The sequence below is a fragment of the Sus scrofa genome, chromosome 7 (assembly GCF_000003025.6).
Source record: "Sus scrofa isolate TJ Tabasco breed Duroc chromosome 7, Sscrofa11.1, whole genome shotgun sequence".
Taxonomy (NCBI): Eukaryota; Metazoa; Chordata; class Mammalia; order Artiodactyla; family Suidae; genus Sus; species Sus scrofa.
Genome location: NC_010449.5, coordinates 35,554,940 through 35,623,394, shown reverse-complemented (window position 1 = coordinate 35,623,394; position 68,455 = coordinate 35,554,940). Strand labels below are relative to the sequence as shown.

The window sequence follows — 68,455 nt, the reverse complement described above, 5'->3', positions numbered from 1 at the left end:
CATATGCCATGGGTGCGGCCCTGAAAAGCAAAGCAAAAAAAAATGTATATGTATATATATCTTATCTGCACTTTCAGCTGTAGGTCTCTGAGCTTAGCCTCTGTCTCCCATCCTCTTGTAAGTTGGCAGAATGTGTGCTTTCACCCAGGGGCACCTTCAAGGCACTGCCCTCATTGTGTTCAAATGGTGCCCCTTGTGTGCCCTGCCATACCACAGGGTGAAGAGAGGCGGTGGGTGCAACTAGCATGCGCTTGGCACAGAGTAGGAACTTAATGGAGCTTATGTCCCTTCCTTCTGCCATTGGTCTAGGGAGCCCCTGAGCTCAAGGGATCTGTCACGTTCTCATACTGGGGCTCCTGAGGGCAGGGCCAGCCAGGAGCTGCCCTTGTCCTTCCTCCAGCTCAGCAGCCGTCCCTGACCTGCCCGCTGCTGATGCGCTCCAGTCTGCTTTCTGCTCTGGGAGAAGGCGGTGGGCTCCCGGTCAGCCACTCTGCCCTGCTCTCTCTTCCTCCTCCTGCCTGTGCATGTGAGGAGGAGCACGGTGCATCGCGCTAACTGCAAGCTTACCCTTTGGTGAGTAAAAGAACATCATGCTGCAAGCAGAGCCATTCTAATTACAAGGTGGAAACCACTGCTTTCTACCCAGAGACAAACAGGGACATTCTGTGCCTTTTCCAAGCACAGCTGAGGGTGTGCAAAGCAGGCACAGGTCTTAGGCAGCTGGGACGTCCCCCCCCCACCCCAGAAGCTGCCTGCTCCCCTCTGTTTTGCCCGCCCCCACCTTGCCGGGGAAAGAGCGACCTTTGCAGGGAGGAAATGAAATCCCTCCACAGGCCAGGTTCATTAACAGGCATCAGTGACCCAGAACCACCACTCTTTTCCCTGGAAAACACAGAGGCTGCTGCAGGGATGGCATTCAGGTGGGGCTGGAGCAGGGGCAGGCAGAGGTTCACAGAGCCCGAGGAGGGCACACGCAGCCTGCCCCTACCATGGGTGAGACTCATTCCTGCAGATCTGGCCTCCCCCACCTCCAGCCCCAGCCAAGAACTACCCCCTTCCGTCACAGGGCAGCTGAAGCCTGTGGTACTCAGTGCTGGCTCCTGCACTTTCCCAGGTCACCCTTCTGATTTCCATAGTCATCGTCTCCCTCCTCCTCCTCCCTTTTCTTCCTCCCTCTCCCCCTCCTTCCTTCCATCAGTCATTGGGCGGCAGCTCTGGGATTGTGCCCAGCCCTGGGGACACACAGACGAGGGAGACCAGACCCCATCCTCATGGAGCTTTGATTCTTTTTTTTCCTTCTTCTTTTTAGGGCCGCACTCTCAGCATATGGAAGTTCCCAGGCTCAGGGTTGAAGTGGAGCTTCAGCTGCCGCTGGCCTAGACCACAGCTCATGGCAATGCTGGATCCTTAACCCACTGAGCAAGGCCAGGGATCAAACCTGCATGCTCAGGGATACCAGTCGGGTTCATAGCCCGCTGAGCCACGACAATGAGAACACCCTGGAGCTTTGACTGTAAAAGAGACAGAGAGCAAGCCAGTGATGACAGAAAGCAGTGAAAGGATCGGGGTGCACGTGGCAAGAGAAAAGATCAGGGAGACTGAGCGAATCTGGGGTTCCAATCTTACATAATAAAGCTCAAGGTTACTATGTATCCGGAGTTGTCACAATCCATCCACTCACTCATTCACTCATTCACTGCTGACCGAGAGCCTCCGCTTACCAGCCCCTGTGGCCTCTTTCCTCTTTGTCTGGGAGACAGACAACGGAGCATTTGGTGATGGTGAAGATAGCACGCAGCACCCCGTGTCGCACGTGAGGGTTTAGACATCGCTTTGTTCTGTCTAGCAATTCTGGGTGTCATTATTATTCCCAACCTACCGGTGAGGAAAGCGTTTATCTCCATGAGGTCATGGACATTTGAATCTCTGCTGCTGCTTGGAATAAAAAATAAATAAATTCCGGCAGATCAAAAGTGGCTCTGACCCTTCCCTAGGCAGAGACTCACCGTGAACGTGCTGGTTCCTTCCTAGTGACAGTGTCACCCTGGGTGGTGCCTGGCGGGTCCTTGCTGAGCGCAGGGGGAGGGACAGTCTGGTCTGCAGGACAGCACAGCTGCCCGAGTCCACAAGCACTTCCAGGCTCAGCAGAGGCCCACTTCTTTCCTTGATAGCGACAGTTTCCCCAGGCCTGCAGGGGGAAATCATTTTAAATGTAATGATTTCTTTTTACATATGTCTATTGACTTTTTCTCCACATTCCACCGGCATTCTCCAATACTCAGCCAGCGAAACAGCCCCGCTACACCAATTCCCAGCAAACAAAGATGTGTATATTCATCCCCGCCGGCTCTCCGTTCCCCCAGCCAGGCTGCCACTCCAGCCCGCGAGGGCTCAGATTCCTGGGGCAAATGACCCTTTGCAGGTGGCACATCCAGGCCCTTCCTTCTTCTGCCCACACTCCCCGCCCTGCAGGAGCTCCCCAGCCAGGGCGAGAGGATTATCCACATAACACAGGAGTCTACTCCCCCATGTCCAGTGTGCCTGTCAAGGCCAAGGGTGGGGACGGGGGCAGGACAGGTGAGGCTCTTGCATCAAATGAGGTAATTAATTGTCTCATCCTTGCCCTTAAATTCCCCATGTTCGGGCTGACAGTGCTTGTTCTGCTGCCGAAATCTCGGCGGCCTCCCTACACTGATGTCAAATAGAAACGCAGAGACAGAGTTGGAGGAAACAGATAGTAGCTTCCATTCCAAGCAAAGGGGGGAACACGGCAGGCTGGTGCCTTAAGGACCGGGACCCCCCTTGGAGTAGGCTGGGGGGTGAGGCGTCTTAGGGTGTTCAAGGAGCAGGGCGTGGTCAGCTCGAGGACATTTTCCCGATTTGGTTGGTGGGGAGACAATTGGGAATCGGTATCAACAATGTTCTGCTTCCAGCTGGTCTGGGGTCCCCGTGCTGTGGGCGGCACACCGTTGTCTTCTTCCACCTGCCGGGGGCTTCAGTGCTGATGAAAATGCTGCAAGAACATGGCTCAGAATATTGTCCAGGGAGTTCCCGTCGTGGCACAGTGGTTAATGAATCCGACTAGGAACCATGAGGTTGCGGGTTCGATCCCTGGCCTTGCTCAGTGGGTTAAAGATCCAGTGTTGCCGTGAGTTTTGTAGTAGGTCGCAGATGCAGCTTGGATCTGGTGTTGCTGTGGCGTAAGCCGGTGGCTACAGCTCTGATTAGACCCCTAGCCTGGGAACCTCCACATGCCACGGGAGTGGCCCTAGAAAAGGCAAAAACAAAAACAAAACAAAACAAAACAAAAATACAGAATATCGTCCCTAGTCCTTGAAGAAGAACTGACTAAAGGTCCTTGACTTTGTTGAATGGCTAAACTATCATTACTCTGTCTTGCTTGACTGTTTTCCTTTTTCTCTGCATTTTTTCTCACTTCTCTGATAAAATTGATTCTTTGACTAAAGTTTTTTGATAAATAAAAAGGCAGGTGGAGGACAGGAGTGGGGGGCCACTCTGGGAAGGCCTCCCAGGGTCCTGCTTGGTTACAGTTCTGAGTTGGGACTTGGGGAAGTCCATGGAATGGGCTGCAGGGGGAGTGGGGGCATCAGCCAGCGTACCAGGGACTTCACAGCTTTACTCGCTCACCCCGCTGGGTCTCCCTGCTTCAATTTCGGAGCTGGAGGTGAGGATCCCTGTCCTATTCTGGCATCTGGAGGGTTGGGGTGTCCACAATGAACACTGTCAGGCCCGCCTCTCACTTCCCCTCTGGTGCAGCCAACCCACTTCCGGATGCCTGCATGTGCTTTTTTTTTTTTTTTTTCTGAGGACCTTCCTTCGCCTTGGGGGTATTTTCTGCCCCTTCCTGGCAGGCTGGAAGAGCTAGGGAACAAGCAGCATGGGAGCAGCTCGGCCTGTGATGAACGGGAGCAGGTGTATAAATGCCCCAGCTCCCTCACTGCCAGGGTACCCAAGTCCAAGGTGCAGGTTCTGTACTGGCCTCTAGGCTCCCAGCAGGGTGAAATCAGCTGGTGACTTGATGGTCAGTGCATGGGCTTCCCTTCCTTCCCTGCCCCACTCCCCACCCCCACTCCCAGAGTTTCCTAGGATCAGCTCCTAAATAAGCTGTCTGCACACATGTCCTGGACTCTGTCCTGTGCAGGAGAACCCAAATGAAGAGTGGCATCATTAGGGTGTGGTTCTGATCCCATTTCAACCACTTAGACCTTGGCCCAGAGACTTACGCTCTCTTTGCCTCAGCTTCTTCATGTGTAGAACGGGCGTAATAACAGACCCTACCTCATAAGGCTGTGCTGAAGCTTGGAGGAGGGATGCCATGGAGATGTGGGGAGGGCTTAAATGTTGCTAAACCATGAGCCCTACAAGGTCAGGGCGCTTCCAGCCTCATGCCCTCTGTGTGTGGTGTTACCCATTCTCAGAGTGCTTGGCAATGTTTACTAAATCAAATCTTGTCTTTTTTTTTTTTTTTTTTTTTTTTTTTTTTTTGCACTTTTTAGGGCTGCACTTGTGGCCTATGGAGGTTCCCAGGCTAGGGGTCCAATTGGAGCTGCGTCTGCGACCTACACCACAGCTCACAGCAGCGCTGGATCCTTAACCCATTGAGTAAGGCCAGTGAGTGAACCCGCCTCCTCATGGATACTAGTCGGGCTGGTTACTGCTGAGCCGTGACATGATCTCCAATCAAAGGTTGTCCTGATTCTAACCCAGGTGTGCCTGACCTTGGCTCCTCTTCCATTCCCGGCTGCACTTTGTGTTGTGAGTCTGGGCTCTGGTGCCCAGCCCGGCCTGCACCTGCCTCCCTGACGCACTGCTGCCTTTGTTACAGTCAATGGCATTGCTGGGCAGGGAGGCCGGACTGGTCCCAGGTGACCCTGCCTCTCAAGTTCACATACAGGCCCGGAAGGTCGGCTCTGGGGGTGACGTCTTCATGTTAAATGCCTTCCCTTCCCTCACCCTGGGTGGTGCAAGTGGCTCAGGGCAGCCTCTCTTAGGACTGCAGTTTCTAATTAGCCTCTGATCTTTGAAAGGAGTAAAATGCTATACAAATGTGAGTCGTTAATAAAAACAATTAATCTTGCTGGGGTTGAGCTTGTGGCCATCTGGGCCTTTTCCTTCTTCTTGATGGAGGCAGCGCAACAGCAAACAGTATTAGAAGGAAGCAGACCTGGCGCTTAGTCCCACCTGGTCCCGAAACTGAGCAGGGCCCTGTGGGGCTCCTGGGCGCACAAGCTTTTCCCTGTCCCCCATTTCTTGTTTTTGGGGAATGGGCTTCAGCCTCCACGACCTTCCCTGAGTTCCGAAAAGCAGGTTCAGACGGTTGCTCATCAGGGCGGGGAGGAGGCGTCCAGAGACAGTGGGGCAGCCTTGGGGCAGGGTCCTGGTTCCTCCTCAAGGAATATACATAACAGTATCTGTGGGTTCTTCTGCAGAACTAAGACCCCCACAAAAGGAAGATGTTGCTGAAACAGTCTTCATTCCAAACGAAGGCTCCTCAGAACCAGTCCTGGGACCCCTAACACCAGCTTTGAAAAACAATGCAATCTCTTACCCACCCCAATCCTTATCAATGTCCCCACTTTTCACTCCCAGACTATAAACCCACCTCCCTCTCCCTCCCAAGGGGGGCACAGTCTTTAAGGCAGTAGCTTGCCATGGCTCCCTTTGCCTGGCAAAGCATAAAGCTGTCTTTTTCTCCTTCACCCACAGCCCTGTCTCCCTGTTTGTGTTTGGCACCAGCAGACAGAGGCCGGGTTTCGGCAACAGTACCTACTCACTCAGTGACCTTGGACAAATTGTGTCTTTTATGGGGGCCTCGGTGTCCTCATGGATAAAATGAGGGTCTTAAAGCCCCCTCCCATTCCTGATTCCAAGAACTGCAGGCAGGGGTCAGACATTTAATACTGATTATGTGCCTGAGGATTCGCATCCATGGACTGATTTATTCTGCACAATGACCCAGATTCCTTCCAGGTTTACAGACGAGGAGATCAAGGTTGGGAGACGTTATGTAACGCATCGCATGTCCCAAGATAACAATGATGGAGCTGGTGTGAGTGCCTGCACGAGTGTATGTCTGGGCGCGTGTACACGCACACGTGAGTGCATAGGAACGTGTTTATGTGTGTACCTGTTTACATGTATGGTCCTGTTGGTGTGGACAAGTGTTTGTGCATGTGCTGAGCTGCAGGTGCGTGCGTGCTCACGCATGGCATCTGATCCCAGCCCAGCTTCCTCTGAGCTCCCCTGGACGGCAGGCACCTCAGGACCTCTCCTTCTTTCTTCCCTCCTTCCTGTGTCTCTAGGCAGAACCACTTGCATTGGTTTTCTTTTGAAAAGAAAACAAAGCCTGCTCTTTCCAAACTCCGAAAGCTTTTACCTGCCGGAAAATCCATAACAATTAACCAGATCTGCAGGAGGAAAAAAAAGAAAAAAAAAAACCCAGGGCCTTGCTGAGATGGCTGTAGGGGAGGCGTTGTTCTCCAGTGCTGGTTAAACATTCAGAAGGCGCATTGGCATATGATATGAGGTGCAGTCTTTTACTAAAGAGATTTAATGGCCCGCAATTCAATTTGAACTGAAAGAATCCCCCCAATGACTCCTTATAAAGTCTTCCCGAGCCCTGAGTCAATATCACGGGGGCTGGTGAGGAGCGTCGATCGATTAGCTGTCTCCGCCAATGAGCGTCACAAGCCAAGGAGGTTGGCGAGGAGTCTCCGTGCAGTTATGCGGGCGGCACCTCATAAAATCGGCCCCTATTGACCGGTGGCAGGGCCGGCCAGACCCAGACAAAGGATGGCCAGCGCAGGGCCTGAGAACAAATCAGATTCCCTGGGAACCCACTGGGCCATAAGAACCCAGAGTCCTGTCTCCTACCAGGGGGCGTGTTTCTAACACAAAAGCCGGAGGATCCTCAGGTGTGAGGTAAGCCCTGCCCTTACAAGACTTGTGTTCTTTCATTATGTTCTAACCAGTTCAGCAAAGACAAGAGAGACGTCTCTGTTACCACGTTTTTCCTTAGGCCACCAGTTCGGCAGTCTCAGCTGTACAAGACTCTGACAAGGATTCCAGAGTAGGAAAAAATGGCTTCCAGGCATAGAAAGTCCTCAAGATAAAGGGCTGGCATTCAAATACTTGGGCTATTCAAGGAAGCGCAATTCAGACTCTCACTCAACCTACTGAAACTGACAGTAGTAAGGGCCCGAACCCAGCCAGAACACAGATTGGGGCTTGAACCCACGTGCCAGGACTCAAACCCGGCCTAAACCGGATTGGGCCTTAAACCCATGGTTTTAAATTCGAGTCACTCACCCGGTGTCTGGACTCACTGAGGTTCAGGTTCTTCATGTCTCTGTGCAGAAGGAATTCCGCAAGAGACAACGTGATAGGTAAGAAATAGGTTCATTAGGATAAGATGCTTATGAGAGGTGCAAGCGGGCAGGTATGGAAGCTCTGTCCCGAGGATCCGATGGGCTATGGTTTTATTGTCCAAGGGGAGTGGCGGTTAGGAAAGACTGCCTCTTCCTTTCTGGGAGCAGTGGTTCCTCCTAGGTATCAGGTAAGGTGTGTATTCAAATCCGCTCCTGCCCAAGGTCTGAAGAGGAGTGCAGGCCTCACCCCATCCCCCACCCAACAATGTGAGGCGGTTCTCAAGGCTCCACTAATGAAGCAAGCCTGCCTTGTGCTGATTTTCTTGAGCAATTTATTAACTTCTAGTGATCTCCCAATGTCCCCTCAGTTTCCCTCTTTAAATAGGGTCCTTTATCGGGACTTCTCCAACTACCTGTGTCCACTCCATCCCCACCACTGTTAACTCTTACTTTAGATACAGTTCTAAGGAGCTTCATTTCTCTGATCTCACAGGACAGCTTAGTACTAGGAAACAAGATTTAAACGAGTAAACGGGGGCTATGCTAAAGGTAGTGACCTATTGGCAGCAAGACGTAATATCTGGCTGAGCTAAGGCAAAGATACTACAAAACCAGACTGGGCTGGGCACAGAAACTTGGAACCACTCAGGGCATTCTGGACCACTCCTACATCCTGGAGTCCCTGTATCAGTTTGTGTTCAGGGTGCCAAAACAAAATTCCATTGACTGAGTGGCTTAGATGTTTATGTTCTCAAAATTTGGAAGCCAGAAGTCTAAGATCAGGGTGCCAACAGCGTGGACGCTTTTCTTGGCTTGCAGATGGCCATTCCTTGTGGGCACATGAGGAAAGAGCTCTGGTGTCTCTGCTTATAAGAAAACCAGCTCTACTAGATTACGATCCGCTTATGACATCATTAACCTTAATTACCCCTTCAAAGGCTCTATATCAAAATACAGTCGCATTAGGGGGTTGGGCTTCAACATATGAATTGGGGTGAGGTGGGGACACCTTTCAGACAGTAACAGTCCCCCAAGTCTGCAGTGCCCAGCATGGGACAATCGATGCTCATCAAGAGTTATCAAGAGTTGCTTCTCAATCATGTATAGTTACTAAGGAAATAAGGGATACATATTATAAAGACTGCCAAAGAATATTTGCCAACATGTTGTTGGATTTTTTTTTTTTTGTCTTTTTGCTATTTCTTTGGGCCGCTCCCGCGGCATATGGAGGTTCCCAGGCTAGGGGTCCAATCGGAGCTCTAGCCACTGGCCTACGCCAGAGCCACAGCAACGCGGGATCCGAGCCACGTCTGCAACCTACACCACAGCTCACGGCAACACCAGATCGTTAACCCACTGAGCAAGGGCAGGGACCGAACCCGCAACCTCATGGTTCCTAGTCGGATTCGTTAACCACTGCACCACGAAGGGAACTCCTGTTGTTGGCTTTTAAGGGAGAGAACTCCATTTAAAAAGAATGGCACTCTCGTGAAATAGTTCTTTTTCAGGGTCTTGACAGTTGTTAAGAAATGTCACCTTCAAATTAGTGTCATTTGAGGAGAGTTGAATAAAAGGGTATTTACAAAGGTGCAGGTATAGAGGGAACCACAAGGGGGAGCGCTTGTAGCCCAGGCTGGGGAGAGTGGGGCTGTGATGCCCCTCCCGCTGGAGCTCAGGTCAGTGAGACTCTGAGAGGAGAAGGCGATGAGTAGTGGGTGGGCTTCCCTACAAAAAGTGCAATCTCAGCTCCAGGGCAGGCAGACCCCAGCAAGGAGGAAGGAGATGAGAAGTCAGTCACCTGAGCTCTCTCTTTTCCGCCTCTCCTTCCAATATCTAATAGGATTCGCCTGTGCCACTACCAACCGGAAGTCAGGCATCAGGGAGGGTTGAGTGCATGGTTTCAGCCTCCTGACGTTGAAGAGTAAATCGAAGACCCCGGTACCTTACCTTTTCCGAGGTACACTGGCTCTGAGACAGGTCATCTTGCCCATCCCACTGAGTGTCCAGTGGATGCAGGGGCTGGGGGAGTTATCCCTCCCCCCAGCTCTGGCCCTGTTTCAATCTTGTCTTCCCAAAAGGCAAGAGAGGCAAAGAACTCACCTAAAGCGTCTCTCCAGCTCAACCTGCCTTGTCCCGCCATCGAACACACATACCACATATGTGTTGCCCTCAACAAGAAAAGAAACTCTTTTCACACCATTAGGCATTTTGAAATGGTGCTCCATCATTTACTCAAGGGGGCCATTCTTTACTCAAGCCCTGCCCAAACTGGAGCGTCATTATTTAAACTCCGCCCAACCTGGAGCTGTGTCTTTACTCAGGCCCCGCCCAATCTGGAGCTCCAACCTTTACTCAAGCCCCGCCCAATCTGAGGATCCAGCGGTGCAGCCGCCAACCCACCGGTGCTGAGAACTGAGGCAGCTTCTCCACACCTGCAATGACTGATTTGCACCAAACTGCTCTAATTAGCACATTCTGCGCTATGATTAGGCTTCCAGAGGAAGCATGCCAAATGCCATTAATTATGGATGTGATCTTAAATTATTCACTTGGCGTGTTTTTTTTTTCCTTGATATGCCCCTTTCATCTCCCACCAACTTTTTGTCACATCCAAGAATAGATCCAATTAAGCTTCCAAAAGCGGAAGTTTGTTATGTTAAAGGTAAACTGAAAATGAATCACTTTTTTTCTCCCCAACAGTAGTGTTGTTGGCCATGGGGAAGCAACCAAAAGAAGAAAAGGGACGTGGTTTTCTTCCCTCCCTTTCCTTTCTGTAGATCTTGGTCCAGGTGGCCCATCAGTGCCGTCTTGCTCATTCTTATGGGAGCCTCTTAGGCAGGTTCCTTAGAAACAGATCCGGAGCTGAGGATTCATGTGCAAAGGTTGCATTTAGGAAGTTGTGAAGGAGTGGGGGAAGCAGGACAAGGAAGTCGAGGCAAGGCGCAGTTTTGGCCACACCCCAACCTCAGCCGGATCCTGAGGGGAGCTCTAGAGCGTAAGTAACAGCTCCGCCTATCTAAGGCAAAGGAGCTGGGCTTTCAGACTTCTGCACCAGTGGGTCATTCCCAGGCACTTGCCGCCCGACGGCAAGTGTGGTCCATGCAGTTCCCAAAGGCAGTTCTTTGCCGAAGGTACCAGGCGTGGGCCATTAGAAACTAAATAGCCGGAGACTGGCTGCACCAAATCTCCATTAAATGGGGAACAACAGGATCAGAGACAGCAGAATAGAAAATGAAGCCTCCCAAAGTCAGCACACCTGTGTACAGTCTGTGGGCGAGATGCGAAACCATCCCCGTGCCACGTGCTGTGCTAAACGCACAGGCAAATTCTGTTGGACTCAACAGTGTTAGAAACTGGCCCAACATAAATGAAAAGAGAAACTTGGGGGTGTCCAGATTAAATGCGGAGCTGTGTGGTTGAAACATGATTGCTGGAGAGATTCATCGTGTGCAGTGTGTCTCCTAGGGGAGTTAGAACTGAGCTGGGCTTAAGATGATGAAAAGGAAAAATAAAGATTCCTTACCTGTAGTGCCTTAGGCTTCACAAAGCACATCTTCCATCTGTTTTCTCATTTCAGTCTTGAAACGACACCCAAAGGTGGTATGATATCCCCGTTGTACAAATGAAAAAAAATGAGGCTCAGAAAGATCGTGGGCTGACTTGTCTGAGGTGCCCAAGTACCATGTGAGACAATGGAGCCTTGGGTTCCTGCCTTTAGATTCTAAGGCCTGTGTTCTTCCCACCATATCACACTGTCCCCCAGGGAGCAGGAAGGAGCAGGGCAGAGAGGACAAGGAAGGACATTCTGGGTGGGGGACAGCGCAAGCAAAGTCTCAGAGGCTGAAAAGGACAGTAAAGGCTATGAGGGAAGGGGCTGGCTGGACTAACATCCGTGTCGTGGCAGCGCTGGAGGAAGGTCCTCCCTACCCCCTTGATCTGCCCCCACCACGTCAAGGTGGAGTCATCGAGTCTCCCTCTGGAAGGAATCCAGGCCTGGGGCAAACCCTGTGTGGAAGTGGCTGCCCATTTAGAGTCAACAGGAGGGATGTAGGAGGCAAGACACAGGAGGCTGGAAGCCAGAGGGGTACACGGGGCAGGAAGGACACTGTTGGTCAGAGACCCTGGCCAGGGACATCTGCTCCACATGCCGTGGATAGGCCAGCAGCCAGGAACAGCAACATCCAGCTAGCAATGCCCAAGCACAGTGCTGCCCCAGGCCAGCCACTGCTGCCTCCTGTTCCACCTCAGCTCCAGAGCAGCATTAGGGGAAGATGGGCTCTTCATCCAGTTCACCAGACATCGGGTAAGCATCTCCTATGTACCAGACACTGGTACCACTTTCCCATACACTCCAACTGGGGTATTTTATCTTATTATTATTTTTTTAAGGGCTGCACCCCAGCATATGGAAGTTCCTAGGCTAGGGGTCGAAGTGGAGCTGCAGCTGCTGGCCTGCACCAGAGCCATAGCCACGCCAAATCCAAGCGCCTCTGCGACCTACACTGGAACGCACAGCAACAGTGGTTCCTTAACCCACTGAGCGAGGCCAGGGATCGAACTTGCAACCTCATGGATACTAGTCAGGTCTGTTTCTGCTGAGCTACAACAGGAACTCCCCAATGGGGTATTTTTAAATCTATCTATGGAATCATGGACACTCCTCTCTAAAAAAGGTGGGGTCTAATTCCCTTGAATATGGGCTGTATTTAATGATAGTTTTCCTGGTCCATAGAACTTAGTGGCAGTGACACTGTGTGACTTCCAAAGCTAGGTCATAAAAGACACTGTTAGTTCCATCTGCCTCTCTCTCTTGAATCGCTCACTCTGGAGCACTCGTGAAACCGGGGAGAGGCTGCCCTGAGGAGGAGCAGTGGCTTTCACCAAGCTAGCATCGACTTGGCAGCCCTGTTGGAAGCCTCTGCTTCTCCTCCTGGGCTCCTTCAGCCCCAGCCAGGCCTTCGGGTGAAAGTATCCCTGCCCAACATCTTAACCGCAACCTCAGGAGTCACCTCGAGCCAGCACCACCCAGCTTCGCTGCACCCACATTTCTGACCCAGAAACCATAGCTGTTTATTGTGGTAATTACCCTAAGTCTTAAGGTAACGTGTTCAACAGCAGTAACTAATACCAGACACTACAGAGTACGGGGACCCCATTCAAAATGGGCCTTCTTGATTCCATCTAAGGGACATGTCGGCACAGCATCACAATAATGATAGAAACAGACCTGAATCCCAAAGCTTTTGAAAATAAGGGGCAGTTTTGCTGAAGGTTCTCTGGAAGGGGGAGCAAGGAGGTGGGAATTACATCTCACAGCAGAGACCCAAACGCCTTACAAATCTTTTACCTCTTCTTTCTAGAAAATGCTCTCTAGAACTCCAGCCCATCTGTGTCGCGTGTCTACAGTGCTTCCATTGGTGGTGTTACTGGACTGGGTTTGTTTTGGCCAATTGCACAGCAAGCCGAAAGCTGAGACACGGAGGTTTGTAGCCAGTCACGGAAACAGGAGAAGCATCTCACATCCGCCTCCCCAAAGACAACGGCCTTGGGGTATTTACTGGATAAAGAATAGAGCAGCAGGGCGGTTTGGCTTGAGGGGAGCATGGGGAGAGGTGATTGGAAAATGGGAGAGTTGCGTTTTTGCACAGGTGTAACTACACTAAACGCCTCCACAAGATCGAAAGGGCTGGGAAGACGCTGGCGCATGCCCAGTGGAAGGGTTGGTGGTCCTATCTGGTCTTAACCAGCTCAGTTTGAACTGGATGAAGCGGACTCTGAGTTCCTGGGAAACAACCCTGGTGAATGTTTTACTGTCCAGGCCATGTGCCACTTGGAGGGCAGTTGAGTCTTAACCTGGATCAGTAAAGGCAGGTGAATTGGATTTATTCCACGGTGGGTACACAGAGGCATCGCCAGGCCAGACAAGCACCTCGGAAGGTGGAGACGACTGTGATCCTTCGATACGCTGGCCCTGTCACCGCAGAAAGACCAGTGTCGGGACAGTCGTGCAAGGTCAGTGCGAGTCTGGGAGAGCATGCCTGCCCACTGGGCTCAGTGGGGATTAACGGAGGGGTGAGTGAGAGCCGCCAGGGGGGCCAAGGGGACGCCCTGGCCGAGCCCTTAGGCTGTGCCAAGGCACAGAGGCCCAGTGGGGCAAGGGAGGAGCTTGGGGAGTGGTGCCCCGCAGCTATTGCTCCTAAAGAGAGAGCGCTCCAGGGTCCAGGGGGCTCTGGCCAGCTCGCGTGGGGTTGGGGGAGGAGGCCAAGGCCGGGCCCACGGAATCTGCCTGCACCTTGGTTTGTTCTTCAAAAGAAGAAGAAAACAGCCTGGTTTGGGGTTTGCTTTGGTGGCTAAGTGGCGGTGAGGGCTTTGCCCAGCCAGTTGACCACCCCCCACCCCGCCCTGGGCCTCCGTTTCCCCCTCTGTATACAGGGTCATGACTTAAACTGTGTTTAGCTCAGCATCACATAGAGATGTTAAATGCTGATTCCTGGGCCCCATCCCCAGAGGTTCTGAGTCCTCAGAGCCTGGGTAACGAGGGCCCCAGGGGCTTCTACTGCAGGTGGACCTTGTGTTTTAGCAGCTAACTGAACAGTCTTGATGGTAAGAATCACCTGGGGAGTTGTGACAAACACAGCTTCCCTCCCCTGAAGATTCTGGCCCAGTGAGCTGGCCTAGGGCAGTGATTCTCAAAGTGTGCTCCCAGGAGCAGCAGCCGAGGGCACATCCCGGGATTTGTTCCACTTGCCCAATGTCAGGTCGCACATGAGAGCTACGGACTAAAAATCTCCAGGGCCAGGGCCCCGGCTGTTTGAACAAACTCTCCAAGAGAGTCTGATGTCTGCTGATGTGACGCGGTGACCTCAGGCCTAGGGTCTGTATTGCTTAACAATCACAGCAGGTGATTTGTAGCCTTGGGCCAGGGGGACAGCCTTGCTAGCAGGAAGGACACTTCTAGCTCCTACTGCCCAAGGCTCCTGAAAGGCCTGGATTCTCCCCCACTTGCCTCTGAGTCTCTCCAGAATAAGGCGACTGGGAAGCAGTATTTTCCCTTTGCAAGCAAGTCATTTTCAGAAGAGCTGGGGGCCGGGTCATTAAAACCCCCACCTCACAAAGGCACACACACATGTACTCCTCGACACCCTCACTCCTGTGCTCCCCTGAGAAGAAGTGGAGGCCACGGAGAAACTTCCAGAATCCAAGATCTGCCGAAAATGAGGCTGGGTCAGCAGGGGCCACTTCCTTTTATTAATTCATTCCTGCCAGCTGACATCTCATTTTCTGGAAGCCGACCTGTGGAGCCTGGCTCCCTGGCCCCTCCCACCGGCTCCCACTCGCTCTCCTTCCTCCCTGGCGGGGGAGAGCTTCCCGCTAAGAATAACAAGGAGGTCTGAGCAGGTACCTGGCCCACCAGGCATCAGAAAAATGAACCGCTCCCTCTGCTCCCCTTTGAACGCATCTTAAAATTCTGGGGCAGGTCCATTAGCTCAAGGCTGACAGGGAAGAGAGGTTCCTGGCCTCTGGGTCCGGGCTTCCAGAGGGCCCTCTTTCCTGCCCCTTTCTCATCGTCTCACCTGTGTGTGCCTGCATCCACACACTTCATTCATTCATTCATTGAGCACATCCTTGTGCCAGCTAATGTGCTGGGAGATGAGGATGCTCGCAGTTGTGTGTGACCTGAAAAAATACCTTCAACCTCAGCACACAAAACTTGACCCCAGAGCTTCATTAAAGCTTCCCTACGGCGGCGGCGATCTCGTGGGAGGGGGGATGGGACTTTGGGAGAGGGTGAGGGAGGGCATTGCGAAAAGAACTTGTCTGACTTGAGTTCAGGCTGCTAGAAACCTGTTTATTGAGCAGTCACTGTGTTCCGGGAACTTCACTGGCGGCTCGAGCGTCGATACATAGTGTGATTGCGAATCCCGGGGCCTTCAGGGGAGGATACCCCGGGGGGTTCTGCTTTTCCGAGGGGCATTGCGGTATCGAGGGCAGAGCCCAGGTGTGCGGTCAGGAGAATGGAGTGCTGGTCTGGCAGGTGCCCTGGCCAGCTGTGATCTTGCAGAAGTCACTTTATCCGGAAGCCTCGTACCTTCTGTGGTGGCGGAAGGAGTTCTCGGTAAAATGGGCGTCACCATAACCGCCCTGCTGTTAAGAACAGATGAGATCGTTGTGGCTGCACCTTGCAGATTGTGGCCAGCTGTAGCTACTTATTAGTCATTGCACAGATATATGTTTAGCACCTGCTCTCTGCCAGGCACAGTTTAACTGGGGATCAGTTCACACAGTGGACAGAAATCTCCGCCTGCGGGAAGGTTTCAGTGGAGGAAGATAGATGACAAATTAGCAGAGTGTCCATGGTGTCAAGGGTTCTGGAGGAAAGCAGAGTTAGGGGTTAGGAAGGACTGAGGGAAGGGGGTGCTGCTATTTATACAGAATTCCCGGAGGTCTTTTAGTGAGTGACAGTGGTACGTGAGCAGAGCTGAAGGGAAAGGGGGAGGGAATTCACAGGAAAGAGCACACCAGGTGGGGGGAAACTGTAGGTGCAAAGACCCTGAGGTGGGTGTGTGCTGCCAGGAGCATCAGGGTTACTGATGAGGGGAGAGCCAATTGTTGACATTTCAGAAATCTTGACAGCTACTTTTAAATACAACCATGATTTGAAAGTACATAAACGTATATCAAAAAGAAAGGTAATATATTCAAAACCTATCACTTTCTAATTATTTAGCTACATTTTTTTCTGATCCACATTCTTCAGGTTATGGACACCTATTGCGGGCATATAGTGGAAATGCCATATGATAGAGGGCGACTGACTATCTCTCCTCAACCCTGCCTTCAGTGCCATCATGTCAGGAGCTTGAAGTCGCCCATGCTGGGAGTATTTATACCATGGAAATTGGTAGACACTACCAGTCATGATTGCTCCTCTGCTCCTCCTCCTGTGAACATTTTCCAGCTGACCAATGCCTGCCGTGCCCTGCAGAGTCGATCTGAGGCAGGAGTTCCTTTTCAAGTCTGCTCTCAGATGGTGGTCCCTGAGGCTAGAGGAGGAGATGGGGTTTGGTGTTGAGGAAAAGGGCCTGGCAGAGACAAGTTGGGGTGTGCTGGGCTGGACCTTCAGCCCCACTCCCTCCCTGGGCCCCATATTTTTCCTGGAGCTGCCTCAACTGCGTCGTTATCTCTTTCTATCCCCACTTCCCTAGGCAACTGCAGTCAATTCCTTATTCCCACAGTGCAGTTCAGGAGACAGAGCTCCCGGGAGTGCAGCCCCTCAGGGATAATGATAGAGATAGTGATTAACATTCACTGCTGGAGCTCCCATTGTGGCTCAGCGGGTTAAGGACCCAGCGTAGTCAATCCCTTGCCTCACTCAGTGGGTTAAGGATCCCAGGCTGCAGCATCGGCTGCAGATGCAGCTTGGATCCGATGTTGCCCTGGCATAGGCCTCAGCTGCAGCTCCCATTTGACCCCTAGCCCAGGAACTTCCACATGGCGCAGGTGTGGCCATAAAACAAAACCCCCAAAAACATTCATTGCTTTAAAAATTCTCTAGAAAAGGCAGAAAGACAAAAAAATTAAAAAATTAAAAAAAATAAAAATTCTCTAGAAAAGGCAGAAAGACAAAAAAATTAAAAAATTAAAAAAATAAAAATTCTCTAGACAACCCTATCAGGTAGATGTGGTAGCTTCCTCATGGCATGGAAGGGGAATCTAAAGCACAGAGAGGTTTGGTAACTTGTGCAGAGCTGCACAGTTGTTACTGAGACCAAGCATGTACTGCTCGCTACACGATAGACCAGTAAATAGACAGGTGTTGGGCTAAGGAGTGGTGACTTCAGCCAGAAGCCAGCAGGCCGAGAAGGTGGTGGAACAAAGTCCCAAAGAACCATCTTCCCTGAGTTAGAACTCAGGTTTCTTTTACACCAAAACGGGCGGGGGTGTGGCTGGTGGTTGCAGACTTCTTGGTGTCAGAATCCTTTGTTCCTGCAGCTGTCCTAGGTCCAGTCGAATGTTCCTGTACGCCTCCAAAAAGACAAGTGTCCTTCTCTGTTTGGCAGCTTTTTGATCTCTTTATGGATGGAAAAGTGTTATGCCTTTGAAAGTCAGAGCCTTGAGAATGGGCTGTCCTGTCTATTTCAGGCTCCAGGCACCATCCTTACCTTAAAGCAAAAGCAGGAGAACACAAAGGTTAAAGTAAAAGAAATAGACCCGACCTGGAGTCAGATTTGTTCTCCCCTATAACACACCCAGTAAGCAGCAGTCTTTTGTTAGTTTGCTTTAAGTTATGAAGTGCCTAAATGGCCGCATGTGGCTTGGCTTTTGATTCAGAAGAATACTGTGCAGAGTCACGAAAGATAACATTCTTGCTTATTTCATAGGAGAGAGGGGCCTGTAAAGGTCTTTGAAATTTATCTGTTTTTATTTTTTGTAAGATTTTAATTTTTTTCAATTATAGTTGATTTACAATGTTCTGTCATATTCTGCTGTACAGCAAAGTGACCCAGTCACACACATATATATACACATTCTTTTTCTCACATTATCTTCCATCATAAGTGAGTAGATATAGTTCCCTGTGCTGTACAGCAGATCTCATTGCTTATTCACTCCAAATGCAACAGTTTGCATCGACTTTCCCCAAACTCCCAGACCGCCCTGCTTCCTCCCCCTCAGCACCCACAAGTCTGTTCTCCACATCCATGATTTTCTTCTCTGTGGAAAGGTTCTTTTGTGCCGTCTGTTAGATTCCAGCTCTAAGTGATATCATATGAGAGTTGTCTTTCTCTTTCTGACTTCCTTCACTGTGAGAGTCTCTGGTTCCATCCATAGGTAGCAGTCTTAAATGGACCCCAAGCTGCTGGCTCTAGAGTCTCTTCTGTTTTACCACAAAGCAACTCCATGAGTTGGGAGGCGAGGGCCCTAAGCTCGGGGAGCTTATGTTGGGGTGGGAAGATCAGGAGTGTGTGGGCCATGAAGGGCAGATGGCATCTCCCCAGGATAGAGCTGGAGGTCAGAAGAGGGTGTCCCAGGTGGAGGGAACAGACAGCGCAAAAGTCCGGAGTGTGCGGGAGAAAGAGGTGCCTTCAGGGACTGGCGAATGCCCCAGCTGGCTGTCTTCTTCCACAGCCTCACCTGCCCAGGACAGGCCTGCCTCGGGGGCCTCAAAATGACAACTTTCCACAAATAATCTTATCTTTAGCTCTGTCTCTGTCTTTGCTCAGTGATTCACGTGTTACTCCACGTGGTAGTAAAGTGAATTGATTCCATGAACACAGAGCTGGGGAAATTGTGTGTGTGTGTGTTGGGGTGGGAAGTGGCAGGAGGAGAGAGACCTGGGGGAGTGAATCTGGCCTGGGATTAAGCATTTTCCTTGGGTCTGTTAATTATCTGCCTGGGGCAAGGTCGAGTGGGCGAGGCTGGCGGAGGCAGGGCAGGAGGGGCCGTGGCTGGGGGCGATGGCCTTGCCACTCTCTCTAGGAGCTCAGAATCGGCTGTCCTGGTCACTCGCGTGAGGTTACTGAGACAACGAGCATTGCTGGGTCAGCTCTTCTGCAGCTTCTTTGTAAGATCCCTCTCTGCAGTAACTCCCTCCTGAGAGGACGGCTTTCTCTTTCTGAGCTCTGAGCAGGGACCACCCTCATTGTAGGAGGAATTTTCTCTTTCCAGATGAGTCTGTTGGCCTCTTTTTATCTGCTCCTGTGAACCATATAACTTAACCATCAGCATCGAAGGCACAGTATCCCATACATTTGATGCTGCTCTGTGTAATGGGTTCCAGAAAACAGGCCCCAGTGGAAATGAACTGAGGTTCAGAGTAACCATTCTTCTTGGGAAAATCCTCTTGTTTGCCTGGAAAGAGTGCTGGTGGAAGGATCCCAGGGACTCTTGTTTCTCCAGAAGGTTCCAGAGGTTTGGAAGACCTTGAGGTCACTGACTAGTCTGGCAAGAGGCACAGGATCTGCAGAGCTGAAGGTTCGTGTTTGAGAGAGGTGTGAATTCCAGCCAGGGCCCATTTGAAGCCAGCAGTGGAAGGAGTAGGAATAAGTGCCACTGTGCTCAAGGTGGACATGGGTGGCGGGGGGGAGCGTGTCTGGAGGCTGAGTGTCACCGGGCTCCCTACCTGAGCCTCAGAGGTGAGCCTTCTGCACAGATACCGGGATTGCTGGTTCTGGGCCCAAGAAGCCAGCTGGCCTCCCCCAGTGTGAACTCTCAACTACAGTGTCTTGTCCTTTTTGCCTGGGCTGCAGGACATGCAGAGGTAAAATTAGCATTCAGCTAGTGATTAGACATTTCAGGCTTCTGATATATCTATTGCTTAGTGGGTCTGTTTTTGGTCCTTGTTAAAATTGTGCTGGGGGAGAAAAAAAAAAATAAAGGCAACATATAACACTAAAATAGAAGTATTTTTCAAAATCTTTAACCACAATGAGTGACTCTTCATGAGGCCCTGGAGAAGAAAGGCTGAAGAACCACATGATCCATCAAGGGGCCTCTGCTCCCCCTGCCTGCTGTGTGGCCCTCCTCACCTGCGGGGCCTCTGTTTCCCTCATGCTGACCCTCACATGGCATTTCTAATAGGCCCGTATCTCAAAGAATTCTAGGCCCTCCATGTTCTCCAGGCTCTGTCTCCTCCAAGTCCTTTTATTTGTGCATCCATGCATCCATCCACCATCCCCCCTCCAGCCATCCTTCTCCCACCCCCTCCACTCTGGGCACCCTTCCTCTGTGCCAGGACGAGACTATGGCATTGTGTAAGGGTTGCTTTCTATCTCCCAGCCTTTGCAGCCAGGAGGAGATTTGCCAGTGGACAAGTTCAAGAGACATCAGGACAGTGGGGCAGTCATTGATTCAGGGTTCCGAGAAGAGGGTGCTTGGGCTCCGGGACCAGGCTGTCTGGGTTTTGAATCTTGGCTCTACCATTTAACAGCTGTGTGACCTTGGGCAAACTTCTCTGCATCTCGATTTTCTTGACTGTGAAACAGACCCACCTCAGAAGGTGGTTCTGGTTTTCTATTGCTGCAGAACAAAGTACTCCAGCTATTATACCTCATGCCTTGGTGGGTCAGTCACTCAGGCAGAGCCTGGCTGCTTAATGCTTTTCACATAGTGTCAGCTGAGGTCACTTGATGGTTATTCAGCTGGAGAGTCCCAGATGGCTTCACTCAGCCGGGATGGCTAAGAGGCTAGGCCCAGCTGGGACTGCATCCCCTAGAGCACGGGGATGGGGCCCCTGCAGGAGGTAGTCTTGGGTTAGGCAGACGTCTTGTGTGGCGGCCCAGTGCTGCGAAGGAGTGTACTGGAGAGATGGAGCTGGACGCCACCAGCACCTTCAGGCCTGGTCTGGAGATTGGCACAGTATCGCTCCCACCACTTTCTACAGGTCAAAGTGACCCCAGGGCCTGCCTGGGTTCAAGGTGAGAAGGCTTAGGCTCCATCTCTCCAGTGGGGAGAGTGGGAAAGATCTGTGGCCATTCTTTTCGGTTTTTATGTTTTTGGCTGCAGTGTGCAGTGGCTTGAGGTGGGATCTCAGTTCCCAGGCTGGGGGTTGAACCCCCCCACCCTGGGGCCACAGCAGTGAAAGTGCCAAGTCCTATCCACTAGACCACCAGGGGACTCGCAGTTTGTGGCCTTTCTTTAAGCATCACAGTCACGCAAAGATGCAGTGAGTGAGTTTGGGGGAAGCGGCCGTCAGAGCAGCGACCGACAGTGTAAAGGACGCACGAGTGTCGGTTGTTGTTGCTGTGATTACCGCCCGTGAGCCAAGTCTGCAGAGAGGCGTCTGTGCTGTCTCGGTCGGCAGGGAGCCATGGGGGCTGGGGGTGGTGCGTTGCACATGGATGGTGTTATCTGCACGGATGTGGGTCTGGTGGGCAATTTTCGGAGAGTCCTGGTCTTTGCTGATTCAAAGTAAACGATCAGACCAACTGATATATATGCAAACCACGTAACTGACTGGTAATTAATGGGTCTCACATCCCTTCCAGGGTCACTGGGGCCCAGCTTGGCGGGAGGCACAGACGCGGGAGGGCTTGGAGGTCCGTCCCCTCACCCAGGACACGTGGGCTCAGCTCCGAGGGGCTCACAGACTCAGAAACACACAGACGAGCAGCCGTGGCTCTGGGCCGCCTGCCTGGGCACCCCCTCCCAGAGCCCACCACCTAATCGAAAAGGTCCATTTCAACATCTTAGCAGAAAATAGAAAATAGAGTTTTTCTTTTCTTGATGTCGTGATTTTTCTGGGAGTTAGCAAAGCATCAGTAGAATCCTAAACATCTATTTAAAAAAAAATTAAGCCTTCCTCTCAGCTTGGCATGGGTTCTGCTCTCCCCTTGTGGGAGGAAGATAAAGCGCTTTCATGCGTGTCCTCCGCCTTGAACGCGGGCTGGTTTAACATCGCTGGTGATGGCTGAGCTGTGCCAAGGATTTTATCTCTTCCCAGTAATAGTCCCTGCCTTTAAACGGCTTCCACGGGAAAGGGCCAATACCCACAGCAGAAGAGAGGTCGAGAAAGGCTTGGAGAGGAGGCCGCAGTTTCGAGGGGCGGGCGCGGCGGGGGTGTGGGGCTGCGGGCTGGTGCCAGGCTCAGTCCCTCACGTGGCTTGCCTTATGTCCCCTCACCACCCCGGGCCGAGGGAGGGGGCCCAAGGGGTATTTCTACCCCCTTCATAGCTGAGCAGTCTGGAGCCCAGGAAGACTGAGTGAGCCACCCAAGGTCACACCCATGGCAGGGAGCAGAGGTGCAGTTTCTCTCCAAGTACAGCCCCGTCATTCCCTTCAGCCCCTTATTAACCCTTGTGCAGACGAGGACCTCACTCCGTCATGGGGCCCCTCTCTCAGTGGGCCAGTGATGGGTGCCCCAGCTTGGTGATGTGGTTTGTGGAGGAAGATCCCAAGGCGTGGCATGGACTGAGTCTGAGTGAGAACCAGACCAGGAGGGAGCGCGGCGCGGACTGAAGGGGCGGGCGCTGGGCGTTTGCCCAGAGCCCTCGAGGGGCGGTCGGAGGCAGGGACGCAATGGATGCATCGGCCGCATCGAGGCGCGGTTCTGGGAGCCAAGAGCCCTGGGTTTCGCATCCCGGGCCATTTCGTGAAAGCCCCACCATGCGGCTTTGGAAAAGCCTTGTCTCCACCAGGAGCCTCAGGTTTTTCCCCTTAATGTTGAGTGACTGTGCTCTGGGCTTCCCGAGCTTCCTTGTCGTTCTGAGACTCCAGGCAGGAGGCCACGCCGCTCTCCAGGAAGGCTGCGGGAGAGTGGGCCTCGGCCAGCGGCGGCACTGTCTCCCCAGGGGCCGTGCTGAGATGGTGCTCTGTGGTTTGGGGTTGTCACAGTGGCTGGGATCACCTTGTGGGGTGGGGGGTGAAGAGGGGATTCCCAGTAAATGCGCCCCTGGGGCACTGTGTGAAGTCGATTCCTACATGGGCAGAGCTTTATTTGAGGAAGTTTACAGTTGAAAAAAATATTTGCTACAGCCACATTGTTCTTTTGGACAAAACCTTTTACTGCAAAACTGTGGTACACAACCCACCTGAGCATTTGTAGTTAGAATACTATATGGTTATAGAAATACTTGAAAATCAGAAATGATGTATTCCAAAGGCTGTACAAGTGCAAGCAGACCTCTGGTTTGAGAATAACTGATTCCAGAACAACAACTCCTTATCACGTGAAGGACCCAGTCCAGGTAAGGCAAGGTGAGGCTCACCTGGTGCATCAGGGCAGAGCTAGGACCAAGGCCACCTCCTCACCTTGGCCATCACTTCCCACAGAGCCCACACCAGAATTTAATCCTTCAGGTCAGGCCAGCGGGAAGTGCTGGGTAGGTGTGGCCCTTAAAAGCCACTGGGTATGGCCTGCAATCCCTCTCCCCAGCCCAAAGAATGACCCCTTCGATCAGCCCTGGCTTGAAAGATGAGCTTGCTTATCTTCGATCGGTTTCGCAGGTTCCCAGGGCCCACGGCCACCTCCCACAAAGGAGGGTGTTGATAATTACATTTCTGCCCTCCATACCCTGTCATTAGTAATTGTGGTTAATCCAGCACACTTAGTCAAGTAACAGGGCCTAATTTGCTGCCCTGCCTTTCTCCTTTTTATGGAGACAGTTGTGTTCTAGGGGTTTTGAGCACAGTTAGTTCAGCAGGACCTGTCAAGCCTTCTGCAGGGCAATTTGCATTACATTTGGGAGGGGAAGCTGAGACTTTGGAGTTGGGGGCAGAGGGACAAAGATTAGAATCCCTGGATCCTGGCTGTCAGACAGTACCCTGGGCTTTATTCTGGCTCCCACCTCAGGCTGGACCCTGTTCCTTCCTCTCATTGTGTGTGTGTGTGGAGGCAGGGGAGGGAGACTGGCTCTCTTCTCTTCTTGTCCCAAGGGGTTTGTTGATTCCCATCTTGTGGGAATACCACCGCTATACCCCTGGCCTCTGTCTGCCGAGCTCCCTCAGGCCACAGCTGGGTCTTAGAGCCATCTACTCCCTGTGAAATCCAGTTTGGGGAACATCTGCCAAATCCTTTGTTCCCAGACTTCTTCTCCTGAGATTTTTCTGGCCATCCACATCCTTGAAATTTTACCACCAGAGATTCATTTCTTTGTGACTTGGCCTGGGATGAGTGGGTGATCCCTCTTTTTTTGAGTTCCCTAATTATATCAATTAGAATTATTTTTATTGTAAATGATAGAACACTTAGTCTTAGGTGATGTAATGGACTGAATTAATTTTTGAGGAGTTCATAGTCTTTCTAGCTTCAGGTGTGGTTTGATCCAGGGGTTCCCATTGTCAGCAGGACTCTAGTCTCATTTTGCTGTCATTCCCTGGGTTCCACTCTTCTTCTGGGTTAGTTTTCTCTTCTGACAACTCTCCCCCCATCCTCCAACCCCTACCAGCTTAGTGGCTGCAGAACCATCTGAAGATAGACAACTTCTCTTGAGAGATTCCTATAAAAGAAGAGGTAGCTTTGGAGAAGCCCCCAGAAAACATCTCACAACTTATTAATATATGTTCTCTCCACTTCCCTCCCCCAGTAACGCCTGTGGCCCAGGGATGGAATCAGTTACCCCTGGGCAGGATCATCATATTTATTACATAGCAAACTATGGTTCTTGGGCCAAAGGATGTGTGTTTGTAGGTAGCGTTGTTGGAGCATAGCTGTGCTCACTGTTTTGCCTGTTGTTTGCTTTTGTGCTGCATGACAGAGTACTTGGAACAGAGACCTTATGACCTGCAAAACCTAAAATATTTACAGGCATCCCTCATTTTATTGAGCTTTGCTTTTTTGTGCTTCGTAGATACTGCTGGGTTTTTTTAATTTTTATTTCTTAAATTGAAGGTTGTGGCAGCCCCAAGTCAAAAAATATATTGATGCCATTTTTCCAACAGCAAACCTTTTCATGATTATTATATCTGTCCAGTGATCTGTGATCCACGATCTTTGATGTCATTACTACTACTCACTGAAGGCTCAGATGATGGTTAGCATTTTTTAGCAATAATGTTGTTGTTTGTTTTTTGGTTTTTTTTTTTTTTTTGCTTTTTTAGTACTATACTCACAGCATACGGAAGTTCCCAGGCTAGGGATTGAATCCTAGCTGCAGCTGCCAGCCTATGCCACAGCCACAGCAATGCCAGTTCTGAGCCACATCCGCAACCTACACCATAGCTCACAGTAACGCTGGATTCTTAACCCACCGAGCAAGGCCAGGGTCAAACCTGTGTCCTCGTGGATACTAGTCAGATTCATTACTGCTGTGCCACCATGGAAAGTCCAATAAAGGATTTTTTTTTTGGTCTTTGTGTCTTTTTAGGGCTGTACCCGCGGCATTTGGAGGGTTCCAGGCTAGGGGTCCAAGTGGAGCTGTAGCGGCCGGCCTACCCCACAGCCACAGCAATGCGGGATCTGAGCCCGTCTGTGACCTACACCACAGCTCACAGCAATGCGGAATCCTTAACCCACTGAGTGAGGCCAGGGATCGAACCTGCATCCTCATGGGTGCTAGTCGGGTTCGATAACTGCTGAGCCATGATGGGAACTCCCAATAAAGTATTTTTAAATTAAGGTATGTAGATTGTTTCTTTCGACATAATGCTATTGCACACTTGATAGACTACAGTATAGGGTAAATGTAGCTTTTATATGCATGTGAAACCCCCAAATTTGTGAGACTTGCTTTATTGTGACATTGGTTTTACTGCAGCGGTCTGGAACCCAACCCACAATATCTCAGAGGTGCGAGTGTTTGCTCTAGACCTATTAGAGGAAGAGTTTGCGGATTCCCGACATAGAGAGTCAGAGCCAGGAGGGGAGCTGGACCTCATCTACCCCCACACCTTTCCTTGCATAGACAGAAACCACCCCATGGACTAGACCCTGGTCCCAGACGGTGTGGCTGCTGCCAGGGCCCCACTGGAGTTTGATCTGTCCCCTTCTTTCCATGAGCCAACATCTTAGCTGCTTAGGTCACCCGGAGTGGTCCAGACCTGGGCTGAGGTAGGATAGGGGTCAGGGGTGTCAGGGAGGATTGTGGGGCTCAAGGAGGCCCCAAGTGCAGCTCTCAGCTCCTCCCCAAGCTTTCCCTGGAGCAGGTTGTGGCGGGAGCCCAGGCTCAGTGCCAAGGCCGGGCAGGTAGACTTTAGAACCCACTCCCAGGGAGACAGCCTCTGCTCAGCCCCGGCCCAGCCCCGGCCCAGCCCCTGTCCTGTTACCTCTGCTGGGGGCTGCCCAGGGAAGGGGCCCAGAGTTGGCGTTTGCGGGACTGACCCCTGAAGCATCCAGCAGCATGTGCGGCTCCATCCAGGGCTGCCTCTTGCTGCAGATCCTCATCTGGATGCAGGATGCCCTGCAGCTGACGTCCATGGGCAAAGCAGGATGTCCGGGAATGACACTGGCTGGCACGCCTGGAGGGCTTATCTGAACTCAGTTACTCCCCACAATCACCGTGCAGGGCAGATATGGCCATGGGCCCAATTTACAGATGAGAAAAATGAAGGCTGGAGAGGCAAGTAATCGGTCCTGAGTCACAGGGCTTGTGTCACTTGGGTCCTCTGGGAAGTAGACACGAAAGTTTATTGGTGTTTCTTAGAACTAATGCCTGGAAAAACACACGGAAGTGGGAGGGTGGGCTCGGACAGAGAGAGCCTTCAGACATAATGCAGCCTGCACCTCCACCAGGCCAGCGGAGCGCCTCGGGCCGCCCAGCAGGGAGCTCTGGGACAGGCTGCCCGAGTCCAGCTCTGGGCAGCAATGTCCTGGTCCAGCGCTTGCCATGCTGGCTCATTGGCTGGAGCCTGACTGGGGAGGGGCTGGCCTGAGCTCCAGAGCTGGGGTGGGCCCTTGGAGGTGCTGTAATTGGAGGCTGTCAGCTAACGGCCCCCGTTGTCGCTGAACAGCAAATTCCTCCTTGAAGGGGGATCTGAGAAGCATGCTTCTACAGCCACTCCGCACCTAGGAAGTCAACCAGTACTTGGCCTCCAGGACTCTGGGGCCAGACGCCTGCGTACTTAACCTTCTCTGCCCCTTAGTAGACACTGGGGTGCTATAAGGAGCCCGGTACTAGAATTGGGTATTCTGGCTCTGCTACCAGCAGCTGCGTGTTCTTGGGCAGGTCACTCCATTTGTTCATTCACTCATCCACCCATCCATCCTTTCCAGTACTTGCTGAGTGTCAAGCTATGAGCTAAGGCCCTGGAATAAATGCAGGGAATCAGAGGGTCTGCTCCCACAGGTCACTGGTCTGGGACTAGGGCGCATGCCCAGCCAGAAAACCAGCCTGGACCTGGGCGAGCTGGGACCCAGGCACTGCTGCCCATCTCATGTCCCGCAGAGGTGTCCTGTCCTCTTTCTGAGCTGCTTCTCTGCCCTGCGGCTCAGGGCTGTTTGACCTTGGGGTGGGGTCTGAATACAATGCCTTTGGCACTTCAGGCCCCAGGGCATGTCCTCCACCTTTACCTTCATCCAGGCCAAGCAGGTCCAGGCTGAGAGCCAGGCCAGATGGGCAGGAACCATCGGTTAAACAATAGACGTTCATCTGCTGATGGAAGTGTCTGAGAGAAATCAGCAAACTCATTTAAAAAGCCAAGCATTTAGCATTTCCCCGAGTCCTTTTCCTCACACTGGCCGGCTGCATGACCTTAAAGAGGTCCCTTATCTTGCTGCAAATTATTGCCAGGAAAATCTATGGCCAATTAAACAAGCAAATGTTCCTCTTGCACCTTTTACTTTCACCCTCTTAAATAAGCTCTGGCCTGACCTATGGAAGAAGACACTGGACTTGCCAGTTCCCTTCATCAGACTAAACATTCCCCCCACGGCACAGGCTCCAGGGCTTGGTTATTAAATCAGCAAACCCCAGAACGCTCTGGAGATAAACTCCTGGTGATGCGATAATAGCAATCACCCTGGAAAATTCCACCTGGGCCTCTCACTGGGGAAATGTCAGCAGCAGCAAGCATCCTGGTGAATACAGCCCAACAGGTAATTGCTGGCTTATGGCTCAGATGCTAAAACACAAATCTAATCAGGCTCCAGTGGCCAATGGACAATTGTTCGACTTGGCGGGGAAAGTTCCAGAAAGGCTGAGCATCCCTGGTTCAGAGAGCCTTTCTCTCTCCTACTGCAGCCGCCTGGGGCCAGTGGAAAGGGATGTTCAGACAGGTGGGGTTTGAGAGGCAGAATTTTCCCCCTAAAATTAGCCAGATCCCACTGCCTACCCTCTCCCACTGCAGCGCATGCGCGGTGCAGTGCTTCCTGCCCGCCCCACGCTGGGTCCGTCTCGAAAGTAGTTGTCCGTTTCTGTTCTCCTCTTTCAGCCTCTGCCTGTCTGATTCTCTCACTTTTCTCTTTCCCCCTTTCTCCCTTCCTCTCTCTCTTTCTCCTTGTTTGGAGGGGGGTCCTCTGTGACTTTCCAACACCCTCACCTCAGGAAGTTCTTCCTAAACCCTGGGCCAGTCTTGGGGGCATTTTCCTAAACCTAGGTGGGTTTTGGGGTGTCCCAGTCACATGTCCCCTTTTTCCCTCACAGGGGTGTTCTCGCTCTTGTGATCCCAGTCTGGTCCTAGTGAAAGGTCAGGCTCCCCCAGCAGACACCTTGAGAGCAGCCCAGAGCCACCGCCAGCCTGCAGACAGCTCTGTGTAAGCTAGAAAGGAGGCACCTCATCTTTGAGGCAGACGCAGCTCCCATGTCAGGGCGCATGTGCTGAGGAGGGCTCAGCCCTGAGCTCCCCCTTGGCCAAGCACTGTGTGTGCAGCGTGTGGAAGACGGGGCTGCTGGGATCTATTTCTCAGGGGACAGGGACAGAGGGACCGCTGACAACTGAGTGGATTCTTCCCACTGCTGTAGAGGCAAAGCCCAGAGTGACTGTCAGATTTCCCTGGGGAGCTTTACATGTAGATTCCTGGCCCTCTGCCCAGGGAATCTGCTGCGGCGGGTTTGGTCCGGGGTCCCTGAACCAAGCTCTCGGGTGGTTCTGATGCAGTCCCCCTGCCCTGCTCCCAGTCCCTGGTTCTCCCAGCAGCGGTCAGAGCCTTTTCAGATCTATATCCTAAGAATGAGTACATTTTACCTCTTACCCTCCAAAATAAAGGTATTAATTTATGTTTTGTCATATAATACTGAAAACCAGGGTATTAGGTAACAGGAGGAAAACATCCTTTAAAGATAAAAATATAAGTGGAAATTGTAATATTTCCTTCCTGCCCCCCGCTTCTGCATTCTAACTCTCAGTCCTCCCAGCTTGGGAGGCTGTGGCCACAGGGACCCGAAGAGGAGCGTGAGCCACTGAGAACTGGGCCGTGTCCCCATCCTGGGCCCCTCCTTACCCAGGCCACTGCTGCTCCGCCGCCCCAGATCCTGTCCTCTCAGGAGGGAACCCAGTCTCTGGAGATTAGGGCCAAACCTCCGGCTCCGCCCCCACCATCGTGACTCCGCCTCCTTTGCAGGGGGCGTGGCCTGGGCGGGCCTGGCCCGCACCCTGACTCCAGGCTCCCTCACTGCACCTGCTGCAGCCAGCCACTCCAGGCTTGGCCTCCTGCCGTGGGTCTGTGCCGACCTTCCTCTCTGTGACGGGCCTCAGTCGTTGTCCCGTGAGTCAGGCCTGTGCTTCCTCACCTGCGATGTGAGAGGGTTGGGCCTACGGATGGCTAAGGCCCCTTGCAGCGCCGCTAGCCGGCTTCTAAAGACCCGGCAGTGCCCTTGGTGAGGAGAAGAGTAAGTGGTGGCCTCAGGAGAGACCAGGAATAAGAGGCGAAAGCTGGTAAGGATGTGGCCACCTTTCAGCCAGTTCTCTGGGAGCAAGAGGCATGGAGAGTCAGGGGTCCCAGAGGGCAGCCAGACTTGCTGTGGGTGATGGGATCTGGGTCACCAGTCACCTGATCTGAGCTCTTGTCCAGACTTTGCCTGGAGCAAGTTTCCTTGACCAGTTACTTCCTTTTTTTTTTTAAAAATTTTAAGTTGAAATACAGTTGTCATTTCAGTATTACCTAAGTTATAGGTGTACAGTCTAGTGCTTCACAGATTTTAAAGATTACACTCCACTTATAGTTATTAGGAAATATTGGCTGTATTCCCTGTGTTGTGTACATCCTATGAACCAATTTCTTCTTTTCCTAACCTGTTTCTTTTTCCAAAAAGATAGGATCAGCCTGGACGATTGCTATGGACCCCACCACGAGTGTAATCTAAAATGGATTTTTCCGGAGTTCCCGTCGTGGCGCAGTGGTTAACGAACCCGACTGGGAACCATGAGGTTGCGGGTTCGGTCCCTGCCCTTGCTCAGTGGGTTAACGATCCGGCGTTGCCGTGAGCTGTGGTGTAGGTTGCAGATGCGGCTCGGATCCCGCGTTGCTGTGGCTCTGGCATAGGCTGGTAGCTACAGCTCCGATTAGACCCCTAGCCTGGGAACCTCCATATGCCGCGGGAGCGGCCCAAGAAAATGGCAAAAAGACAAAAAATAAATAAATAAATAAAATGGATTTTTCCAAAATGAAGGTCATGAAAGAAAAATTTTAATTATTTGGTGAGGCAGGGTAGGCCATGGCAGAATAGGAAGTTTTCCTGAAACTTTTGTTTCAGGTGTGTGTGTCATGGGGCATGTGTGTGCACGTGTGCATACTGAGTCCCTGTGCCTGTCAGAGCCCCAAGAGGAAAGAGAAGACACATGTCCATGAGAGCAATGTGAGCAGGGCTCCACAGACTGTTTGCAGAGGCAGAGGACAGGGCAGCTGTCTATGTGGGATCAGAGGCTGGCGGACACAGGGCCGAAAGGAAAGAGGAAAAAGTGCTTTCCAGAACCCAGCAGGGGAGTCATGTAGAAGAGGCCACCTTGAGGGAGTTCCTGCTGTGGCTTAGCGGTAACGAACCCGACTAGTATCCTTGAGGCTGCGGGTTCAATCCCTGGCCTCGCTCAGTGGGTTAAGATCTGGCGTTGCTGTGGCTGTGGTGTAGGCTGGCAGCTGCAGCTCTGATTGGATCCCTAGCCTGGGAACCTCCATATGCCACAGGTGCAGCCCTAAAAAGACAAAAAAAAAAAAAAAAAAAAAAAAAAAAAAGAAAGAAAATACCACCTTGAGAGGAGCAATGATCTTTCATGGAGGGACAGTCAGACTGCTGCGACCCAACAGGAAGGAAATCAGGAGGGGAAATACTCCAGCTTCATTCTCCACCCTTCCTGTCCCTCTGGCAGGCAAAAGAGCCACAGGTGCCACAGGTGCCACAGATACCACAGGGCTGAGGGCAGTGGTTGCCGAGGGGCAAAGGAGGATGGCATGTCTACTTGTTCCCAGGAGTTGCAATCAAATGCTTTTTTTTTTTTTTTTTGTCTTTTTAGGGCTGTACCTACGGCATATGAAGGTTACCAGGCTAGGAGTCAAGCCGCCAGCCTACACCATAGCCACAGCAACGCCCGATCCCAGCCTCATCTGTGACCTACACCACAGATCACAGTAATGCTGGATCCTTAATCCACTGAGTGAGGCCTGGGGTTGGAGCTGTGTCCTTACAGATGCTTGTCAGGTTCATTAACCGCTGAGCCACAACGGGAACTCCCTGCGGTCAAATACTCTTAAAAGCTGTTGTGCTTTGGAGACTGCGGTGGCCTCGGGAGCCTGCGTGGGTTTGGAGTCAGCCAGAACTTGGCTTGAATCCTGGCTCTGCCACCTACAGGCTGCCTGACCTTGGACAGACTACTCACCCCAGGAGAGCCTTAGCCCCCCTACCTGAGAGAGCCCACATGGTGATGCGGCTGTGTAGGTTGATCTCAGGATTATAGATGATAATGAGAGACTGGGGCACCTGGGATATTCAAGCCTGTGCTCTACCGGGAATTATTCACCCAGGGAAGACAGCTGTTTCCAGGCACTGGGGTGCCCGTCTCTGTCCCTTTAAACATCACCCTTGTCTTCCAGGGTCCTTCTTCTCTATCCTCAACAGCCAGCCTTTGGTTCTTTTGTTTGTTCTGCAGGCAATTAGTGAAGGAATGATTTCTAAGTTATAAGATGTTTACCGCTCCTGGAGAAAGCCCAGGCCAGTTGTCAACAAAATTTACTCAGAAATTAAGTGGTAAGAAGGATTAAAGCCCAAGGAAAGGCCTAGCATGGGAGCAGCTTTTCTGGGGAGGCTGAGGTCAGCACCTGTTTTCACCATAATTCCTGCGTGCAGTGGTGGCTTCTGGAGGCGAGGGGTCTGCTCTGCTTGGGAAGCAGCCAGGGAGTTTTTCTGCATCTTGCAACTTGGGTTGAACCTAATTTCCCCCTTGCTCCTGCTCTGGGGACCCAGTCCCTTTGATTTTGTTGCCAAAAAGAAAGAAAAATCAGTTTATTTCCTTCCTTAGCAAAAGGTATTCTCTTTTCATGGCAGATCAAGCCAGGCTGCTCAGGCTTCAATGAATTGACTATATATCCTGGATGCCTCAGTTTCCTCATCTGGAAAATGGAAATGGCAACTCCTGACTTAGAAATAAAGTGTAGGAATAAAGTACAGAAAGAGCCCGAGATGCTGGTGAAGGGTGAACGGGAACTCCAGAGGGGCCCCAGGAAGATTCTTCTGCAGACCAGAGCTCTGACCATGCTCTCCAGGCAGCCATGTAAGCAGGTCAGCCGGCTCCATTTGCAGGGATTCTCCCTTTGTGATTAAAAGCTGTTGATGCTGCTGAAGGCTGCCTGTGGCTCTGCTGAAACACACTGATAATTACACCTGCTTCAGCCATGGGCTCATTTGCATTAAAATCAGGGCCCTCACCTTCCAGCTACACACCCACACCCACTCCACCCCCCACCCCCCTACACACACACCCAACACTTGCTTGTGTTTGTGCGAGGCTGCGGATCAGGCTTGTCGTTGGTGCTTTGGTAACTGATGCAGAGGATGGGGGAGCAAGCCAGGAGCACTCCCTCTAAGGGGATGACCAGACAGTGGCCAGAGGACGTCCTAGACGACAGTTCTGGATGCTGGCTGAGCACTGGGTTCCAGAACCAGACCCTCAGGCGGGGCTCTAATCCAAGCTTCATCACCTTCCAGCTGGATGGCCTTGGGCAAGATATTTCGCCTCTCTGTGCCTTGGTTTCTTTAATTGAAAATGGGGCTAGCAGTGTCTTGTGATGAAGGCTTGTGATGAAAATGAGGCCAGAGTAAGGCTTGGTACAGAATAAGCAGCATCATGCATGTTACCTATTGTCATCAGCTTCAGCGTCACCTCCATTCTCCCCTCCCCCTCCCCATCATCATCCTCATTTTCTTCTTCCCCAAACAGTTGTATGGTGAGAGGAGCCCTGGACCAGGGAAGGAAGATAATTAAGATTCATCTAGATACTCATGTCGCAACAGAAGAAAGGGTGGGGGAAAAAACTGTAACTGCAATGTATACATCTAAGGATGACCTGACCCCCTTGCTGTACAGTGGGAAAAAAAAAAAAAAAAAAAAAGATTCATTCAATTACTATCATTGTTATTTCTCCAAATGTATTATTCCAAGTGGGATGTGAGACAAGCTGTCAACATCCTTACACTTCCCCAAGAGAGACAGAATCATGTTCATGAGGAAATTGGGGAGCACAAGGGCGAGGTGAGTGTGCAGAATATGTCCTGTGGGGTTTCTCCCTGTAGAGTTTCTGGAGGTGGGGTTATTGTGGCTCTGAGCTCTATAAAAATATGACCAGTTGCAGAATGCACTGACGAATGCAAGTCAGCTGCAAAATGGATGAACCTCCCCCCGACCCCAAACAGAAGGTTGAACAAAGGAAGTCAGATGCAAAAGAATTCATGCTGTGAAATTCCATTAATGTAATAAGTACAAGAGCCGGCAATACTCACCCGTGCTGGTAAAAGTGACGATAATTGTCATCCTTGGGGGTGGGGCAATGAAAGGGAAGATGGCAGGGGAGGGTCCCAGGGTTCTGGTAACATCCATTCCTCTTTCTTTTTTTGTCTCTTGAGCCACATCCATGGCACATGGAAGTTCCCAGGCTAGGGATGGAATTGGAGCTATGGCTGCTGGCCTATGCCACAGCTCACGGCAATGCTGCATCCTTAACCCACTGAGCGAGGCCAGGGATCGAACCCAAGTCCTCATGGATACTAGTCAGATTCGTTTCTGCTGAGCCACGATGGGAACTCCCACGTCCCATTTGTCAATCTGGGTATGGAATTATGAGAACTCATCAAGCTGTGCCTTTATGATGTGTGTGTGTGATGTGTGTTTCAGTTATTGTTGTTGACAGAAATAGCTAACCCTCATTGACCCTGTGCTCCCACCACTGCGCATCCATCCTATGAGGGGGTGGCACCCCACTTTTACAGACGGGGCAGCTGAGGCTTTAGTGAGGTTATATAAGCTCCCGGCACCCCCAGATCCCTTCGTGCCAGAACACACTGGTTTGTGTATTGTGCCCCTCCTCCACCCCACACTTAATAGTGAAGGCTCTGTGGACACAGCAGTCTAGCACACAACTGATGCTCCATAAATGAGGGACAAAGGGAGGGATCAAGGCATGTCATTGCATTGTCACCGGTCACCCCGTCTTGGATTCTGAAATCATTTTGGTCTCCCTCTAATTCTGATTGCACTTACTGGCAACACCAAATGGCGCTTAATTGCTTTCTGTTGCTGGGTCTAAAACGTTCTGTCTCTTGGTCTTCTGCCAAGGAGCTGCACAATTGTTTGACGTGATTGAGGAGTGAAGAGATACTGCTCTTGGAGGGACCAGCCTGAAAGCAGGAGGGACAGGGGGCAGAGGCAAACTAGGGTGGGGAGGGGTGGGGAATGATGCTACAGCCTGGCCGACCTCCACCTGCCAAGACCTTCGTTCTTTTTTTAAAAAAACTTTTAATTAAAATATAATTGATTATCAATGCTCTGTCAATTTCTACTGTACAGCAGTGACCTAGTCATACATATGTATACCTCCTTTTTCTATTATCTTCCATCGTGTTCCATCACAAGTGATTGGATAGGGTTCCCTGAGCTGTACAACAAGACCTCTTTGCTTATCCACTCTAAATGTAATAGTTTGCATCCAAAAACAAAAAAACAAAGAAGGCGTTCTCGTTGTGGCTCAGTAGTTAACGAACCCTAACTAGTATCCATGAGGACTTGGGTTCGATCCCTGGCCTCTCTCAGTGGGTTAAGGATCCAGCGTTGCCAGGAGCTGTGGTGTAGGTCGCAGACACAGCTCAGATCCTGCATGGCTGTGCCTGTGCCTGTGGCATAGACGGGCGGCTACAGCTCTCATTGACCCCTAGCCTGGGAACCTCCGTATGTTGCAGGTGCAGCCCTAAAAAGACAAAAAGACAAAATAAATGTCATAGTTTGCATCTACGGACCCTTAACTACCAATCCAGCCCCCTCTCTCCAAACCCTTTGTTCTTAACCCAGCACCTGGAGGTAAAAGTGAGCCAATGGCCCCCAGAAGGAAGCACCTGCTACCCCACCCCCACCCCAGGGCCTGGCTTCCGTCCTGTCTTGTGCCATAGCCCCCCCTTTCCCAACCCAGGGGGCTCTGTCTGAATTGAGTTCAACCATTAGCCCAATCCTTGGCCCATTCCCCAGTGAGCCTGCGTGTGCTCTCTCCCTGCCAGAAGCCTCCTGGGGAGACTGATGTCACCAAAAGGGAGGCAGCACCCTTCTCTGATCCCAGAAGCTCGTTACATCTCCCTCTGGGACTGTGGGGGACTCGGCTTTCCTGCTCTTTGGGAGGATCCTGTTTTCCCACCGCTGCTTGTGTTACACGCAATCAACATTCAATGAAGAACAAATTATAATAATAATAACTTGAAGAAATTTATGCCCTAGCTTCAACTAGGTCCAAAACAGACAGGGAAAACGTACTGTAAATGACACCCTGGGACTAGCAAGTGAATAATGTGGACGGCTTTCCCCAGAGACCTCCACGTCCATTCATTTAAATTAATAACTCCCCCTCTCCTCTGTGCCTGAATAACAGGCTTATTTATGTGTCTTGCAATTGGCCAAAATATCCGAGTGAGGAAACAGAGCAATTAGAGTTCCTTCTTTACACAGATTTTTGAGATGCTGTCTAAGCTTTGCTAACTCTTATTTTGGCTGAACATAGGGAAATGAAAAAACACACACACAGTCTGAAAAATGGATTGCTCCTAAATGCACATGCTGCCAAATAACCAAATTGACTAAATTTTTCACTTTCCAGTCACTTCTTTTGTATTTTCTGGCCTAAAAATCCTGACATAGACAGTCTTTCTTGAAAAAGTCCTTGCAGAGCTCAAGACTGGAAAATACAGTTTGTTCTGACAGATCCCCCTGCTGAGACCGCTGGCCCTCAGGGCTGAAATTTATTTATTTTTTATTTATTTATTTATTTTTTGTCTTTTTGCTATTTCTTGGGCCGCTCCCTCGGCATATGGAGGTTCCCAGGCTAGGGGTCTAATTGGAGCTGTAGCTGCCAGCCTACGCCAGAGCCACAGCAACTCGGGATCTGAGCCGCGTCTGCAACCTACACCACAGCTCACGGCAACGCCGGATCGTTAACCCACTGAGCAAGGGCAGGGACCGAACCCACAACCTCATGGTTCCTGGTCAGATTCGTTAACCACTGGGCCATGACGGGAACTCCAGGGCTGAAATTTAAAATATTGAACAGGGAGTTCTCGTTGTGACTCAGGGAGTCATGAACACGACTAGTATCCACAAGGATGCGGGTTCGATCCCTGGCCTTGCTCAGTGGGTTAAGCATCCATCGTTGCCGTGAGCTGTGGTGTAGGTTGCAGACACAACCTGCAGCTGTAGCTGTGATTCGACCCCTAGACTGGGAACTTCCACGTGCTGGCTCCAAAGTGGGGGAAAAAAATACACACACACACACACACACACACACACACACACAAGGCCCAGGGCTGGGCTCAGACCAGTGGGAGTGGGTGTGGCCTGCAGCCCCCACCCCCTGCTGTGTAGTGTTAATTCTTTAGTTTCTGGATTTCAGGGTGGTCAGTGTTGGGGGGAATCCTGGAAGAGAGGCAACACAGGGCACTGGAGGGCTCATGGCAGCAGCTCTTCAGCACAGGGGATGAAAGCATTTTAATATCGCAACAATGCAGAGGGCTGACCATCAAGTCTGCTTCCATGTGCTCTGAACAGCTGGGTAGTTCTTACCTACCTTCTGTAGGTCATTCATTTCTGTTCTTTCTTCCCTCTCACCTAATTCTTCTGAGATGATCCCCAACCTGTGTGTCATCCCCACCCCAGCTCATGCAGCTACAGTCCAGTGCAGTTCTGATGCTGACCATTCAGAGTTAGGTCAAACTCCCTAAGTCAGACGCACAGTCACCTAACAAGACTGCTGTCACTTCAGGCCCTAGCCCTGGTTTTGTTTTGTTTTTGTTTTTGGCTATAGTGTGCAGTGGATCTCAGCTCCCAGGCCAGGGACTGAGCCTGGTCTGCAGGGAAAGTGCCGAATCCTAATGACTAGACCCCCAGGGAACTCCCTAGCCCCAGTTTTTTTTTTTTTTTTTATGTTGATTGGAAAATGTTTTTTTTTTTTTTTTTTTTTTTTTAATTTTATTTTCCCACTGTACAGCAAGGGGGTCAGGTTATCCTTACATGTATACATTACAATTACAGTTTTTCCCCCACCATTTCTTCTGTTGCAACATGAGTATCTAGACATAGTTCTCAATGCTATTCAGCGGGATCTCCTTGTTAATCTATTCTATGTTGTGACTGATAAGCCCAAGCTCCCGATCCCTCCCACTCCCTCCCCCTCCCATCAGGCAACCACAAGTCTCTTCTCCAAGTACATGATTGATTTTCTTTTCTGAGGAGATGTTCATTTGTGCTGGATATTAGATTCCAGTTATAAGTGATGTCATATGGTATTTGTCTTTGTCTTTCTGCTCATTTCACTCAGTATGAGATTCTCTAGTTCCATCCATGTTGCTGCAAATGGCATGATGTCATCCTTTTTTATGGCTGAGTAGTATTCCATCGTGTATATATACCACATCTTCCGAATCCAATCCTCTGTCGATGGACATTTGGATTGTTTCCATGTCCTGGCTATTGTGAATAGTGCTGCAATGAACATGCGGGTGCATGTGTCTCTTTTAAGTAGAGCTTTGTCCGGATAGATGCCCAGGAGTGGGATTGCAGGGTCATATGGAAGTTCTATGTATAGATTTCTAAGGTATCTCCAAACTGTTCTCCATAGTGGCTGTACCAGTTTACATTCCCACCAACAGTGCAGGAGGGTTCCCTTTTCTCCACAGCCCCTCCAGCACTTGTTATTTGTGGATTTATTAATGATGGCCATTCTGACTGGTGTGAGGTGGTATCTCTTGGTAGTTTTGATTTGCATTTCTCTTATAATCAGCGATGTTGAGCATTTTTTCATGTGTTTGTTGGCCATCTGTATATCTTCTTTGGAGAAATGTCTATTCAGGTCTTTTGCCCATTTTTCCATTGATTGATTGGTTTTTTTGCTGTTGAGTTGTATAAGTTGTTTATATATTCTAGAGATTAAGCCCTTGTCAGTTGCATCATTTGAAACTATTTTCTCCCATTCTGTAAGTTGTCTTTTTGTTTTCTTTTGGGTTTCCTTTGCTGTGCAAAAGCTTTTCAGTTTGATGAGGTCCCATGGGTTTATTTTTGCTCTAATTTCTATTGCTTTGGGAGACTGACCTGAGAAAATATTCATGATGTTGATGTCAGAGAGTGTTTTGCCTATGTTTTCTTCTAGGAGTTTGATGGTGTCCTGTCGTATATTTAAGTCTTTCAGCCATTTGGAGTTTATTTTTGTGCATGGTGTGAGGGTGTGTTCTAGTTTCATTGCTTTGCATGCAGCTGTCCAGGTTTCCCAGCAATGCTTGCTGAATAGACTTTCCTTTTCCCATTTGATGTTCTTGCCTCCCTTGTCAAAGATTAATTGACCATAGGTGTCAGGGTTAATTTCCAGATTCTCTATTCTGTTCCATTGGTCTGTCTGTCTGTTTTGATACCAGTACCACACTGTTTTGATGACTGTGGCTTTGTAGTATTTCTTGAAGTCTGGGAGAGTGATGCCTCCTGCTTGGTTTTTGTTTCTCAGGATTGCTTTGGCGATTCTGGGTCTTTTGTGGTTCCATATAAATGTTTGGATTGTTTGTTCTAGTTCTGTGAAAAATGTCATGGGTAATTTGATAGGGATTGCATTGAATCTGTAGATTGCTTTGGGTAGGATGGCCATTTTCACAATATTGATTTTTCCAATCCAGGAACATGGAATATCTTTCCATTTTTTACATCTTCTTTGATTTCTTTGATTAAGGTTTTATAGTTCTCGGCATATAGGTCCTTTACCTCTTTGGTTAGGTGTATTCCGAGGTATTTGATTTTGTGAGGTACAATTTTAAAAGGTATCGTATTTTTGTATTCCTTTTCTAATGTTTCATTGCTGGTATACAGAAATGCAACTGACTTCTGAATGTTAATCTTATATCCTGCCACTTTGCTGAATTTATTAATCAGTTCAAGGAGTTTTGGGGTTGAGTCCTTAGGGTTTTCTAGGTATAGAATCATGTCATCTGCATACAGTGACAGTTTGATCTCTTCTCTTCCTATATGGATGCCTTTGATTTCTTTTGTTTGTCTAATTGCTGTGGCTAAGACTTCCAAAACTATGTTGAAGAGCAGTGGTGAGAGTGGGCATCCCTGTCTTGTTCCAGATTTGAGTGAGAAGGCTTTCAGTTTTTCCCCATTGAGGATTATATTTGCTGTGGGTTTATCATAAATGGCTTTGATTATATTCAGGAATGTTCCCTCTATACCCACTTTGGCGAGGGTCTTGATCATGAGTGGATGTTGAACTTTGTCAAATGCTTTTTCTGCATCTATTGAGATGATCATATGATTTTTGACTTTTCTTTTGTTAATGTGGTGTATGATGTTGATTGATTTGCGTATGTTGAACCATCCTTGTGAACCTGGGATGAACCCAACCTGGTCATGGTGTATAATTTTTTTGATATGTTGTTGGATTCAGTTGGCTAAGATTTTGTTGAGAATTTTTGTATCTATATTCATCAATGATATTGGGCGATAGTTTTCTTTTTTGGTGGTATCTCTGCCTGGTTTTGGAATGAGGGTGATGGTGGCCTCATAGAATGTCTTTGGGAGTATTCCTTCTTCTTCAACCTTTTGAAAGAGTTTAAGGAGGATGGGCACCAATTCCTCTTTATATGTTTGATAGAATTCACCTGTGAAGCCATCTGGTCCTGGGCTTTTATTTGTAGGGAGTGATTTTATGACCTCTTCAATTTCATTTCTAGTGATTGGTCTGTTCAGTTGCTCTGTTTCTGCTTGATTCAGTTTTGGCAGGCTGTAAGATTCTAGAAAATTGTCCATTTCTTCCAGATTGTCAAACTTATTGCCATATAGTTGTTCATAGTATTCTCTTATGGTTTTTTGTATTTCTGCTGTATCCGTTGTGATTTCTCCTTTTTCATTTATAATTTTGGTGATTTGGGTTCTTTCTCTCCTCTTTTTAGTGAGTCTGGCCAGGGGTTTATCAATTTTGTTCACCTTTCAAAGAACCAGCTCTTGGTTTTATTAATTTTCTCTATTGTTTTTTGAGTCTCTATTTTATTGATTTCTTCTTTGATCTTTACAATTTCCTTCCTTCTGCTGACTTTAGGACTTCTTTGTTCTTCTTTTTCTAATTCATTTAGGTGGAGGGTTAAGTTGTCAATTTGGGATCTTTCTTCTTTTTGAGAAAGGCCTGGATTGCTATAAATTTCCCTCTGAGCACTGCTTTCGCAGCATCCCATAGATTTTGAGAGGTTGTGTCTTCATTATCATTTGTTTCAAGATAGTTTTTAATTTCCTTCTTGATTTCCTCATTGACCCATTGGTTTTTTAGTAGCATGTTGTTTAGTCTCCATGGAGTAGGTTTTTTCTCTTTCCTTTTCCCATGGTTGATTTCTAATTTCATGGCATTGTGGTCAGAGAAGATACTTGAGATAATTTCTATGCTCCTAAATTTATTGAGATTCGCTTTATGTCCCAATATGTGGTCGATTCTTGAGAATGTTCCATGAGCATTTGAGAAGAATGTGTATTCTGCTTTTTTGGATGTAGTGTCCTGAAGATATCAATTAAGTCTAACTTTTCTATTGTTTCCTTTAGGATCTCTGTTGCTTTATTGGTTTTCTGTCTAGAGGATCTGTCCATTGATGTGAGGGGGGTATTAAGGTCTCCTACTATGATTGTATTCTCATCAATATCTCCCTTTATGTCTGTTAATATTTGTTGTATGTATCTGGGTGCTCCTATGTTTGGGGCATATATGTTGATGATAGTAACATCCTCTCCTTGGATGGATCCCTTAATCATTAAATAGTGTCCTTCTTTGTCTTTCTTTATGTCTTTTGTTTTAAAGTCTATTTTGTCTGATATGAGCGTTGCAACTCCTGCTTTTCTGTCATGTCTATTGGCATGAAATACTTTTCCCCAGCCTTTCACTTTCAATCTATATGTATCTTTTGTCCTAAGGTGAGTTTCTTGTAGGCAGCATATTGAAGGTTTTTGCCGTTTTATCCACTCAGCCATTCTGTGTCTTTTGATTGGGGCATTCAGTCCATTGACATTTAAGGTGATAATTGATAGATGATTATTTATTGCCATTTGATCGTCGTGTTCCAGTTGATTCTATGGTTCTCCATTCTTCCTTTCTTTTTTTTTTTTTTTTTTTTTTTTGGTTGGATGGTCTCCTGTTATTATCTGCTTGAGTGTATTTTTTTTTTTTCATTTTTTGCAAATGCAATATTTGGTTTTGGCTTGTGGTTGCCCTGTTTTTTAAGTATGCTAACCCCTTCCCATAATTGTGTGTTTTAGCCTGATGGTCCTGTAAGTTCAAACACTTCATTATTATATTAAAATTAAGAAGAGAGACATACATACAAACAAAAAGGATTATTTACCTCCTAACATCCCTTGCCCACATTTTATGGTTTTGATGACTCTTTTATTTTTTTCTTTTTAATTTTATTTTGTTTGAAGCATGTTCATGATTAAATCTGTATGCTGGCTTATTTGAGTGACTGCTCTCTGATTGCATCTTCCTCAGTCCTAGTTCTTCCTCTTCTTCTTCTTCTTTTTTTTTTTTCTTTTCTTTTTTCTTCCCTTTCCTTCCTTTCTTTTTGGTTTAGAGAAGCCCTTTCAATATTTCCTTTAACCTGGGTTTTGTGTTGCTGTATTCTTTAAGTTTTTGTTTGTTGGGAAAAATTTTTATTTCCCCTTCTATTTTAAATGATATTCTTGCTGGATAAAGTATTCTAGGTTGCATATTTTTTCCTTTGAGCACTTTAAATATCTCTTGCCATTCCCTCCTGGCCTGTAGTGTTTCTGTAGAGAAATCAGCTGATATTCTTATGGGGGTTCCCTTGTAGGTAACATTCTGTTTTTCTCTTGCTGCCTTTAGGATCCTCTCTTTATCACTAACTTTTGCCATTTTTATTATGATGTGTCTTGGTGTGGGTCTGTTTGGGTTCAGTTTGTTTGGGGCCCTCTGTGCTTCTTGTATCTTGAATCCAGTATCCTTTAGATTTGGGAAGTTTCCAGCGATAATTTCTTCAAATATATTTTCCATTCCCTTATCTTTTTCTACTCCTTCTGGAATTCCTATTATGCGTAGATTGGCCCGTTTTATATTATCCCATAGGTCTCTTATATTGCTTTCCAGTTTTTTGATTCGGTTTTCTGTCTGTTGACCAGATTGAGTGATTTCCATTATTCTATCTTCCATATCACTGATTCGTTCTTCTGCATTATTCATTCTGGCTTTTACTGCCCCTAGTTCAGTTTGCATCTCTGCAAATGAATGTTCTAGTTTTTCTTGGCTCCTCCTTATATTTTCTAGCTCCTTTCTGAGGGTATCTGCATTGCTGTTCATATCTTCTCTTAATTCCTTCAGTATTTTCACTATTTCTCTTTTGAACTCCAGGTCTGTCAGACTGCAGAGATCAGTTTCATTGTTGACTGTTTTAGGTGAGTTCTCCTGTTGGTTTGACTGGGGGTGGTTTCTCAGCTTCTTCATCTTGCTTGTTGTCTTCTTTCTCCTGAGGGAGTTGTACTCTCCGTTATCGGGTAGTGTTTGCCTTGTCACTGCCCTGGAATATTTCCTGAGGGCTGTCGTTGTTGGTCAATCTTTTTTGAGGCAGTGTGGCTTTTCTGGAGTGTTGATGGGACTAACAGTGTTTCTTTGAAGCAAAGGAGGACTTCCTGAGGGCAGACAGGACTGGGAGGTCCACCCCACGATGGTAGCAGATTTCACTTGGTTCTCAGCACCCCCTGGGGTCTTGGGCGGGTAGCAGGGCCCTTGGAGACTCAAGAGGTTCCTCCCCAGGGCAGCCCGACTCAGAAAGACCGTCTGAGATCTTTTCCCGATTCGGCCAGGCTTGTTGCAGCTTTTCTGCCTAGCCCCAGTTTTAAAGGATGCCCAGAACAACCGCTGCTTCTGACCAACTGGCTACAAATTCTGGGGTACCACTACCTCCTCAAATTTGATCCTTCACTGCAATGACTCAGCACTAAGGACAGCGCTCTACTTATAAATAGTTTTATTAGAAAGGATACAAATTGGGGCCAGCCCCCCAAAAGGAGACACAGGGATCTGAGAGGGTCTCAGATGTGAAGCTTCTGTATCCTGAAGCTGCATCACTCTTGCAGCCCATGATAAGTGTTACCAACCAGAGAAGCTCACCTGAGCCGCAGCATGCAGGATTTATATTGGGATTTCATCATGTACATGATTGAAACAGTGGCCACGTGCTAGAACCCCACTGCTAGTCCTCTGCCCCTCCCAGGAGGTCAGGCTGATTGATGGCTCAGAGCCCCGTCCATCTAATCATGTTTAGTCTTTCTGGAGGGACCAGCCCCTGTCTTGATCATCCTGGAAGCATGACCCCAGGGCTTGTCTAAGGGCTCTCGGGGAAAGACATGGGAAATCGCAGGGTTTAGACTCTCCCTCTCAGGAGCAAATGTCCTGCCAGGTTTTTTTTTTAAATTATACAACATATGGTTTAAACAAACATGCTTTAGCTGAGGGAGGCCTATCTTCTGGGTCCGTTACATGTGTCTTGAATGCTATGGTGTCTGTGTGTGTGAGCAAGTGTGCACGAGGAGGTGTCTGAGAAAGTGCAAAGACTGAGGACGGGTTGATGAAGCAGAGAGAGCCTCGGGTTGGAAGTGGAGCCCTGGTCTTGGGTTGGGTGGAGGGTTATTCTCAGGGAGGACAAGGACAGTCATAGTTCTGCCACCAAGAACAGCAGTGTGCTCCTAGGAGTTTGCCCCCAGGCTGGAAAGGGGGAGGGTGGGTTGGAGGGAGGCCCGGAGGACGCAGAGCACTGGGGGTCAGTGAGGACATCCTGCAGGAAATGAAATGGCAGAGTGGGGAAAGGCCTTGGTCTGTGGTCTTGTGTGTGTCTGTGTGTGTGCATGTATTTGTGCCTAGGTACACTTGTGTGGGCAGGTGTGAAGGGAAAAGGGAAAGACCAGCTAAGTCGATGGTACTCTCCAGACGTGGGGTGCCATCCACCAGGGTAGGAGCTGAACCAGTGGCTGATAAGTGGCTCCCCTTCTCACCCTCCCTCCTAATGCACCGCACAGAGAAGTTTTGCTTCCTATTCTCATGTCCGATTCCTAGGAAGGGAACACGCTTCCACCAGGGGACGCTACCCTGGCAGCTGAGACCACAGCACGGTCACTCTGGGCTCCTCCTGCCAGCGGACCAGCAAGCAGAGATAGGAGTCACTCTGTAGGTGGAAGGGATTGGCCCTGAGCCCCACGAGGAGCTAGGGTTGCTGTTCCACTTCGGGGGCAGGAAGGAGCCCAACTGGAATTCAAGAATTCACTGAGCTGTCTCTCGGGCTTCTGTCACGGCAAAGACAACTGCAGCCGTCACAGCCTGACAGTGGCAAGGCAGCTACACTCAGACCCCTTGCCATAGGCTCAGCAGCATCTCCCAGGTAGACAGCCCCGACAAGGTGGGGGACCCAGGACGTGTGTTGGAGGAGGGAGATGAGTGTTGATTTGGTCCCAGGACCAGTTATAATCACAGGGATTAGAGCAAGTTCCACTTACCTTCCCGTATTAGGTTTTGGCTGAGACGGTAGGCGGCCACCAGCATGAAGGCACCTCTGGGATGGGTTGGACATAGTGAAAGGTCCAAGAAGGTGTGAGTGGTTCCAGGGGTGGATTGTACCAGATGCCTCATCTCTTCTCCTTCATACCAGCCACTACAGCCACCGCGGTGGCTGTCGGTCCTGTGTGGGCTTCAGCCAGCGTCATGCAGGTCGCCCTTTAACAGCACCTGATGTCACAGACGTCATGCCATTTGCTTCTTGCTTCCTGCGCTGGGGGTTTTCGGCGGCTGAGGCCTGGATAGTGGCAGGAGCCCACTGCAGGCGCATACGGCTGTGAGGCCACACTTGCCACCAAGGCAAGGACAGCGGTGGAGTGGGGCTGCCCCTGTCCTTGTCCAAGTGGTGAGTCCTGAGATGTCTTTCTCTCAGGACCCTGCCCACACCAGACTCTGGTGGCCAGGTTGCCGATGCATCCTCCTTCCCGTTTCTCCGCCTTCCCAGTGCTTCTCTCCTGTCCTGCATTCTTCTCCATGGAATCACAGGTCAGAAATACCATCACCTACAAGCTTTTGCCTCAGATTCTGCCTTGGGGGAAAAAGCACCTAAGACACTCCCTCCACTGTCCTGTTCTCAGTACAGAAGCTAGAGCATCCTTGGAGTTCCCATTGTGACACAGCGAAAACAAACCAACTAGTATCCATGAGGACACCGGTTCGACCCCTGGCCTTGCTCAGTGGGTTAAGGATCCGTGGGCTGTGGTGTAGGTTGCAGACAAAGCTCAGATCCCATCCATGTGCCACGAGTGCGTCCCTAAAAAGTGAAAATAAAAAAAGGGAAGAAGCTAGAGCATCCCTGAGTGAGCTAGATGGTGAGTCCTCTGCTCGAAGCCCAGGGTTCTATCCATGCTCCTCCCTGGCCCACCTTGTAGCAGCGCCCCCAGCCCCTGGTGGCAGTCAGGGCCCATGACCCCCACAGGATAGCCGTTCCCCTCCTAGGAGGTTTTGCATGACCTGACCTCCCATTACTTGCTGATCTCATGCCCAACCACCTTCCCTCTTTCCACCTCCTTCCCTGCCTCTTTGCTGATCCCAGAACCCACAGGCAGGTCTCCCCCCAGGGTTGTACTGGCTCCTCCATCTGCCTGGGCTGCATTCCCTCCAAATGTCCTCATGGAAAACCGCATCGTTCTTTCCCCGATAATATTATTTCAAAGTAACATTATTGTTCCTGGTTGCCTGGGACTCCAAAACTCCCCAGACTCTTGCCTGGGACTTTCACTGTTAAAACTAGGACAGGAGTTTCCACTGTTGCTCAGCAGTAATGAACCCGACTAGTATCCATGAGGATGCGGGTTCAATCCCTGGCCTTGCTCAGTGGGTCAGTGATCCGGCGCTGCTGTGAGCTGTGGTGTAGGTTGAAGACATGTCTTGGATCCTAGGTTGCTGTGATTGTGGTGTAGGCCAGCAGCTGCAGCTCTGATTAGACTCCTAGCCTGGGAACTTCCATACGCCAAGGGTGCAGCCCTTAAAAAAAAAAAAAAAGTGCTAGGTCAGACCCAGGCAAATTGGAATTCTCGGTCACCCAGTTTCAATGAGACTTGACTCTTCCATTTAAAATTTCGACCCATCTGGTTCCCTCTCTTCACACCCCTGACTCCCGTTTGTTCTGCTCTTAGATTTCTTCTCTTTCCCAGCAATTATCACCTCTAACCTACTACGCAGTTTACTTGGAGTATCCTCTGCTGTATTCCCTGGCGTCCAGAACAGCCAAGCCCAAGAGTTCTCAAAGTGTTGTTCTTGGATCAGCTGCTGCAGCATCACCGGGGAGCTGATTAGAAATGCAAATTCTTGGGCTCCATCCCTGACCCAATGTGGGGGCGAGGCGAGCCTCGGGGGGACTGTGTGTCTGCAAGCCCTCTGGAGGATTCGGGGCACATCAAGGCTCAGTGTCAGTGCCCCCCCCGCCCGCCCCCCCGCGCCCCCCCCCCGCGCCCCCCCCCCGCCCCCCGCACGCCAGGAAGTGCTCAATAAGTGTATGCTAGGATTCCCATTGGGGCTCAGTGGGTTAGGAACCCAACATGGTGTTCATGAGGACACAGGTTCAATCCCTGGCCTCTCTCCTTGGGCTAAGGATCTGGCATTGCCCCAAGCTGTGGTGTAGGTCAAAGACGAAGCTCAGATCTGGCATTGCTGTGGCTGTGGTATAGGCTGGCAGCTGCAGCTCCGATTTGACCCCTAGCCTGGGGGAGAGGACTCTTGAGGGGTGAATCCCTTTCATCCATTCAAAGAGGTTCTCCCTGGGCTGTCTGGCAAATAGGAGCCGTCTGTGTACTGAGGACTTGTCACTTTGAGCCAAAGAGGTGGTATTTCTCGTGGAGCCCCCTTGAGAGCCCAGAGGTCGTTGCAGTTAACCAGACACAGGCTCCTGGTGTGCGGAGAAAGGTATCTTGGTGCTGGCTTGTCTCAGTAGGTAGAAGTTGGTAGGTAAATAGACCTGCCATTTTCTCATGATACCAGAGCTGTTTTTCTCTTCTTTCACCAGGGAACCTTAATCAGCAATATTATGCTAGGTTATGTCAAAGGGTGGAAAGGGGATGGAGTAGGAGAGAGACATCTGATCTCCACCCTTACTGGAAATCAAACATTATTGAACTGTATGCAGCAAGAGAGACTGAGGCTAGACCTCAGGGGGGACTTTCTGAAAGCCAAGGAAAGCAAAAGGAAGGACCTAGGGAAATGATGAAATCCTCCCTGATCATTTCTTGAGTTGGGGTTTGCCCTATGTGTGAACAGAGGAACTGACCACAGCACTTTCAGGACTCAGGGAGGGGGGTGGGTGGGGGCTGACAGAGAGGTGGCTGCCTTTCACTAAGGAGTCAGTGAAGCAGGAATTGTCCCTCACTCCCCGGCCCTGTGGATTTGAACCCATTTTTCCTAGTTTCTCTACCTCAGGATTTCTTAACTTTGGCCTTGACATTTTGGACTGAATAATTCTTTGTTGAGGGGCTGTCTTGTGCATGGTGGGGTGTTTAGCAGCACATCTGCCCTCTATCTTCCCGATGTGAAGGCATCCCCCTTTCCAAATGTAGCAGTGGGCAAAGTCTCCCGACATCACCCAATGCCCCTGGCAGGGGGGTGGGTGGGAAAAGTGGGGGGCAGGGGCTCCACCTGTACCATGAGGTTTGAAGTATCTGTAAGATCCTTCTCTGTACCTATATCCTGTCACATGGAACACACACCACCCCTTGGCATTTAGGGCAGCAGAATTATGGCAGAGCCTGACTCTATGGATGGAGGGCATGGCCACTTTGTCCTAGGCACCCGGGCCACCACAAGGCCAGCTTGGCCCTCATTGGCTTTCTTTAAAGTCCCTGTCTTCCAGACCAGCAGCAGGGGTTTCCATGGCTGTCTAGTCTGGGGATTTCAAATTCCAGCTGGGCTGGCCTGGGAGGGGACACTGAGGTCACACACTGGAGTCCCCTTCTTATTTGAAAATTGGTGCCCCAGGCCATGCTTTTTCAGGAAACCAATAGCCCAGAGTCATAGCCAGTAGATGGAAATGTTACTGCCTGAGTCCCCATCTGAGCTATTTTTGAGGCATTATCTCCAGAAAGACTCTTTTAGGGGGAGGCGAATGAGGCAGGGTTGCATTGGATCCTGTCTTTCTTTAAAATGCTAATGTTTGGAGTTCCCATTGTGGCGCAGTGGTTAACGAATCCGACGAGGAACCATGAGGTTGTGGGTTTGATCCCTGGCCTCGCTCAGTAGGTTAAGGATCCGGCGTTGCTGTGAGCTGTGGTGTAGGTCGCAGATGTGGCTCGGATCCAGCGTTGCTGTGGCTCTGGCGTAAGCTGATGGCTACAGCTCGGATTAGACCCCTAGCCTGGGAACCTCCATATGCCATGGGAGCGGTCCAAGAAATGGCAAAAAAAAAAAAAAAAAGTTAATGTTTTGTTCATCATGGATATTTTTTGCATTAATTTTGATTTTTAGAAATAATAGATTAAAAGATGATTTGGTTACTAAGTTTTTTTGCTGTCCTTCTGAAATTTTCCTCCCTAGCAAGTGTCTCACTCACCTCACCCTAATCTGGGAGTGAGAAGCAAGGCAAAGGGAGCAACCAAGGCTTAACCTGAAGGCCCAGAACATCGAGTGCTACAGAAGTCCCTGGCAGGGGCAGCCCAGGCAGACTGCACGTGAGATACACCAGACAGGGCCTCCCAGCCCTAATCCTCAGTGAATTATGGTTCTAGGTTACTCCACATCATTCATTAATTTATTCACAATCATTCTCCAAGGGCTTGCTCTGGGGCAGACCCTGGAGGGACCAATAGGATACTGCTCTCTTCTAGGCTGAGGAGACAGGCTCGTAAACCAATAAGCCTGATGCTGGTGATAAGGATGGAACAAAGCAGTGCGGCTCCAGCAATGATGCATGCGGTCTGATCTGCGGGGATGGAACCCAAATATAAGATACATTCTCACCCTGAGAGAGATCCTGTCATCCACGGGCCATTTTCCAGGTTTGCTAACAAGCCTTCTAGAGTCACAGTGGTGAGCTCTGCGCTGGGGATTTACTGGGCTTCATTTCTTTTGAGTCACTTAGGCAGCCATCAAGGGATATTTCACCCCCCTCTTCCTAGAGCTGAGGCTCACTTGTGTGGAAGCAATTAATGAAATGACTCCTGCATGATTAGAGGGCTTAATTGATGAAAAACCAGAGTATGCTTTTTTTAATTTTTATTTTTTGCTTTATATTATGATTTTGTCTTTTATGTCTGCACCTGCAGCATATGGAAGTTCCCAGGCTAGGGGTCAAATCGGAGTTGTGGCTGCCGGCCTACAGCAGAGCCACAGCAACACAGGATCTGAGCCAAGTCTGCGACCCACACCACAGCCCACAGCAACGCTGGATCCTTTAACTCACTGAGCGAGGCCAGGGATCGAACCTATATCCCCATGGATCCTAGTCGGGTTTGCTAACCACTGAGCCACAAAGGGAACTCCCTTTTTTTTTTTTTTTTTTTTTAACTGCCCACTCTCTTTTTTTTTTGTTTGTTTTGAGATTCAGGGGATGATGGAGTTGGCGTGGGAGGGAGTGGTATGCTTATGAACAAAGGTCTAACTCCCCATTTTGTAGATGAACAAACTGAGGCCCAGAGAGGACAATTGACTTGTTCACCGTGTGCCAACTTTGAAAGAGAACTTGTAAGCAATCGTCATGCAGGCCCGCGGGGGCCTGGGGGGTTGAGGAGGAGGGCAGTGTCTGCCTCACTTGTCAAGCTGTGCAGGCATGTGAACCGCTTTCTTCGCTAAGAAATTAATTAAGCAGCAGCTAATCCCTGTAGCGGCGATGAACAGAGCTAATATCCAAGCATTTGGTGTGTGGCAGGAGATGGGGTCCCTTGTGGCTGGTGCCAGGTGTTCCACGCTCTGGAGAGGAGGAGCTGGTCACCTAAAAGAGGTTGCACTTGGAATGGATGGGACTCTGGCTGGGTCTCCACCCCAGCAGCCCTGTGGTCCCTCTACGCGCCCTGCCCTGGAGGCACCTGTGCTCCTGCCTCCAACTCTCTGCTCCTGGGAAGGTGGTGGTGGGGCCGGGGGAGGGGGGTGTTTGCAGAAGCGCCATCCAGTCCATTTTATGGTTGAGGAAGTTGGCATTCAAAAAACAACTATAATTTAAAAAAAAAGAATCCGACTGCAGTGCTCAAGTTGCTGTGGAGGTGCAGGTTTGATCCCAGGCCTGGTACGGTCAATTAAGTATCCGGCATTGCCACAACTGTGGTGTAGGTCATAGCTGCATCTCAGATTCCATCCCAGGCCTGGGGACTTCTGTATGCCATGGGTTCAGCTGAAAAGGGAACAAAAACGAAAGTTCGTTTCAGTAGTTTGCTCCTGGGTGATCCTCTAAGCAAATTGCTGCAAAGCCTGCCCTGGAGCACTGTGTTTTCTGCAGGCCCTGGGCTCTCTCCCCAGCCGGGAGGAAGCCCTGCTCCCCGAATACACAGGTCTGGGTGCCATCTACCTACAGGGGGGCTGTATCCATCCGGTCATCTCTGCCCGAGACCTACCTGTCTCTGCAGAGCTCCATCAGGGCAGGGGAACCCAGTACATTCGATCTCAGAACCTCTGGCCGTTCTTTCTTGGTTTGTTTTCTTTATATAAGCGCAGCCTAGCTCCCCTCCAAGACTCCTCACACTTTATGACCATGTCTCTCACCTTGTTAGCCCTGAGCCTGGCCCAACACCTGGCTAAGTAGGTGTTCTGGAAACATCTGCTCCTGCCCCTGTACTTGTACGGCTGATCCTAGAAATACCCAGATGAAGATGGGAGTCTCTGATTATCCACATGGCGACCCATCCATTTCCTGGGAGCTGCGAGGGAAGGGCTTTTAGCCCCTAAAACATGGGATTGCAAACGCAGAGGCATGGGGGAGGGGTTGAGGCGGGTAAGGAAGGACTGATGGTTCTTTAGGGACCCCACACTCCACCTAAGTAAGTGGGCACTTGACTCAGCTGCACCCACGCTGGTTTCAAGAAACTGTGGCCCCAGCTTTGCCAGAACTTTGCATTGAAATGGGAAGCAGAAATCTGAATTTCTAGGTGAAATGTCCTGATTTGACAGTGTGGGCATAAAACTCATCTTTTAAACAAGACACCGTGCCTTCAGATCAAACAAAACAGGAGTCTGAGCTGTCCCTTTGCAACCTCTCAGTTTAGCCCTTTCTTAGGCATAAGGCTGGGAAGAGCATGGGTGAGCAGGTGGGTGGGGTCTGCAGGAAAGGGGCTCGGGGCCACCCCCTCCTCCCTCTCCTGGAAGCTTGGAGAGGGAGCAGAGACCCCTCGGTACTTGAGACTGCGCGTCCCTGGCCCCCTTGGCATCTGGTGTTGTGCCCCCAAATTCTCTCTCTACCCCGGAGTTCTGGAGGATGGTCCCCGCCTCACCCTACCAGGCTCTTTTCTTCCCCGTGGGTAAATGAGAGGGGAAAAGCCCATCAAGCTCCACGGCTCGGCTTGGCAGTGTTCATCTCAGCAAAGCGCCCTGTTTTCAATTACCTCCTAACTCACCTCCAGGGAGCCCAGCCAAGCGGGAGGATTAGTAGAATAATGACTTTAAATTATTTAGTTGCTTTCCCCGCCCCACGTCTTTATCGTGTGGCAATATTGAATCTAATCCAGGTCCAGATGCATCGGAGGACACATGACAGGTGATGGCTAATAATTGATCTCCTTTCCAAATTAATATGCAAATCCCCCCCAACCCAGGAACGAAAAAGGCTAGTTGGGAGCAGCAAGGAAGAGAGGGTGTGAGCAGAGAAGGGAGGAGGACTGAGGAGGGAGGCGGCGGCGGCTGCCTTGTGTGTCCCTCCGACTCCCACCCCGTAGAGTCCAATCGGAAGCTTCACAAGAGAGGGAAGAAGAAATTGGGCAACAGTAACACAGACAATCCTTGTCAAATGGGATCCCGAGCACACTTAGCTCTCCCTGCGTAGGGAGGCTGTGGGATCTTTGAGTGGCAGAGCTGGAGGGGAGCCCACCCCCACTTTATAGATGAAGAAACTGAGGCTCGAAATTACCATGCATGTGAGAGCAAGGCTGTGCCTGCAAACCAGAGAATGTGAGGGCCCCTGTGCCAGCAGGAGGGCGAGAGGGCAGCAGGCAGAATGGGATTCCCTCCGCTTCTGAGTGAAACTCAGTCCTTTCTGTTCCAGAAGCAGGTCCTCTATTGCACGGGATTCTCCCCAGGGCCACACACAGTTTGGCTGATGCGCCGACTGTTTCTCATCCTTCCTGGTTGGACAGCTGAGTTAATCAATGAAGCCGGGTTTCGCGTTGTGGCTCAGAGGGTTAAGAACCCGACTAGTGTCCATGAGGATGAAGGTTTGATCCCTGGCCTCGCTCAGTGTGTTAAGGATCTGGTGTTGCCACAAGCTGTGATGTAGGTCGCAGACGTGGCTTGGATCTGGCATTGCCGTGGCTGTGGATTGATGGAACCCCTAGCCTGGGAACTTCCATATGCTGCGGGTGTGGCCCTAAAAAAAGAAAAAAAAAAATCAATGAAGCCATGAGCATGGGGCACACATGGGGCACCTATTGTGTGCCAGTCATTGTGGGGGTCTCTAGAGGGAGACCGTTCTCTGTTAGTTGGAGCATCAGTTCCACATAACAAATGGGAAAGCTGAGTTCCAGTGAGTGACCCACCCTGGCGGAGGGGGAGAGGTTTCACAGCAGAGGTGGGCTCCTCTGCTTGTCCTAGGCTCACCCCGATTCCCAGGCCGGCTCTTTGCTTTCAGGGCTGGGTGCCTGTGATCATGGTTGTGTGCAGCTTGGATTCCCTCTGTTTATTCTGAAAAGGCTCATGGAATAATGAGTTTGATTTCAAAGAGGCAGCAGTGAGTGATGGCTTGAAGCAAGATCACAATTCTCTGCTCAGGCATTGAACCTGGGCAGCCTGGGTGAAAACCAAGAATCCTAGCCACTAGACCTGCTAGGGGCTAAAAGCAGAATTGCCCTGATTCTTGCCCCCATGGAAAGCAGGAATGTTTCAGGGACGCAAAGACTATAAAAGCAGGTACAAAGTTTGTGATCAGTGCCCCGTGTGGGAGAGCACCCAGAGAAGTAGTCTGTTTATCCAAGGCAGAAGCAAAGCAGTAATGCACACCCACTGGAGGGGCTTGGGGGCTGGGGTCCTGAGGGAGGCGCGTACCAGAGAGGGGACTTCAGTCACTTACACAGGACGGTTCTGCTGGGTCTTTGCTTTCCTTTGGCCCATCGCCTTGTTTCATTTCTCACATTTGACCAGACGCAGAGCCCTCCAGGACATGCAATGCATACCTTTTGGCCACAGTGGACTGCGGAGCATAGGGTTACGGACTGGTAATGAGGATTTATTATGGCCTGGCACCCCCCTCTCTTTCTGACCCCAGGAGTCTTTTTGCGCATGTGTAGTTGAGGTCTCCCTGACTCTGAGGATGGGAAGTATGTGACCTCTTGATCTTTTGCCCAATCAGGGCTTAGCCTCTCTCTTCGCATCTGCCATGACCATTGTTTAAAGTGTCCACAGAAGACACATTTTTACCTTGCGCCTATTGTTATCTTTCTTTTCTTTTTTTTTTGCTTTTTGGGCCGCACCTGTGGCATATAGAAGTTCCTAGGCTAGGGGTCGAATCAGAGCTGCATCTGCCTGCTCACACCACAGCCACAGCAATGCAAGACCTGAGCCGCATCTGTGACCTACACTGCAGCTCACGGCAACGCCAGATCCTTTGACCCACTGGGCAAGGGCAGGAATAGCTCATGAATGCTAGTCGGTTTGTTACCGCTGTGCACAAGGGGAGCTCCCGCCTGTTGTTATTGACGTATAAGCAGGTGGCTGGTTGTAAATGTCTGTCCTGGAGCCCACCTACCTCCTGCCTCAAGTTGGCACCTTCCCAGCACACAGCCTGGAAGATGGGTTGTTGGGAGGGAAGGGGTCATGGCAGCAGATGACCCGTAGCTAGTGAAGAAAAAGTGGCGGCTCTTTGGCTGGGAGAGAACCAGGCCTAGGCGTAGAGTGTTGGGGCCCAGAGATTGGCGTCTGTGATGCTTCATTAGGCAGGACTGTCTCTCCAGGAGCCCAGTTCCCTTAATCACTTAATCTTCATGTTGGTTTCCTTAATGTGTATTTACCCTCCCGTCTTTCCTCGTCTCTGGGTTGCTGTCTTAGCTGTCACTTTAGTGGCATCTCGGGTTCCAAGGCTGCCGAGTGCAGGAGGCAGGGAGACTAGGGGTGGAGGGCCGCAGGGGATCAGGGCCACCTTCCTGCTCACCTTTCTCAGATTCAGAGTCTGGTGTGGAAAGCAGTGACGCAGGGGCCAGTTTCCCGGGGCGGGGGCGGAGGCGGGGAGTCAGGAGGAGAAACTAGGAGATCCTAGACCATGCAGTCCAGTATGACAGCCACTAGGTCTACGTGGCCTTTTACACTTACATGTAAATGAACAAAATTAAAATTTCAGCTCACTAGTCCTCCTAGCATCTGCTCTCATGTCCAGCGGCTACACGTGGCTGGTGGTTGTCGTGTTAGCATTTCGGTCAACACAGAAAGCTGTGTTAGACAGTGTCATTCTAAGCCGTTTCCTGTGTCTTAAGCATCTGATTGCCGGTTCGATTCCCAGGAGATTTCCTGGTCCTGTGGACCCTCCATTCACCTGCGGCATCTAGTTCCCATCCTTGCCCGGGGTGGGGCTTGGTACCTGGCACCCCATTGTCCACCACCGGAAGAGGAGGCAGGTGATCCTGTTTATCCATCTGGGAGTCAAGCCATTTATATTCCGATATGGGTAACCTACACATAATGGGCCATTAGGAGTTTAAAGCACTTCCATTTGGCTTTCAGTCAACCAATCGTAAGTGAGGGTGGTGTTTCCAACCCACTTTGACTCAATGGGGGTTCCAAGTAAGGAAACTAGAGAGCATCGAAAATGAGCTCCTGGGAGTTTGGGTTAGTCGATGCAAACTCTTGCATTTGGAGTGGATAAGCAATGAGATCCTGCACAGGGAACTATGTCTCATCACTTGTGATGGACCATGATGGAGGACAATGGGAGAAAACGAATGTGTGTAAATGTCACTTTGCTGTACAGCAGCAATTGACAGAACATTGTAAATAAACTATGAAACCAACCAACCAAAAGCAACAACAAGGAAAAAAAGGTGATGTTGATCTTGGGTGGCTGGGAAATGGTCATGGCAGCTCCATGCAGACTCTCAGGCCTTGGCGGTGGGAGCACCAAATCCTAACCCCTGGACCAGAAGGGCCAGCAGATAGGAGCAGGGCCGGGGCTCCCTGCCCTGAAGAAGGAATTCAGTCAAGAGACAGAAAGCCGTGAAACAAGTAAGTGTGTGTTTGGAGAAAAAGTCTGTGCGGGAGAGACACACGGCCAGCTCAAAGACCTGTGGGCCTTTGGGGTGGTTTAAGCCATTCTTGTGTTCCCTCTTGCCCAATCCTCTTGCTTTGTCTGGCTTTGAGCCTGTATTTGGTCTGACTCAGCCCCCACTCCCGTGCACGGTGAGTCTCTTCGCCAAGATGGATGCTAGCTCAAGGGTTCCTGGGATTTGACAGAACGGATCACGGTCTGGTGCCTCCTCCCTTCTCTGATCCCCAGGAATCTTTCTGCACATGCGTCGTTGGGGAGGTCTCCCTGACCTCGAGAGTGCGAAATAGGTGGTCTCCTTGCCTTTTACCCGAGCAGGACTCAGCCCCTCCTTGCTCCTGTCATTGTCTGGATCTTGAAGTGTCTGTCCACAGGGGACAGTTTCCATCTGCTCAGCTTGGGGGCTGTCTAGCTCCTGCCTCAGTGCTGGGCCTCTAGGAGGCAAGACTTGTCCCCTGTTGGCCTTCTCCTTTCAAAATGTAAGTTTCCTGAAGTGCAGGACCGCAGGTGCACAGAAATTGGTAGAGTTTGGATGGGCTGCTCTAAGCGGCACGCAAAGGAGGTGGGGTGGAGGGGGGGGAAGGCAGAGATCTGAGCCGCATCTGTGACCTACATCTCGGCTCACGGCAACACCGGATCCTTAACCCACTGAGTGAGGCCAGGGATGGAACCTGCCTCCTCATGGATACTAGTCAAGCTCATTATTGCTGAGCCACACTGGAGACTCCTACTTTCACCAGGTGGACGAGGAGCCTGGGCACGTGTGGCTGTCATGTCCATTGTACAGATGGGAAAACGGAGGCTCAGAGAGGTCAAGGGACTTGGCCAAGAGGCAGGCGTCCCTGGTGCCTCCCGTGTCCTGTCACCAGGGCCAGGAGAGAGCCTTAGGGTCTGAGCCGGCTGTGTGCAGATTGTCAAGTGATAGAAATTTATCTGCTGGCTGAGATCAGAGGGCTACTTGGCAGTGGAAGCAGCGGGTGAGAAGGCAGGAGAGGCAACAGCCTGCAGAGGGCGATAAAGAGCAGGGGTGGGGGCAGCAAAGGAGGGTCCAGCCCCCAGGGCAGAGGCCAATGGGGCCTCTGTAGGAGAGACACCAGCAACCTGACACCAGGTCACCCGCAGGCCAGGCCAGCTGCACTGGGCAGTGACCATGGGAGCAGTGTGGCTGTTGAGAGTCTCCTAGGACCAAATTCATCTCCTGGGCAATGACGTTATTCTCAGTTAAACCCCTTTTGGTGACAAGTTGTTTTCAGTGTTGTCCCCAACTCCAAAGGAAGGGGCTGGTTCTCTTGATTACTATTTCATGAGCATTTTTAGCAGTGATTCAGTGTGTGGATAATTACACATTGTGACCCAGACTGCACATATTTAGGAACTGAAACAACAGTTTCTCAAAACAGCACAATTGTAAAGATGCACGTCCATGTCCTTTTTACTTCTCGCCTCTTCTTGTTTACCTTCCATCCTCTTCCATTCAGAAAAATACTGGTCACAACCCACTAAATTGATTTTGCTTCTCACAGATGGGTCTTGGCCGACAGTTTTTTAAAAAAACCACGGATCCTGATGGATTGTATGAGAGCCTCTTGCAGCCCTTCGTCCTCACTGCCCCGTGTGACCCCTGCTGTTTGGAAGAGGCCCTGTCTGTGTTGCCTGGACCACCTGGGGAGGGTCTGTGGAGGGGTCCCTGAAGCACTAGGGGAAAAAAATCCCATCACATTTCCTTCTCGAACATAATGAGGCAGTTGATGTTTATCCAAGGGACAGTCAATTTCCTGGCATGGGGATTGGTTGTTCCTACAAAATGCGTTAACAGGACAACAGGGTAGACATCAGACCCCCTGTGTATGTAGGTCAGGCATGGTGCCAGGAACTCCCCAGGGTTTCTCTCTGTACTCCTTGCTATACTCCTGTGAGGGCAAATTCATTAGTCCCATTTTACAGATGAAAAAACTGAGCTCAGAACAGACAAGCCGCTAGTCTAGGGTCACATAGTGGCAGAGCTGGGATTTATTTCATTCTAATTAATTAATTAATTTTTGTGGCTGTATCCGGGGCATAAGGATGTTCGTGGGCCAGGAATTGAATCCGAGTTGCGGCTGTGACCTGTGTCCCAGCTGTGGCAACATCAGGTCCTTTCACTCACCACACTGGGCCAGGGATGGAACCTGCACCTCAGCAGTGACCTGAGCCACTGTGGCTGGATTCTTAACCCACTGTGCCACAGTGGGAACTCCAGAGCTGGGATTTAAACCCAGCCGTGTAGGTGTCCAAAACCTCTGTTATCTTGGGGACATGGAATTATCGGAACAGCTGGATGTCAGCATTAGTCCAGAGAATGAAAATGCCAGTGTCTTATGTCTCCTCTCTCTCCTCTCTCTCCGTCACACACACACACACACACACACACACACACACACACACACACACACATATCCCTTACAGAACATGCAATTATCAAATCGAATCTGTATATCATTTATTGCCCAGTTGGTCTCTACATGGAATTGACATGAGGAGGCAAACTGGATCCAGCCTATTGAGTCTCCATGACTCCTTCTGAGAGGAATATGGGGAGGGTGTGAGGGAGGAATGGACAGCCCCCAAGAGGGGGTTATGCATGCCCCAGCCTCCCTCTAATGCAGGAGACTTCCTGTGGGGGGCGCTTTGGAGCAGCTTGTCCACCCTCTGTTCAGCCCTACTTCTTGGGTATCTCCCTGCATTGCAAAGTCTGGACCACTAAAAACTACCTTCTGTAGATTTATTTATTTTTTAATATTTTTATAGTTGTACAACAATCATCACAGCCCAATATTAACAGCATTTCCATCCTGAACCCCCAACGCATCCCTCCCCCTACAGTCTGTCTCCTTTGGAAACCATAAGCTTTTCAGTGTCTGTGAGTTAGTATCTGTTCTGAAAAGAAATTCATTGTATCCTTTTTCAGACTCCACATGTAAGTGACAGCGTATGAGTTGGTATCTCACTGTCTATCCTCACTTAGCATGGTAATTTCTAGGTCCATCCCTGTTGCTGCAAATGCTGTTATTTCATTCTTTTTTATGGCTGAGTAATATTCCACTGTGTATATGTACCACATCTTCTTTATCCACTCCTCTGTCCTTGGACACTTAGGTTGTTTCCATGTCTTGGCTATTGTATATAGTGCTGCAGTGAACATTGGGATACATGTATCTTTTTGAGTCTGGGTTTTCTCTGGATAGATGCCCAAGGCTGAGATTGCTGGGTCAAGTGGTAATCCTTAGATTTCTTTGTAGCTATTATTCTGCATGTGAATTAAGTTCTCCAGTTCAGCATGCTTGCAGAAGACTTGGGGGTCAAAGCAAGGTGGAGGCTGCCTGGTTGCTACTTTTGGCCATTTTCCTTTTGGAAAAGGAGTGTGGAGCTGTGGCTTTTTCCTCCTGCAGCAGCACTCAGATGCCCATTCTTCATCATCTCGGTTGTGGAGAAGCAGCTGTAGTGGACTCAGTGGCTGAAAACCACATTCCAGACTCTGTCACCAGCACTGAGAGTAGTTCAAGACAGGGAAGCACAGGGGCACAGCTGCAGGGCTGGCTTCTTGGATCCTGCCTCACGGCTGTGGGTGTGATCTTGAACTCAACAGCGACCAAGAGTGGGGGCTTCAGGGGATAGCTCCGGGGTCATGGACCCAGCCTAAAGCTGTATTTTCTAGCCCTTCCCTAGATGTTTAGGCACCTAAGCCTCCATCTTTGATCCCTTTCCATTTCTTTCTTTCTGTTTTTCTCTTTTTAGGTCCACACCTGAGGCAGGTGGAAGTTCCTAGGCAGGGGGGCGAATCAGAGCTGCAGCTACAGCCATGCCAGGTCCAAGCTGCGTGTGTGACCCATACCACAGGTCACAGCAACACCAGATCCTTAACCCACAGAGTGAGGCCCGGGATGGAACCTGCATCCTTATGGACACTAGTCGGGTTCTTAACCCCCCAAGCCACAGCAGGAACTCCTCTTTCCATTTCTTGCCCAGAATCTCGCTGATACATGTTCCTTCACCACCTCTGCCCAGGAGCGTCTAACCCCCTTCTGCACACGTCTGGTGAGGACTCTCCTTTCAAACAAGAACGCTCACTCTGCCATCTGGGCTGAGGCTTGTTACAGAACCCTGCTCAATTGATCACTTTGGCTCAGTGATTTGTATGAGGTTATCTGCACCTGCTCACAAATAAAAATTGTTCTGTCACGAGGATGTGTCGGATGGTTTTGTTAGTCAGAAATGTATTCAGTCTCAAGGAAGCCTCAGCTACTGAATCAGGTAACCCTTCGGGCAATTCTGAGACCAGAAGTCTTTCTGCAGAGGCAGAAAGTTCCCAGCAGAAGCCCCATGTCCTGCTTTCTTTCTTTCTTTCTTTCTTTCTTTTTTTTGTCTTTTTGTCTTTTTAGGGCCACACCCATGGCATATGGAAGTTCCCAGGCTAGGGGTCAAATCAGGGCTGTAGCCGCCAGCCTGTGCCACAGCCACAGCAATGTGGGATCAACGCCAGATGCTTAACCCACTGAGCAAGGCCAGGGATCGAATCCATGTCCTAATGGATGCTAGTTGGGTTCGTTACTGCTAAGCCATGACGGGAACTCCCCACATCCTGCTTTCTAATCCTGGAAATCAGCAGGATGTCACCTTTCCCATCTGAGCCCTCAGAAGCCAATGCTAGATCATATCTTTGCTCTCTGATGTCCTAAGGGGAAGGGGGAGGCAGGTGTTTGTGTGTCACCTGGGGAAGACCTTGTTTGTCCCCAGGAGAGGGAAGAGCAGTGGGGTCTGAGCGGTGGGCTCCCCTTCCTCAGGGCAGGAGTGGTCCTGCACTGATGTGACTGGCCGGCCTGGGGAGGTGGCATCTACTACAGGAATTGCTGGCTGCAGTCATGAGCAGAGTCACCAGACATGACCATCAATGCCACTGCATAGATGAGCAAAGTGGAGCCCAAAGAGAGGGAGGGACTGGTCCCAGGTCACACCATGGGCCCATAGGAGGACGTGACAGCAGCCTAGAACTCCTGACCCTAGCTCAGTGCTCTCCCTACCCCAGCACACCAAACCCCCCTTTCTCCACAGGCCCCAGGGGACACACATCTCTCCTACAGGGTGGGGCTGGGGACACGGCCATTGCTGACAAGAAGCTGGTGTGGAGTGAGCTGGCCAGTTGTCCCTGGCGCTCCTGTAGGAGGTGATGTGCATCCATCAGGGTCCTGACAGTAAACGGGTGGCACCTCAGATTGGGTCACGTGAGGAGGTTGTGATAAAGGGACGCTTACAAAGCTGCAGGCAGAGTTCCCTGGTGGCCTAGCAGTTAAGGATCTGGTGGTGTCACTGCTGTGGCTCCGGTCACTGCTATAGTGTGGGTTCCATCCCTAGCCTGGGAACTTCTGCATGCTGTGGGCGTGGCCAAAAAACAAAACAAAAACAAATCCCAAGCTGCAGGCAGGGAAGGGGAGATGCTAAAGGCTGGTCCCGTAGACGGGAGAGGGGTTCCATTCCCACTCCAGGTCAGGAAGGACAGAGGAGGTGGGGTATGTGGAACCCAGAGGGAAAGGGAGCTGTGTGGGGAGCCTCGGTGATGGGGGCTGGGACCCTCGGTTAAGGGACATGGCTGGCCTACAGCCACACCACCAAGAGGGAGCCAGGAGACGAGTAACCCAACTTCTCTCCCTCTTCCTTCGCCCGCTCTCTGCCAGTGCCTTCCATTGGCCAAACCCAACCCGAGGTCTGGGGAAAGGGGACCCAAGGATACAGTGCACAGGGGTGAGCCTCTTGGGCACCAGCAGGGTAGGGACTGGATCTAAACTGCCAGAGCCCTTGGCCTTGGGGGCAGGGAGGGAACCAGTTCTCCAGATCGTAGGTATGTCTGCAGTCAGTGAGGTGGGCAGTGGGTTCAGAGAACCACCCTCCCTGCCTGGTTAGAAGCCTGTTCCCCTGTGCAGACATCTTTTCAAGGGACACTCAGCCTAGCGGGACCCTCAGAGAGGTTGAAAGCAATGGCTTCAAGGGCATCTGCAAAGCCTCCTGCCACTGACTTTGTGTTTCTCGGGGAATCTAAAAAATATGTTTCCAGGGAGTTCCCATTGCGGCTCAGTGGTAATGAACCAAACTGGTATCCATGAGGACACTGGGTTTGATCCCTGGCTTCACTCAGTGGGTTAAGGATCTTGTGTGGCCATGAGCTGTCGTGTAGGTTACATATGTATCTCAGATCCCATGTGACTGTGGTATAGGCCAGCAGCCGCAGCTCTGATTCGACCCCTAGCCTGGGAACTTACATATGCGGTGGGTGAGGCCCTGAAAAGACGACATAAATAAATCAATCATACATTTTCCTGGAGGGTGTTCCCCTGCCAACATAAAGAAAGAGGCATGTAGAGACGGGACTGATCTAAGACTCTCCACGGAGGGGTGGGAAGTAGTCTGAAGCACTCCTGGAGCAGCCCTGAAGCAGCTGGTGGGGTTTGGAGGCGGCCCATAGGCCAGGTGCCCGGCATTTGTGCTCTTTGTAAATGCCTGTGGCTACCGCCTGAAAAATGAAAGGATGGACAGCAGTGTTGTCAGTGGCTGGGGTGCACGCTGCTACTTCTGATACAATGTGGGCGGCTTCAGGGCACAGCCCTGCAAAGCAGAGATCAGGAGGGTGAAGCACCTTTCCCAGGTGACTTTGCATCAGTTCATGCACTTGTTTCCACTGTCCTCCCAGTCGCTGGCTCTTTATCTGCCCCTGTCTTTGGGTTTCCTCCTACTGCGCTTTCTTGCTGCATCACCCACTTCCTGTTCCAGGCCAGGCAGAGTCTGCTTGCTCTTCAGGGTGCCCTTTTCTCCCTGGACACCAGGTCTACCACCTACCCTTGGGTCAAAATAGACATGTCACAGATGGTCTCATTCAAGTCCTTCAAAAAGCAGATGATAGGATAGAATTAAACATGAAAGGATTTTAGCAGGGGTGGGGGCACCTGTGGGAGAGAATGAGGAGGGAGCCAGGGGAGGCCGGGGGAGCTGTCAGACTGCAAAGTAAGGTTGGCCCTGAGTGGAGGAGAGAGAAGGAAGGTTGGCAGGACATACCCTGGGCCTCCATGCGTTTGAAAGGTTTGGCAAGGCTGTTGTCCTCAAGCCAAGTCCCCTGCCTGAGGCGTCTGGGTCTCTCAGGGACCCTAGTATCCCAGTCATGGGTTGGGAGCAGCCTGTTGAAATGTGCAACATTGCCCCGGAGCAAATGTGAATTTGGATTTCAGGGCACAGCTGCAGGGGCCCTTGCACAACTTCCTGCAGCCGGAGGTCTGCAAGGCATAGTCTCAGGGCTGCCACATCCCCCACCATGTCCACCAGCTCATCCTCTTCTCTGCGGACAGAAATCCCTCTACCAGCCTTTCCTCCCTGCGTTGTTCTGCGGCTGGGCACTAAGCTCTTCCATCCTGATGAGGGTGTACTTCATTTCTCCCAACTTTCTTCCTCTTTTGTGGTGTATTTTTTTCTTTTTAATGTGCTCTGACCGCTTCTCCAGCTCTTCCACTCTTAAATAGCTCATCTAGCTATTTCTCATCTTGTGCTGGATCCAATTTTCCTGGAAGTCTCAGCATTGTCTCTTGACTCTCCAGTCCATCACAATAATACCTAGGTCACCAGAGTTGGGTAGAAAATCCCTCTCCCCTTTTCCCCTCACCTTCTCGGATCTTCTGAAAGCAAAGGCTAAAGCAGGATTCGGGTGCAGTTAGTTTGTTTGGGAGGTGATCCCAGGCTGCAGAAGTGAGGCAGCAGGGAGAGAGAGACTGACTAGGGAAAACTAATGAAGAGTATATTATTAGTCTAGGACCTGATGGCTTCACTGGTGAGTTCTACCAACCGTTTAGAGAAGAGTTAATACCAATCCTTCTCAAAATCTCTCAAGAGCTAGAAAAAGAGGAACACTTCCTAACTCGTTTTTAACACTATCGTGGTAACAAAGCACGTAAAGATTCATCACAAAGGAAGAAAGTTAAAGACCAGCATCCCTTACGACTGACTACAGACCCAGGAATCCTGAACAAAATGCTAGCAATTTAAATCCAACAGCATATTAAAAGATGATACACTATGACCGAGTATGATTTATCCCAGGAATGCAAGGGTAGTTTGACATAAGATAATCAGTGTAATAAGCCACATCAATAGAATGAAGGAAAAAAACCTTCAGATGATCATCTGAATGGATGCAGAAAATATATTTAACAAAATCCAATATCCTTTCCTGATAAAAATTCTGAAAACTAGAAACGAAAAGGAGCTTCTTCAGCACGATAAAAGGCATTTCTGAAAAACCCATAGCTTACGTTATACTCAGTGGTAAAGGACGCAAAGCTTTCCTTCTAAGTTGGAGAAGAAGAAAAGAATGCCTGCTTTCACCACTGCTATTCAACATTGTACTGGAAGTTCTAGTCAGAGCAGTTAGACGAGAAAAATAAATACAAAGCACCCCAAATAGTGAGGAAAGTGTAAAATTATCCCTACTCACAGATGACATACCCTATATATCGAAATTCCCGAAGAAACCCAAGAAAGCTACTGGCAACAATAAACGCATTCAGTAAGTTTTCAGGAAATAACATGTTAAAATCAGGTGTGTTTCTATATTCCAACAATGAACAATCTGAAAAAGAATTAAGAAAGCAATTTCATTTATAATAGTATCTAAAAGGATAAACCACCTAGAATTTTTTTTTTTTTTTTTTTTGTCTTTTTAGGATCGCACCTACAGCATATGGAGGTTCCCAGGCTAGGGGTAGAATTGGATCTGCAGATGCCAGTCTACACCGCAGCCACAGCAACGCAGGATCTGAGCTGCGTCTGTGACCTACACCATAGCTCACGGCAATACTGGATCCTTAACCCACTGAGTGAGGCTAGGAATTGAACCTGTGTCCTCATGGATACTAGTCAGATTCTGCTGAGCCATTATGGGAACTCCCAAGAAATAAATTTAACCAAGGACGTGAAAGACTTGTAAACTGAAAACTACAAAACATTGATGACAAAACTTAAAAGAAGACCTAAATAAATGAAAAGGCATTCTTGGTCATGGATTGCAAGGTTTATTATTGTTAAGATGGCCATGCTATGCAAAGCAATTTAAAGATTCAACACAATTCCTACTAAAATTACATCTTTTTTTTTTCCCCAGAAATGCAAAGGTTAATCATCAAATTTGAAAGGATTGCAAGGGGCTCTGAATAGCCAAAACAATCTTTAAAAAGAACAAAACTGGAAGACTCAATTGAATTGGCTTCCTAATTTCATAATTTACTACAAAACTACAGTAATTGACACAAGGTGGTACTGGTATAAGAAAGACATTGGGACCAATGGAATAGAATTAAGAGTCCAGAAATAAAGTCATAAATCTATAGCCAATGGATTTTCAACAGGGTACCATATCCTTCCAAAGTGAAAGAATAGTAAAATGTGCTGGGAAAACTGTATTTCCAAATGCAAAAGAATGACATTTGATCCCTACCTCACACTAGATAAAGATTTACTTAAAATGGACAATAACCTAAATATAAGAGTTAAAACCATGACTCTTAGAGAAAGAGAAAGGGGTAAATCTTTATGACCTTAAATTTGGTAATGTTTCTCAGATATGATATGAAAAGCGCAGAGAAACAAAAGAAAAAAGATATATTGGATTTCATCAAAATTTAAAACCTTTGTGCAAAGGACATTATCAACAAAGGGAAAAACTTACAGAATGAGAAAAAATATGTTCAAATCATATACTGGATAAATGTTGAGTATTTTATATATCTATTTTATATATATATATATATAAATATATATATATATCTCCTAAAACCCAACAGCAAAAAGACAAACTCAATTAAAAGATGAGAAAAAGAGGCAGACATTTTTCCAAATATGATATGTAAATGGCCAATAAGCACATGAGAAGATGGATGTCAGAATTAGATATTAGGGAAATGCAAATTACAGCCTCAGTGAGATACCACTTCACACCTACCAGGATGGCAATAACAACAATGACAACATGTCAGCAAGAGTGAGGAAAATTGGAACATTCGTGCATTGCTGGTGGAAATACACAGTGGCTCAGCTGCTATGCAAAACAGTTTGGTAGTTCTTCAGAAAGTTAAAAAAAGTTAAATATAGACCACCATAGGACCCAGCACCTTCACTACTGGATCTATACCTACCTGAAAGAATTAAAAGAGGGACTCACAGAGGCAACTTGTAGACCGATGTTCATTGCAGCATTTTGCACTACAGCCCAAAGGTGGAAATAACCTGTGTCCATCAGCAGATGAATGGATAAACAGAAGGTAGTCTGTCTGTACAAATGGCATACTATGTGGCCATAAAAAGTATTCTTTCATCCTGTGATCCATGCTACCACAGGATGAACCTTGAAAACCTTATGCCTTGTGAAATAAACCAGACTCCAAAGGATGAATATTACATGATTCCACTTATATAAAATATCTTTAAAAGGTGAATGCATCGTGACAGAAAGTAGATCAGAGGTTGCCAGGGGCTGGGGGTCGAAGGGGAGGAGGGATTTCTTGCTTAATGGGTATGGGGTTCCTATTTGAGATGGTGGAAATGCTTTGGAAAGCGATGGTGGTGATGGTGGTACAGCATAGGGAATGTAATTAACACCACTGAACCGAACACTTAAAATGGTTTAAATGGCATACTTTATCATATTTCATATGGAATTAGATGATGTAAAAAATATAAATATGTAATATAAATTATTAAAAATATATATTATATGTAGAAACAAAGTATGCAGTTTTAACCACTTTAAGGTAATATACATATATATTTATATACGGTATAAAGTGTGTGTGTAGATGTGTGTGTGTATGTATATATAATTTACTACAATTTTTAACAAGAGTGTATTATTGAGGGACCCCTGTGAGGAACTGGGATTCAGTTCTGCTGGGGCCACCCTAGGAAACCAGGTAGAATATATCTCAGAATTGTCCCTTTGAAGGATGAAAGGCTGGGATATTTATCTACTGGCTTCTGTCCCCCCAGTAGCTGAGAGCTGCCCTTTGGGTTTTGAACTCTCCAGCATTTTCTGACTGTGTCCAGCTGTGGATGAGACCCTGCAGCCCTGGAGAAAGCCCAGAGGCAGGAAAGCAGAGGTTTGCTGCTGTGTACCCTAAGGCAGGACTCTGTGGCTGCAGATGTGCGGACATCAGCGATGTTGAGCACAGGGTCCCATTTTTCCCTGAGCCCAGGAATCCCCTCTGACCACCTGCAGGGCCCCTGTGAAGGAAGCAGTGGATGGTTTCACCTGAGCTTGTACATCCTCAGATCTCAAGGCAACACCAGGGGGCTTCCACATCTGCCAGCATCTGAGGACAGGTAGACTGATGGACTGGGTTTCCTGAGCAGCACTGCCAGGACATGGTCAACAGGGGACCCTCACCTGTGACACAGAGGGTGTCCCTTGGAAATCCTTTGGGATTCTTGTCTCTCAGGTACCACTCCATCAGTTTTCTCTCACTTCTGAACAGCAGCATGTCAGAAATCTGATGCGAAAATAAGGATCCTCAGAGAGAAAGTAAAGAGATGATTACAGCATCTCCACTTGGGAAGATAGGGACTTCCTTCCTAGAGCCAGGATGCCTTGAGAACAAAACTTGGTGCAAGCCTACACCCTCAGGTCATGGGGAACAAAGGCGGGCCAGTGTCTATATCTGGTTCCTTTTGGAAAGAAGCATTGCCACCACCAATGGAGAGATTGAGGCGGCAGAAATGATGGGATAAACGGTCATTTGTCCACTAGCATCGGCTAGGGGAAACCATAAACGGGGGATTCAGATTGTCTCAGCCACCCTGTTGCTGGGCAGACTGGACACCCGTCCCTTCTTAGCCCTCCCCTCCTGGACCTCAGTTCTCCCAGCTGGAAAAGAAGGAAGAGGAAGAGGAAGGAGAAGAAGAGGTAGGGGAAGAAGAGGAAGAAGACGTTCAAAGGAAATGCTGTGTGTGGTCCTTCCTGGCGGTGTCCTTCCTCTCTCACAGAAGCCTCGTCCACCTCTCTCCGGGATGCTCAGCCAAGTTGCAAGTTTCCTGAGGCTGAATCTTCACTTGCTGAAGTTTGGGGGCGTGAATTTCTGTTCCTGTCATCTCCGTTGATTAGTATTGACTAAGCATCCACAAGCCCCCAGTGCTGAGGGCCTGGCTCAAACCCCAGCAAGCTCCTGTCATCATGAAAAAAGACAGAGGCATGTGGGGCAGGTTCATCTTCCTTGGCCTTTCCCATCCTCTTGGTGAGATTTACTCAGAGGCAGGCACGAGTGACTTTGGATACAGGTAGCAGTTGGTAGTAGAGAGGACCAGTCATTAGATAACGTTATGTGTTTTTAGCATGGAATAGCAGAAAAAAATAGCATTTTCAGTTAAAGATAAGTAAATTCACATCCTGTCTCTGCTGCTTACTAGCTTTATGTTTCTGAGTAAATCACTCAAAATTCACTTTTCTTGTTTGTTTTTAGAATTAACAAGAATATATTTAAGTACCTGGCGAATACCAGATAGTCAATACGTGGAAGCTATTTT

The 68,455-nt window shown here is 49.6% G+C and overlaps 1 long non-coding RNA gene across 1 annotated transcript; it reads left to right on the top strand.

The window, feature by feature from the left end:
• Nucleotides 12,742-60,277, top strand: LOC110261521. Its single transcript, XR_002345708.1, has 3 exons — nt 12,742-13,400; nt 49,314-49,484; nt 59,879-60,277. It is a non-coding gene; the product is annotated as an uncharacterized LOC110261521 (long non-coding RNA).